General features: G+C 37.7%; 4 protein-coding genes across 4 annotated transcripts; 2 read left to right on the top strand and 2 right to left on the bottom strand.

The window, feature by feature from the left end:
• Positions 1 to 16,418: 16,418 nt before the first annotated feature.
• On the bottom strand, positions 16,419 to 16,979 carry LOC149821413 (uncharacterized). The gene has a single exon (XM_089981948.1). It carries the CDS (start codon positions 16,977 to 16,979, stop codon positions 16,419 to 16,421), a length of 561 nt encoding a protein of 186 aa, XP_089838074.1.
• Positions 16,980 to 27,836: 10,857 nt separating this feature from the next.
• Positions 27,837 to 31,862, top strand: LOC149821412 (mannose-1-phosphate guanylyltransferase 1). The gene is made up of 5 exons (XM_089982445.1): positions 27,837 to 27,973; positions 30,077 to 30,249; positions 30,363 to 30,425; positions 30,519 to 30,758; positions 30,934 to 31,862. The coding sequence occupies exons 2-5, from the start codon at positions 30,139 to 30,141 to the stop codon at positions 31,603 to 31,605; spliced, it is 1,086 nt and encodes a 361-aa protein (XP_089838571.1). The 5' UTR covers positions 27,837 to 27,973; positions 30,077 to 30,138; the 3' UTR covers positions 31,606 to 31,862.
• A 13,673-nt stretch (positions 31,863 to 45,535) lies between these two features.
• On the bottom strand, positions 45,536 to 51,903 carry LOC149821411 (CASP-like protein 5B2). Its single transcript, XM_089982584.1, has 3 exons — positions 51,514 to 51,903; positions 46,728 to 46,860; positions 45,536 to 45,829 (listed from the first exon to the last, which is right to left on the bottom strand). The coding sequence occupies exons 1-3, from the start codon at positions 51,642 to 51,644 to the stop codon at positions 45,626 to 45,628; spliced, it is 468 nt and encodes a 155-aa protein (XP_089838710.1). The 5' UTR covers positions 51,645 to 51,903; the 3' UTR covers positions 45,536 to 45,625.
• Positions 51,904 to 54,990: 3,087 nt separating this feature from the next.
• On the top strand, positions 54,991 to 61,330 carry LOC149821410 (NADPH-dependent aldo-keto reductase, chloroplastic-like). Its single transcript, XM_089983680.1, has 8 exons — positions 54,991 to 55,034; positions 55,196 to 55,337; positions 57,043 to 57,093; positions 57,910 to 57,986; positions 58,077 to 58,164; positions 59,690 to 59,965; positions 60,074 to 60,322; positions 61,075 to 61,330. The coding sequence occupies exons 2-8, from the start codon at positions 55,206 to 55,208 to the stop codon at positions 61,156 to 61,158; spliced, it is 957 nt and encodes a 318-aa protein (XP_089839806.1). The 5' UTR covers positions 54,991 to 55,034; positions 55,196 to 55,205; the 3' UTR covers positions 61,159 to 61,330.
• The last annotated feature ends 10,759 nt before the right edge of the window (positions 61,331 to 72,089 follow it).

Raw genomic sequence — 72,089 nt, 5'->3', positions numbered from 1 at the left:
AGGTGACGTGCACTGATTGGTCCTACCAGACAAGCAGAGCCCCGTTGGTAATTTAGCTGCCAAATTTGCCAGTGCTGAAACATTTCACTGTTGATTCGTTTTTTAGAGTATATAATTTGCTGTTTTCAGTTTTGTGCTGCAAGGACAGTGATCGTAAGTATGGCAGGCAAAACCAACGCGGCTAGGTCTCTGAACCTGTGGGTTGTTTCTCCGTGTGGACAAAAAAAATCCATGTCCAAATCTAACCATGAATATGAAGTCCAAATAAGAAATATGCTTATAATTTATATCAGATTCAGTATTCCCTAAATCTTAACTGAATCCGACCTGTGTGGTTTGCTATTTTTCCACAATCCTGCTTCCGGGCACTAGAATATAAGAAAGAATCCACATTCAGATCCTGGGGCTTTATAGGCTGTAGATTCTGGACTCAGTTGGAGAAGTTTGGAAGATGAAGTTGAATACAAGGCGGGTGGTGAGAAGTCACAGAGCAGAACCCAAGTACAAAGATGGTATACGAGCTCTCCTGAGCTGAACCGAACACCTTGTGTTCAGGCTCTATGCCTTTAAGCTAAACGAGTTGCTCATGGCTCGGGTTGCCAGCTATACTAACTGATTATGAAGGAGTTTGTGATGAGCTGCTCAGTTCGTTTTCCAGCCCCATTTTTATCCATCCTTTTGTCACACAAGGAAATTTGTGTCATGCTATTTGTTCAGGGATGTAAATTGTTCGGATTCAGATTGGATTCTACTAATCGGAAGTTGGCTATCCAGTATATGATTCGGTTGGTGAAAAGCTTGTACCAGATCTGCTTTTTTACATGTAAACAAGTTCGAATTTTGAATATTTGTCAGATTTGGTAGCAAAAAATCAAAACCATATCTACGTCCTGTTATAATCATTTATGGTTTTGGCTTACCAAATGCACCTAAACATAATCAGATTTAGTAAGATATTGGATAAAATTCTGATTTTTTTTATATAGGCAAGCTGGGGTTAGGTGGACCCCTACCAGAACAACAGTCGCCCATGTGACAAAAGGGATTTGATCCTGGGCCTTCAGCTTGACACAGGACCCTGCTTACCACATGGATACCACCTCTTGGCATCATTATACTTGTCTGCAACTATTGGTACTGTCAAGAGTTTGTTTTTAGATCAGATACCTAGCCAACTCTGAATTCTTTTTATAAATTCAGTTAAGAAACGATTGTCCAATAAGCGGTCGGATTCAGATTCAATTTGTGGTTTTGCGTCCGAGTCCGAACTGAATACAAATCTGTCAGATATCCAAATCTAATGTGTAAATGTTCAGACATACGGGCTGAGAGGTGCCACATTGACTGTGGTCTCCCCCCTACCCTGTGAGGTAGGGATGTAAACGGATTTGGATTGGATGTGGACAATACCATATCCAACTAAACAGACGTTTAAAAGGATTCAGATTTGAAATCAGACTCACGGTGAAAAGCTCATACCAAATCCACTTTATTACTTGTAATCAGATTGGGATATCCATCAGATTCGGTTCCAGAGAACCAAAACGATATCCACATCCAATTATAAACTGATATGGTTTTGGTATGACTAAACAAAATTTGGATTTGGTGAGTTATCAGATAAAATCCAATCCATTGACATCCCTAGTTTCCTGTTGGGTATGACCTTGCAGCAAAGGTCACACATCCTGGGTAGTGAGCTCATGTCATCCTTTAACTCGAATGCCTTAGGCTGACGTTCTTTAACTTGAAACACTTATAGGCTGCCCAATTTAGGATTAGATTATGAATGAACTTAAACACCTTTGTTTTTTAATAATAGGTAGGATGTCAACGGGACAGGTTTACCTTTTTTTTATCAATAATAATTAGGGTGTCAACGGGACAGGTTTGGTTCGATCCTAAGTGTAATCAGACCCAAACCTGATTTGAGATGATGGTATCGGGTCTAAACTCGAATCTAATTGGATCCACTATAAGAGAATCCATACCCGGATCCTATAAGAATTTCATGAACCATACCCGGTAAAATAATATATCTTTGTTTTATCATTTTTACATTGAAAATTTGTGGATCTTAATTGGAATCGGGGAGGGCCTGAGTTTGGTATGAAATTTTACAAACCATACCTGGATCCATATATTAATCGGACCCTTCAGGTCCGACCCAGATTTTAATCGGGCCTTCTTATTTATTGCCAAATCCTGACCCTATAGGGTTTGGTACGGGTCGGGTCTAGGTGAAACCTGACCCACTGACACCCCTAATAATAAGTTAAAATGGGTCCCTCAGGGCCATGGTGTTTTTGCCCATGCCCAGGTTCAAGTCAGTCTTGGACCTGGTCTTGATTGATCCATCCTGATAAATTTATCATAGGGTTGAGTCAGGATCTATCCTATGTCAGTCTTACAAACAACAATATTCATTTGTTTAAAATTGAAGCATGCGTTTGACTTGCTTGTTTATTCTCCTACAAAACAAGAGATGCTAAAACAATGGGCAGAAAATGAAAGTTTGAAACAGATTTATAGCTAATATTTTAGGCTGTGAAACACTTGGAAAGTGCATTGGAGAACCAGAAATTTTCTATGTAGGTCAACTTTTTTTTTTTTGATAGGCAAGCTGGGGGTTAGGTACCCCACCAGTTATACAATGTACCACTGGGTTTTAAACTTGCAACCTCCCAGCACAAGGTGACTTGCACTGACAGCTCCTGCCAAACAAGCCACAGTTGGTAGGTCAACTTCTTTGGCACCATTGACAGATGCGCGTTTGGTACAGTTCCATAAACCTAGATCCATTAGGCTACCACAGTAACCTTTTGGTATGACCTGACCCTTTTCATAGTTTGGCTAAGGGATTACAGAGCTTTCCTTAAGGGGTGTTTGCATGTCACAGAAAGTGGGTTGTTTTCCATAGAGATGCATCGATGGGCATGCATTTTTTGCGGGTCCCACAGTGCCAATACAAACGCTGGACTCATGTGTTTCGACGAAAAACCTCGATGGACGTGCCATATTTTTACATGCTGGAGGTGGGTTTTCTGTGGAAACGGTTCCCATGAGGGGTCCTATTCCATTTCTGCGACAGTGGAATCCGCATAAGGGTGGTGCCGCGGCACCCCATTCCGTGACATGCAAACGCCCCCCTAATGCTCTTTCTGATAAGTTTTTTTGGTTATTGTGTAGGAAAACCACACTTGGGATCAGAGACCTAGCCGTGCTGGTCTTAGCCTGCTCTACCTGTAGTTGCTGTCCTGATGATGTAAAACTGTGTGGGCTCCCCCACTTGGATATAAGTTGTTTATGCTTATAAATTGGAAGGACCCAGTCTGCGACCCAATCCACATCGCGATCGAGGTCCAGGACTGACACAAGGGCCTCAACCAAGGTTCCCCTTTTCTAGATTTGCGTCCAGATGGATGAGAAACCTGACTGATATTGTACCATTCGGAACCAGGCCAGGGTAGGGGTGTCATCCGGTTGGCTTTGGTTCGGACCTTGGTGAAACCAAACCCATATCTGATTTGAGATGATTGTACCAGGTCCGGACTCGGGTCCAACCAGACGCATCATAAGAGAAACCATACACGGATCTTATGAGGATTACATGAACCAGACTCAGGCCCGGGTCTGGTATGAAATTTCACAAACCATACCCGGCTCCATATATTAATCGGACTCTTCGGGTCAGACCCGGATTCCAATCTGACCTTATTTATCACAAAACCCTGACCCTATAGGGTTTGGTACGGGTTAGGTCCGGGTCAAACCCGACTCATTGACACGCCTAGGTCAGGGTTTGAATGAGCTCAGAAGTCAGAATCCTGTATGATCAGACTCTGCAAGCTGGTGGACCCATTTGGATGGCCGTGTTTGGATCAGGTCTCATTGGGTGAATTGACCAACCAACAGTCATTGCGTTGTTCAAGTGCTTGTTCCTTCCTAACAAAGTGATCCTTTATCCAGCCTCTTGTTTTTCACATATTTCTTATTAAAGGAAAAGTCCACTACCAATTGAAAATGTTTGGCAAATTTCCATTTGGTAGGTTGCAAGGAAACAAACACAAATTTGGTAAAGTTTGGTGCATTCTGCATAAAGGAGAATCCCTATCTATTGCCAACTCTGAGAGGGTTGTGTATGTTCGCCCCCGATGATTCACTGAATCCCACGCCTGTGTTCGGGGCTTTGAATGAGCACCACGTATACAAGCACATGGGGCTCATATTCCTGTATATGTTGACATAACTTTGCATCGGACTCTGGTGTTGTTGCAAAGACTTAAGTACCCTTTATTGCTATTCTTCTCATAAAGTGATGGTTTGAGAAAATGACAAAAATGCCCTTCATTCAAAAAAGAAAAAACAAATAGTTCAAAAAAAGAACAAACATGTCCTCCATCCAGAAAGTCGAGGATGATGTTGACTCTTCAAAGTCTTCTTCTTTTTCTGTTCAAAAAAAGGACAAACATGTCTTCTTCTTCTTTCTCCGTAAAACACTGTAAAACCCTTTCTCTCTCTAGAGAAGAAATCAAGGGAAACAAAGAGTTCTTCCTGGAGAAGGCCATGAACATCAACCCTCTCACTCACTCTCCTTTCTCTCTCTACTTCTGTGCACATCCAACAGACGATCCTACATTGCTCCATCGTCATCTTCTTCTTCTTCCTTCTTCGTAAAACACTGTAAAACCCTCTCTCTCTGTAGAGAAGAAATCAAGGGAGGTAAAGGGTTCCTCCTGGAGAAGGCCATGAACATCAACCCTCTCACTCTCTCTCCCTTCTCTCTCTACTTATGTGCCTGATTTAGAGTTTTTGCCCTTATAGGAGGGGGGTCCGGGGGCTCCCCCGGCGCGGAAGACACTACAAATCGCTATAGCGATTTACGGAAGACACTACAAATCACTATAGCGTTTTGCGATTTACGGAAGACACTACAAATCGCTATAGCGATTTGCGGGATCCGCGCCGAGGGGGAGCCCCCGGACCCCCCTCCTGTAAGGGCAAAAACTCTAAATCAGGCACATAAGTAGAGAGAGAAGGGAGAGAGAGTGAGAAGGTTGGTGTTCATGGCCTTCTCCAGGAGGAACCCTTTACCTCCCTTGATTTCTTCTCTACAGAGAGAGAGGATTTTACAGTGTTTTACAAAGAAGGAAGAAGAAGAAGATGACGATGGAGCAATGTAGGATCGTCTGTTGGATGTGCACAGAAGTAGAGAGAGAAAGGAGAGTGAGTGAGAGGGTTGATGTTCATGGCCTTCTCCAGGAAGAACTCTTTGTTTCCCTTGATTTCTTCTCTAGAGAGAGAAAGGGTTTTACAGTGTTTTACGGAGAAAGAAGAAGAAGACATGTTTGTCCTTTTTTTGAACAGAAAAAGAAGAAGACTTTGAAGAGTCAACATCATCCTCGACTTTCTGGATGGAGGACATGTTTGTTCTTTTTTTGAACTATTTGTTTTTTCTTTTTTGAATGAAGGGCATTTTTGTCATTTTCTCAAACCATCACTTTATGAGAAGAATAGCAATAAAGGGTACTTAAGTCTTTGCAACAACACCAGAGTCCGATGCAAAGTTATGTCAACATACACAAGAATACGAGCCCCATGTGCTTGTATACGTGGTGCTCATTCAAAGCCCCGAACACAGGCGTGGGATTCAGTGAATCATCGGGGGGGGGGGGGGGAACATATAACCTGCTTCGGCCAACTCTTGGTGAAGTCAAATCATACTCCATTGACTGAATTCCACTAACGCCTTTGATCTAACGGTGGAGATTTTAGTTTGGCCACAATTCAAGCCCCTCTGCACAAGTCAAAGATATGGCAGTTATTAAAAACCCCAAAATCTAGTTTTTCAAAAACTAGCGAGAATTTGAATTTTTTTATAAATCTTTCATTTTTCGACAACAAAAAATGAATTTTAAAATATAAAATTTATTTTTATAACAAAATATCAATAAAAATTATTTAGAAATAAAAATACATGGGTTTTTTTCATGATAAATAGTAGTTTAAAACATAAATATCACGTTTAAATCATGATGTTTATTTTTTTCATAAATCTTGCGATATTTTGAAAATCTCCTGAGAAATTGCCGTTTTAAACTTTCAGGCAATTTCTCATGATATTATCGCAAGATTTTCATAAATCTCGCAATAATTGTCACTATGGTTAAAGGTGTTGGATCGTGACCTTTAGACCTGGTCCATTTACCAGCCTGACCAGGTTGACCAGCACTCACAAGGGCAGCTCATCTCGGGTTGAGAATCGAACAATGTGCCAGGAACCAAACCGAAGTCCACCCCTAGTTACAGGTAGGGGTATCAATGGGTGGGGTTTGACCCCAAACAAACCGTACCTAGGGTTTGGTGATAAAAAAGGGGGTCCGATTAGAAACTGAGAAGTATCCAAAGGGTCCGATTAGTATATGGAGCTAGGTATTGTTTGTGAAATTTTATACCAGACCCGGGTCTGGCCAGAGTTCCGATTAAGACCTGTGATTTTTTGGGATGCAAACGTTTCGGATCGGATCTAGAACAGCTAAAATTTGCAAAAGCCCCATCCTGAATTTGAATAGTTTGCAACCAAACTGATTTTTCATTATAAAAAAGATAAAAAAAATATTATTTTACGGGGTATGGACCAGGTCTGGTTGGTGTAATCCTTATAAGATCAGGATATGTATTTTCTTATAATGGACCCGATCAAACTCGGGTCTGGACCTGATACGTGCACCTTAAACTCAGATCTGGGTTTAGATTAACCTTGGTCTGAACCAGATCCAACCTGATAACACCCCTAGTTACAGGACACCTGATGAACATATGGATCCATGTGTTTGAAAATTTAAGCCTCCTTGCCTATCTTAACTTGTATGCATGGAACTTGAAGGTTGGATGGCAAACATGTGCCTAACTAGTTTGGTGATCCTTTGTTCTCTTCTTTGAAGAACAAGTTGAATTGCTGCTGTGAACTTTTTTAGTTTAACCAAGATCAAGCCACCAGTACCAAGGGGGGTTCCACTTGTTTGAAAGGAGCAGTTAGTGCACGTCACTTTGTGTTGGGACATTGCAAGTTCGAACCCCAAATGGTATGTTTGTATAACTGGTTGGGGTCGGACTTACCCCGGCTTTCTCTGTCGAAAAAAAAAAAAAACAAATCAAAGTCACAAGCCCCATGTGATTTATGTCTTTTGATCTGATTGAGGCTGGAAAGGGTAAACCAATGGCTTCACTTGGAATATAACCAGATTAATAAACATATTATAATCCACCAAATCAAATCCACTTTTTTACACTTAATAATAACAATAATAATGATAATAAAAATAATGTGTACCCCCCTGTGGGCAGAGGGGACCCCAAGGGTTTTATTTACCAAAGGCCAGCCAATGTGCAGTCGGTGATTTGAGCTGTAAGGGAGGGAGAAGGGGTGCATTGTTTCCCTTTAGATGAAGAAACCTGCTATTGCACCGTTTAACTTTTGCTTATTATATATAACCTTGGCTAATACGCCGTTGAAAAAATTTCTCACAGATTTTCATGGGATTGATTGTGCCATGTGATATGAGCGCCCTCATCAAGAAAGACTTTATGAAACCTAGCATTATAAGCATTGGACATAGCACATGCATGCACTTTATGAAGCAATGACTTTGTATCCAAACATTTACATGGAGAAACTGCTCTTAAGATCAGAGACTTAGTCATGCTGGCTCTTCCTTGATGAGTTGTCAAGCTTGATTCAGAGTTAGGAGGGTCTGGGGGCTCCTCCCGGCATGAGTTTCGCTGAAATTTTTGTTCTTGGGCTTATGTTTGAGACACGGTTTCTTATGGATCAGACTCAATTAGTTTAGGTTTAGGGTTGTCCCCCATGCTTTGTATACATTATTTCTCTCTTGTAACAGTGAGCAATAAAGTTTTTTCTGTGTGGGCAGTCATGATTTTTAACTCTCTTTCAACTTTAAGGGGAGGTTTTTCACGTAAATTTGTCGTGTTTTAGTTTGGTCGTTCTTGTTTATTGTTTTCTTCGGTTGTTTCTTGCTCACAGTTTTCCTAACATTCCTATAATACTTAGGATCACTATCCTGACAACATAAAACTATATGGTCTGAAACTTGTTCAACCCATTCCCCACATTTTAATAGATAAATGATGTCTTCGCCTTTTTAATCTTAAAGTTTTCATGTGAATATTTTTTTTACAACGAATGAAAACCCCTATCCAGAACTGGGTCACTTAATGGGTCGGCCTTCGGTTGAGGAGATGATCCACAGTTTTAAGTCATATCTATTGTTAGTGTCGTTTGAAATTCAGTCCTGTTGGCGGCTTTTATCAGCATTACTTGTATCACATACTCTTGGTTTTGATATGTTTTGTGCTTTTTCTTACCCTATTAAAATATTTGTTTGGCGTTGCAAAACCATTGTTTGGCTTTTCCATATTCCATGAAATCCCTCCATTTCCACTGGTTCAACTCTTGTCAAATTAATCTCGATTTTTTGGATTGACCACGGAACTGTATTTGACTTCATCATGAAGCTCTCTCTCTCTCTCTCTCTCTCTCTCTCTCTTATATATATATATATATAGGAAAACCTGTGAGAGTGGACGGCCTTAACGCTGAATGAGCATCCAACGATAATCAGAGACAATTAACGGCGATCACTACGGCTGCTAACTGTTTGGGCGGAAAAACAAAAATTAGCAATGGTTGCGACCACTACTAATTTTTGTTTTCACTTAAAAAAATGTATGATTAGCGGTGAAAGTTTGTCCCATAACAGTAGATGATTTGCTCGTATCGTCCACTGTTACGGGCTTTATATATATATATATATATATATATATATATATATATATATATATATATATATATATATATATATAGAGAGAGAGAGAGAGAGAGAGAGAGAGAGAGAGAGAGAGAGAGAAGCACCTAACTTTTGAAAGCCTAAACTATAACATGGTTAATTAAAAAGGCCAAAGAGTTTACTGCAATCAAGTTTGCTGTTAAATGTAATATAAAATTACCATTTTACCCTCAATATCATATTTTTAAAAAATCCACCTAAAAAAGAGGAAATGGGTCTTTGATGGGTTAACTAATAAATTAACTTTTTTAACTCATTTTTGGACAATCTAACCGAGGTTAATGGATGAAAGTTTATTTTTTATTAACGGTGCAAAAATTTAAGTGCCTTTTAAAAAAAATCAAAACATAGGTGTTTTTTTCTAATGCTCAAACTTTAGGTGAAATTTTGAAAATTTACAGAGAGAAAGTGAAAGGGGAGGGGGGTTGTTTGTGAAAACACTATTCTTTTATTCTTTTTATATTAGACCCTCTAAATGCCACACCCTAATTTTTACCAAGCTTTTTTTTTACTTTGGTAAAATACTTTTTGCTTTATTCAAAAACATAAATGTCATATAAAAAGTTCTTTCTAAACCATTTAAATCAAACCTGGATTAATAATGACAATGAGTTTGAGCACTTAGTAAATGATTATCATATTTCATTCATAAATATATGAGTTTTTACATCACAACCCCAAAATCTCAAAAGATTTTCAAGAAGGAAGTCTCAGAGTTCATCCCTCAAGATCCACGAGACTTCAGTATTCATTGCATTATATTCCGCCTTCATCGTAGTTCTTAAATTTTTTAATGATGGCATTGAAAAACAACTTGTTGTCGCATAGTCCCACGTGATCACCAGTGAGTATGAGCCAAACCAAAAGTTCATTTTTCTCAAATCTTCAGTTTTCAAACAAGAAGATTTGACCCTTAATCCCACGGGTGTCGACTTCAAAGAACTCTCTTGAGAAGAATTCAAAGGAGTCTACTCGCCCCATACCGGGGTTGACTCATAAGCGAAAGAGTGCACACACACATATATAAGAACTCAAGAAGAGTCGACCCTCAGAAATAGGCTTATCATTAATAGACCCAAAAAAGGAGTTGACCTTTCACACACAGGAGTCGACCATTGGAACACAGAACATTAACTACATAAGAGGAGTCGGCCCTCCAAACACAGGAGTCGACTCTTAAAACAGAAAGTCATAAATATATTAAAAGAGAGTTGACTCCCCAAACATAATGGTCGACCCTCAATAAAACCTTAATTCAAAACAAATAAAAGTCAATCCTTCCAATTCATGAGTGGACCCTCAGTGCCCAAGGCACAAACTCACAGACTCATGTCATTCTTACTTTTACGGACATGAATATTTGATTAAATCTTTTATTTAATTTCTTTTGTTTTATATGCGATGCTTAATACACATGCTTTGTTATAATCATGCTTTATATCCAAGGAACACCACTCCCCTAGCCTCTTTAGATATTTTTGACCTATCCAAAGGTATTCATTCAACCATTTATGTATTTTAACCCTTGAAAAATACCAAGACACTTGCACGAGAATTTAAGACTCTTCATCAAGGCATCCCTTTCTTCAGACTCAAAACATGAAAACCTTGTTCATTTTTTGACGACAACGTAGTGTACTACTAGGCATATTGTAGCAACTATATTTCCACCTCAATCACCATAGTGCTCGTCTCTTAATTCTTGTGGCTAGGAATGGTCTATAATTGACCAACTAGCGTTACACACTTTACCACAAGGTTGGTGCTAATGCTTGTTTACATTTGACAAGCTCACTCCAGCGAACTACTTTAGGTAAACAAAAATCAATCATTTAGCATAACTTATTCTTAATTAATTTTTTATGCATAATATCATACCCCCTCAGTACCTCGGGTCAATACACTCAACTGACATCATCCTTATGTCATGCATTCAGTTATGTATGGAACCTTCTTGCAATGCAAAAACTTAAATCATATACTCATATGAGTACTTCAATTTATATTGCAATATTTGTGAATACGAACACAAGCACGTCATGTGTGCACAAACCACATAGTGTCACACTTACACTACCCCCTATATAAAAAAAGTCGACTCCTTAATTCTCAAAATAATTTTTCTTGGTATTTTGAGTTTGGGTTTGGACCATTAAGTTTGGGATTCAAGTGAATTACCTCGAAAATGGACTGGGAGGGTTATGTTTACGATATTTTTTGGGTTTATTGTATGAAATTATATTTGGTGGTTTAATGAAGGATACATTTTGAGTTGAAATGCATGAGTACATAAGCATGTATGCATGATATGATGCATATGATTGTGCATGTTTCCTTTTCAATACTTCTGTTGAAAGGAGAGTTGTTATGTTAGACTATCTTTTTACAGGAGTCGACACTTATAAATTAAGGGTCGACTATTTTTCAGAAAGATTCAACTCTTTGAAAATGAGGGTCGACCCTCGATTGGATTTACAAAATGAACATTGAAGGTGTCGACTCTCTGAACACGAGAGTCGACCATCGGCTAACTTTATACATAGAAATGAAGTAAATATAGTGACTCTCTGAACACGAGAGTAAACTCATGTGCTACAAAACGGCCCAACCGAAGGTAAAAAATAATAGGGGTCGACTCTTGCTTCACAATGCTTGACTCATGTGTTCAGACAGAGTTGAAAATACTTTGAAAACTCCAAAAAAATGATGGTTGAAACATGGGTTCATGCTCAAATTTCATTCTTGAGAATCAAAACTAAACAATGAAAAGCTTTAAAAACACCTGCTTAACATATTTCAAATCATACATTAAACAAAAATATGGAGTTTCTAAAAAATCTATTCTTTTCTAACATGATTCCTCAAAAACACATCAGTATGTTGTATACTTCCTAAAAATCACAGAAGGCATGGTACCTTCTGAAACGTGCAAGAACACATAAAATAGAAATCTAGAACCTATACAAGTTCAGCCCCAATAACAAGAACTCAAGCACTAATGCTCCTCCAAAAGTGAATTTAACATATGTAGCCCTTCCTTCTTGCAATAATCATAAACAAGAAGATAAAGGTGAGTGAGAAAGAAGAGAAGTGGATTTAGTTGCAGTTTGGTAGTGAAGAAGAAGTATGTGGTAGAGAGGAGAGAGAGAGAAGATAAAGTTGAGTGAGAGGGAGTAGGGTTATACGTAAACATAAATGAGTTATTTAAGGTAAACTCACATTTTTATACCCATTTTTAAGATGAGTTAGCGTGACAATTAAAAAAGAGAAGGATAAGGCTACTTGACTTCACTTGTACACCTGTTACCCATAATAAAGACATATTTGCTATTAACCAAAATTTATTCCAATTTTTTCTTTTTTAGCCAGCTTAATTACAAGAATGCTATAACTCTTAAAAACTAATATTTTTTTCAAAAAATTCTTCTTTATCCTTAGAACAATAATACCCTAATCTTTATCAGAAATACCAAGTATGACCCTTGCCTAAAAAGCCCAACACCTTTTCTAAAAATGATGATTATACCCTTAGTTCTAAACAGGCCTGATCAAAACCCAAATTTGATTGGTTTGAGACCCAAAACCCATGAAAACATATATCCATCACATGTATAACGTTCGCAACCCAAAAATGTGAAATGATCTCAAAATATCTTATTTAAATGTCTAAAAAAAGTCAGGATGTTACACTAAATATGATCTACATCCTTGTTGACTAAGAACCAACTCATGGATTATAAGTTTTTAGTATATATACAACAACAACATACAATGTACCAAAATTTACATATTTTTATGCCAATGTTACGAAGAAAAAGAGAACATACAAAGTTTACGTAGTTCGGCTGACATAGCCTACATCCATGATCAGAAAGGAGTCGACCTCCATTGATTTTATTTTCCTTATATCTTCTTCATTCCTCTTGAATAGCATATATAGAGGAAGGGAAAAAGAAGATTACAATAGTACAAACCCAATCTCAACAAGGCAATAATATCCCAATTGTAACAATATGATAAGGATAAGTAAGGAAATAGAAAACCAAAAAAGAAGGGAGACTCCAGATCACAAATCTAACTTAACACTCCCCCTCAAGCTGGGGGGCGATATATATCCAAAGCTCCCAGCTTGTTTAAGATATACTTGAGACGTGATCCAGAGACGACCTTTATAAAAATATCTGCAGCTTGCTCTTCACTTTTAGTATATAATGTTACTATTTCACCACTTTGCACCTTTTCACGAACATAATGACAATCAATTTCGATATGTTTTGTTCGTTCATGAAAAACATAATTAGCTGATATGTGTATTGTAGCCTGATTATCATAATGAAGTTGTATGGGTTGTCTTGGTTCAAATCCCATATCCTTGAGAATAGCTTTAGTTCATATAATCTCAGAGGTAACGGTAGCCATAGCCCGGTACTCGGCTTCTGCACTAGATCGAGATACAACCTTCTGTTTCTTGCTTCGCCAAGAAACCAAGTTACCACCCACACTCACATAGAAACCCGTTGTAGATCTTTGATTTGTACTGTCCCCTGTCCAGTCAGCATCGACAAAAGCTTCAATATCACAGTGATTGTTCCTTCTCATACAAATTTCCTGCCCAAGAGATTACTTTACATATTTAAACATGTGAAATATCGCATTTAGATGTGATAGTCGTGGTGTCTACATATGCTTGCTAACTTCACTAACATCATAGGTAAGATCTGGATGGGTGATTGTTAGATAAATTAACTTTCCAACAAGCCGTTGATATTGCTTAGGGTCTTCTATCAATTCGTTTATAACTTTGTCCAAGTTATGATTTATCTCTATCGGTAAATTGATTGGCTTGGCTCCAAGTTTTCCTTATTCACGAAGTAAGTCAAGAGCATATTTTCTTTGTGAAAGATATATACCTTTTTCTGAGTGCCCAACTTCGATTCCTAAAAAATATCGAAGGATACCCAAATCTTTAATGTCAAACGTTGTTTTAAGATATTTCTTGAGTTCCAATATTTTTTGTGGATCATTACCAGTAACAATAATATCATCTACATAGACCAATATAAGAACAATTTTGTCATCTTCTTTTCACAAGAACAACGAATTATCGGATAGACTTCTACAAAAACCAAAACTTAAAAGAGTTGTACTTAGTTTTTCATACCATGCACGTGGTGACTGCTTCAATCCATAAATCACATTTTTGAGTTTGCATACTAATGTTGAATCTCCTTTATTGTCCAGACCCTGTGGGAGTTGCATATATACTTCTTCTATAAGGTCACACTGCAAAAAAACAATTTTCGCATCTAATTAAAACATGTCCCAATTGAAATTACTAGCTATAGATAAGAGAATTTGTAGAGTATTCATCTTAGCCACAGGAGCAAACGTTTTTGTGTAATCTATCCCTTGAGTTTGAGAGAACCCCCTTGTGACCAATCTAGCTTTATAATGCTCCAGAGATCCATCACTATTATATTTCAACTTATACACCCATTTGTAGCTTACAAATTTTTTTCCTGGTGGCAATGACACTAAGGTCCATGTTTTATTCTTTTCAAGAGATTGAAGTTCTTCTTCCATGGTCTTTCTCCATTCAGTGGAGTCATTTGCTTCTTCAAATGACTATGGTTCTTTACCTTGGGATATACTTGAGAGAAACATCGTGTATTTCAGAGAGAGATGAGTATACGCAATATGAGCCTGAATCAGATATTGAGTTGCCTAGAATAACATATAATCTTGGATCCAATGTGGAAGATGAATTTCACGATTTGATCTTCTCTGACTAACATTTACTTCCTGAGTATTATCTTCTTCCTAAAGTTGAGAATCGGACTCATTATGATGTGAAGCAACACCATTTCTACCATTCTCCCCCTCTGAGATTGATCCTCCTCGATGGGTCCAGAACCTATAGAAGGATAATCAAACCACGCAATAGGTAAAGCATTATTGTTAGTGGTCATAGAGGATGAATGATTATCATGCTTATCAAAGTATGGTTGATCCTCAATAAATTTAACATCCTGAGAGATATACATCCTCCTGTTGATATGATCGTAACACTTATATCCTTTTTGGAAGGGAGAATATCCAAAGAAAACACACTTGATGGCTCGATGGTCAAGTTTGTGATGATTATGAGGATGTTGCCAAACATATGTTATGCTTCCAAAAACTCGCAGATAGTGGAGAGAATGCTTGGTTCCTTTAAGAACTTCTACTGGGGACTTGTAACTTAGAGTGCTAGTAGGGAGCCGATTAATAAGATAGTTGGTCGTACATATAGCCTCACTCCAAAACTCAATTGGAACATGAGTCTGAAATAGAAGAGCACGAGTAATGTCAAGAAGATGACGATTTTAACATTCTGCTACTCCATTTTGTTATAAGGTACTAACACATGTTGTTTCATGCTTAAGCCCATGAGCATCACAAAACACAAAAAATTTATGGTCACATATTCTTTTCCATTATCTGTCCTTAAGATTTTAATACATGTAGCAAATTGAGTTAAAACCATATTGTAGAATTTTTTAAATTGAAAAAATACCTCATCCTTAGACTTAAGAAGATATACCCAAGTAGCCTTAGAATAATCATCAATGAATGTCACAAAATATCCGAATTCGTTATACGAGAGCACATGTGCTGGCCCCCACACATCAGAGTGAACTAAATCAAAGGCATGAAGCGATTGAGTTTCAGAGGATTCAAATGGTAACCTTGCAAACGTAGAAAAATGACATAGTTCACATCAACTATAATCAAAACTTAAATCAGAAAATAATTTTGATAATGTTCGGCTTGATGGGTGTCCTGACCGAGCATGTCATCATTCTCCAGCAGTCGTCGATGATGCTTTAATAGCCATTGAATGTGCATTGATCACATATAACCCATTACGTTCCATTCCTTCACCAATCGTTATCCTGGTTGTTCGATCTTGAAAAATCACCTTAGATGGAGAAAAATAACATCACAGTTGTGAGTTCTAGTGATCTTACTAACTGATAAGATATTAGAAGCAAGTTGAGGCATAAAAAAAGTGTGGCTCTCATTTTCAGAATCAAAGAAAGAAACTAAACCTTCTCCTTCAACATATATTTTTTCACCATTGACAATGGTCACAAATTTATGTGCAGTGGGTTGCATATTGGTGATGCCATTTTTTGAACTAGACATATGATCAGAGGCTCCTGTGTCTACTATCCAACTTGACGGATCGGTAATGGAAAGAAAGGCTAAAGAAGAAGTACCTGAATCATCATCTTTTATAACAGTCACATCAACGATCTTCTTTGAAAAATCACTCAGGATTCGGGATAACTGATTAATTATAAATGTCGACTCACTGCCTCTGACAGCCATGTGAGCACCCTTAGATCTCATATTCTGATACTGATTTTTCTTATTTAACTTCCAGCACTTGTCTTTAGTATGATTCTCCTTTTTACAATAAGTACAGAACAACCGGGTAGCCGAATTGGTATGATTGGTCTTATGTTGATCACGAGAGTTATCAAGATTGGTTTTAACCAATAGAGCTTATTTATTTTTGTCAACTTTAGAGGACGTCTGCATAACCTTTTTACGACATTCTTCACGCATGACAATAGAACATGTGGTATTTAGAGATGATAATTCTGACGTCATCAATATCTGGCTAAGTAATTGCTTATAGTCATTGCCCAAACCAGCAAGCATTTGAAATAGTTTCTCTTGTTCGCGCCACTTATTCATAGTAGCCAGATCTGTCACCGTGGGAGTATAAGAATCTAACTCATCCCACATTGCCCTGAGAGCCCCAATGTATTCACTGAAGGATTGATTTTTCTTTTTATGATCTTTTATTTGCATGACTAAATGATATCGATGAGCAACATTGAACTGCTCACCATACAACTCTCGGGTTGCATCCCAAACAGCCTTTGCTGAGTCTAGGAACAAAAAACCATAAGAAATTTTGGGCTCCATGGAATTCAGGATCCAAGCCATGATCATGTGATCAGCAGAGATCCATTCTTCAAGTTTAGGATCATCATCAGAGGGTTTCAGTGTCTTGCCAGTAATATGACCCAACTTTGATTTACCACTCAAAAATAGCATTGCAGATTTTGACCACAACAGATAATTTAACACTACAAGAAAAATGTGGATTAGCGACAGACACTATCCGTCGCTAATCTGTCTCTAATCCATCGCTAAACAGTTTAGCGATGAATTGACGACGGATTAACGATGAATAGCATCTGTCGCATAATCTTAGTCGCTAATTAGCGATAGAACTTATTTGTCGCTACGTCCATCGCTAATTTGCGACAGATTAGTGACAAACATGATCCATCGCGAGTACGTCATTATTTTAAATTAGTGACGGATAATATTCGTCGCTAATCCATCGCTAAATTTTTAAAAAAAATAAAAAAAATATTGCTCCCTATCGAGCGGTATTCTGGCAACAATAGGTCAGACTTGTATCACACTACACATCATTGCACACGAGCGGCACGGCCTACCACTGTAGGGTCTTTTGCACAGAACCGACATACTCTTTGGCGCGCTCTCTGGCGGAGGCGGCGATCAGTGAGGTGATCGTCTAGACGACGCACAGCTTCAGTCTGCCATTCATGTAAAATGACTCTGGGATGCCTCCTTGGTCCTGAGGGCCGCAATTGGGGTCCCTCTCAGCTTCAATGGCGAGATCGATGGGAAGAACGTAGCCAGCAGCAGGCCACCAGCGGAAGGAGGGGGCGATGAGGATGGCGCAACTCTCGAGTGAGCTCCTGAACTCAGCCTTCCACTTGAGGAGGGTGTCACCATCGATGCCGAGTTTGTCGTCGGGGAGCTCAATGCAGAGTCGGTGGAGCTCCTTGAAGGAGCGAAGGACCTTGTAGGGGGAGTGGTGGGAGACGGTCTAAATTGAAAATTTTCAAACGAGAAGAAAGGGAAAATTTCGCCCCTCAGATGGGACAATTTAAATAAAAAATTAGCGAGGGAATTTTTCTATCGCTAATCCGTCGCTAATTAGCGACAATACAGAAAAATTCTATCACTAATTAGAAACAGATTAGCTACAGAATAATTCTCTTGCTAATTACCATTTTTTCTTATAGTGTTTGGAGATGGAAAAATTCTGTCACTAATTTATCACTCATTAGCGACGGAATTACGAGAAAGATATTTCCATCGCTAATTTTGCAAATATTTTGAATATTAGCGACGAATAGTTTTCTCTTGCTAATTCATCGCACATTTGTGACAAAAAAAATCTCTCGCAAATATCCGTTGTTAATCCATGTTTTTCTTGTAGTGTAATCTGTTCAAAGGAACAATGGTAATCTTCATAGTATGGTTAGACGAGTCGTGAGATTGAGGTATACCTGTAGCCATTGGATTTGAAGAAGTGCCTGCGGTCTGTAAAGCTGCTCCTCGATCATCGGCCATGAGATTGAGGAATAATTCATTAACAAAAAAACTGCTATGATACCATGTTACTAAGAAAAAGAGAACACACGCAGTTTACGTGGTTCGACTGACATAGCCTACATCCATGATCAGAAAGGAGTCGACCTCCATTGATTTTATTTTCCTTATATCCTCTTCATTCCTTTTGAATAGCATATATAGAGAAATGAAAAAAGAAGATTACGATAGTACAGACTCAATCTCAACAAGGCAACAATATCCCAACCGTAATAATATGATAAGGATAAGTAAGGAAACAGAAAACCAAAAAAGAAGGGAGACTCCATATCACAAATCTAACTTAACACAAAAAAAAAAAGAATTAGAGGGTTGATCTCCACTGAATGGATTGCTCTGAGCACATCCATGGTTCAAATTTGGTTTGACCAGCACCTACATGTTTTAAGGGGTTCAAAGCCCACCAGTATAATGCATGCACACGAGCCCCAAAGGGAGTTGGCGTAGGAGGGTGGGGCCTTGGCTTCTAGATGGAAAGTCAAGGTTCGATTCCCATGAGTGTCATCTCTTTGCACAAGCCAATGCATTGCATAGGCCCAGGGGCAGGGGTCCTAGCCTCAGAGTTTTATGCCGCTGACACGGCAACCGTAGACATGGCAGGTTGAGCAAGTGCAACGTGCCTCGTACAGTTTCTTCAGGTTATAAAAAAAAAATTAGTGCATTAACCAGAGCATGTGTGAAAAAGTTATTTTTATTATCATAGAGGTTTTTTTTAATGATGAAGGAACCCTTATTGAGAACCGAATCACTTGATGGATTTGTCGCTCTGTGAGGTAAAACTCCAGGTTGAAGACACGACCATCCATCCTTAAGTGTCCCCACCATGATAAAACAGTGGCAGCCCCTAGTCATGAGCAGGATTCAATTCCAGGCCTTATTAGGGAAAAGAAAAGTGGCATAGATTTAGTTTTTCTTGTGTAAATATATATATACACATGAAAGGGGTATCAGCGGATTTCCATTTTGTCGGTCGAAATCGGATGTGCACGTCCCTTTTTTCACAATTTTTATCTTTAGTGGCGGTCACAACCGCGGCTAATCTCCGTAAAAAAATATTTTCCTCCACTGATCTTCTGCGATCAGGGGCATAAATGCGTCTGACGTATACACCCACCTCTCTCCCTCTCTCTCTCTCTCTCTCTCTCTCTCTCTCTCTATATATATATATATATATATATATATATATATATATATTCACCTTGCATAGCGTTAATAAAAGGTTTTGATGGTCCGAAAGATGGTGTTCCGTGCTGGTCTATATTAAGGAAACAAAAAAGGTTGTAGTCCAATGTGAACGTTTTCGGATCCAGTATAATCCAATTCAGATATTTGCATTATTATAAGGGAAGCTGCACTCAAAACTTTGAGTTGGTTGACCACACTCCTTATGGGGCCCAAATGCGTGTAGATTCGGATATTCTCTTTTTATTTTCCTCAACTTTCCTTACCGTACCCGATTGCCTACCCAGTAGCATATATGGCTAGCGAGCCGAACAAAGTCAAACTAAAAGTCGCTGATATCAGGTTCAATATCGATCCAAACCACACCATTAACACCAATTCTTAGTCAGCCCAGCTCTTGAGTCTTGACCTGAGTGTGACTTAAACTAAGTGTAGCTCAAACTTGCCAATTGGGTCCAATATGTTTCTCGCATCCAACCTAATGAGTGAAGTTGGCCTAAAAACCCAAATCAGGCTATACCAATTTTGGATCTTTCATACCTGGATCCAATACCAACTAACTCCGATTCATTTTAAAGTCTTATGGGAAAGCCAAAAGCAAAAAGTGGGACCTACTAAGGTCAACAAGCGTGATGGCTCAACTCATCTAGTAGGGGCGACTTATGAACATCACCAAGCTAAAGAGAAGTCACGAGTTCAAAACTCACGGGTGTTAGACCATTCTTGCGAGACAAAAGCTAGGTGTAGCCCCTGTTTGACAAAAGGGGGGACTTGGTTTTTACACAAACAAACTCGTGAATAGGGGTGGGCATCAAGTCAGCCCAGCCCATTCAGAGCTCCGCCCATTGGGTTTTAAGTACGGCTTGGCCAAGAAATGACCTATCCCGGTTATTAACGAACTCGAGTTTAAAGAACAGCCCATGACCCAGCCCAATGAGCTAATGTGCAACAGGTCAGTTCAGTTTGGTTCAAACCCATTTGTAGGTTATTTTCAAATTAAATTCATAATTTAATTCTTATAATACCAAAAACAATGAATTAAATGAAGTATTAATGCGCTCATCTAATTATCTTTTTATTTTTTATATAATCAATGCAACTAATCAAGTAAATAGTAAAGTTACAATGCAACTAGCTACCAAAAAATTAATTGTAGTCAGGCTCATCAGCCCAGTAGCCTGTAAGTCGACCCGGGCCTGGCTCATGTGTATAACAGGTCTGGTTTTGGCCCGATAGCTAATGGATCAGAACCTTGTGAATACCCCAAATTTTTCAAAATGTTGTAAATATTTCTTTTTTGCCCCTGATCCCATTTTCTGAGTAATTGAGTCAGTTTTAAATCTAAATTCCAGTTTATTTCTCAGATTTTACTGAAATTGAATTCATTTTATATATCTGACTCGATTTCGGATCCGGGTCCAATATCAGAATCCAAATCTGAGCTTCGTTATCCAATTTTTAAACCAAATTCTCAAAATTACCAAAATAACTTTTTGAAAGGCTCAGACAGTTCGTCTGATATCCGTTTGTATCCACTGCTCTGTATTTCTCGATTCGAGGTTTAAAACTCGAATATTCCCTCAAAACCTGGATAAAACCCATTTTCTAAAGAAATTTTCAAAGATCAAACCCGATCTCTTAGAAAACCCATCTTTTGTAAATATTTTTAAATTTTTGCAAAAATAGTTTAAAATCCTTCATTTTCTTATAGTTTTGAAGTTTTTATTTCAAAAAACACAAGAAAAATGTAGAAAATGCCAAGAAAAGAGCAAAAAAAATAGAAAAATATGGCTTGAAACCCCTTTTTCGCAAAATTAGAAAAATCCTTTTCTGAAAAACTTTGTTAAAAAACCCTCTCTTTATAAAATCTCAAAAAAAAGGGGGACCAAATTCAAAGAAGGCCTAACGGCCTTCTGTTATAAAACAGAAGCCACAGACCTCCTCTTTCTCATCCAGTTTTCCCATTGCTTCTCAATCCACTTATTAAGCACATTATCCATTTTAACCTCCTCCTTCTCGAGCCTTCCCCAACTGCTTCTCCCTCTTGGTTCTTCCTCTCTCTCTATATATAAACAAAACAACAGAGAAGAGGAGAGAGGGGATCCAGAAGAAGCATCGATTATTAGCACAACCATCCATCCGCATCTGCAATCGAGGATCTCCATAGCAGAACGAAGAGGCGACCCTCTCGATCCTTCAGGATCTCCGCAAGAACTAGGTGAGAACCTCCCCACTTCACTTTCTCTGTTTTTGCTTTTGATTTTCTAGTTTTTGCCCCATTAACGCATTTGTTGCAGTGTTGGTCTGCCTATGGCATCACCAGCCTGCACATTGCAATACCAATGGAGTTTTTACTCTGACATATCTTTTCTCTTTGCTTTATTCAATTTTCTTTGATTTATTTATGCTCTTTCTTTTCTTTCATCCTTGATCTCGTGTTTATAATTTCCTCTGATTTCGTTTTCCCATTTTTCATTATCTTTCTTTTTCTTATTTTATTTTGGTTTTCTGTTTATATTTCTGATTCCCTATTTTCATTCCCTCGTTTCACTTTACAGTCGATCCCCTGTTTTGTTTAATTACCTTTGATTTCTCTTTTATTATTTCCGGTTTCGCATCGTCCTCAACATTTTTCATCCATACTCCCCTTTACGCATCTTCTCCTTGTTTTCCTCCTGTAATAGTTTCTTTTGAACCCCTGGCTTTCAAAGTAAACATCTGATCTGATCTAGTATCAGACCGGGTTTTACTCTGCCATGATCATCGATTAATTTTACATTTTACCTATTATTTTTCACTTCGTTAGCTATTTTTTTTGCGATTTGAATTTCCCTGATGCAATACATTCTGTATTTTGCTCATCATTTTATCATCCTGACATGAGCATCTATACCTATTGAAGCCATGTCTCGGCTGTTTGTGTGAAAAATGATTAGGACATATTCACTAGATTAATGTTTGCTCTCATTTGAGACTGGCGATGGGATTTGAAAGTATCTATCTATGTCGTTTTGATTCCACTCTGGTTGGTAAGCAATTAGATTGTAAATTGGAGTCCGATCACTATGTGGATAACAAGGGTCATTTGCTATGTCGATCACCATCTTATGACATGTAAGCGTTGTTGTTAGTGTCTAATGATGCTATCCAACATGGTGGAATCAAGATCGGGTTTCCTTGTCTTGGACTCTCTATTCAAATTATCCTGGTTAACGACTGTGTTGAACTTACCCCTCAGTTGTTAGTTGAATCTCTCCCGGCAAAGGATCTGAAATCAGATCCAGACTTACTACAAAGGCCCCCATTTGAATTGACGCGAACGCCTCTCTCGATCATTAGAAATCCTGGATGGATTGCCAGAAAGTCTTTGATTGGCATACTAACATCTAATCTTGCCGTGAAGGGTCAGAAAAGCTCACTTTATTGTTGAAAAGTTTCAACAATTCCTCAATCAGAAACTCTATTGGAATGAGGGAAGGTATATCTTCTCTTCTGCACGATCTCCCATGTATCACAGGGTAGGTGTATCTTGAGAAGCACACATTCTAGGTGATACTGTCATCAGTGATACTCAGGAACCAGAGGTTTTGTAGCTCCAGCTCCTACGGTAAGAGGATGATTGGATTCTCTAACTGATAGCATTGGAACGCCATGCATTGTTATTTGATCAAAGGGAAGAACGATCGGCATGGACATTTGTACTGGACAAGGTGAGCATCATTCGAGGGCATTTCGTTTTTCCTAATGACGCTGGTCGTTGTGTGGCCTAAAAGTTAGTAGCACCATGATTGAGGGTTATGCCCTGTAAGGTGTCTTTGTTTCATGTTTCTTTATTAATATATTTCTTGTGCCAGTTTAATCTGTTCAGCATCAACGTCTGATCAGCAGTAGGCTAAAGTTTGAAGCCTGAATTACCATGTTCATTAGTGTTTGTCCCAACAATTGCAGGGGTTGACATCTTGTCATCTTTGGTCCCAATACCTTGCCAAACATCCCATTTCATTGATATTGTAACCTAATATATTTCGTATGCTTTAATTTGAACTCCTGCATTTGTCTCATACTTCTTTAAATGTTTGTATGCAAGCATTACATGACATTATTACCAGGGGATTCATTTTCGACGCATTTGTAAATATCCCCCAGCATCATACAACATTAATTCTCATGCTTTGTATCTCACTGAAATTTTCCTGTAACTATTTTGGTTACTCGTTTCTTCAGTTTATATGCCTTCTACATCTTCATTTCTGTATGATTTTTTTTATATACTTCTGCCTATTGCCTCAATGTCATGTCATTGTTTGCCATTGCTGATTATACCAATCGGCTTCAGTATAACCTGATATACATCAATTTGATGCCCCTTTGACTAGCATCTCTGATTTTAGCATGGCATTTATTGTTCAGAGTTCATTATATAATATCCTGCTTCCATCTTACCTTAATGTCTAAGTTTCAAATTCATCTTGTACATTGCTTTTTATATGTTTAATCCATGTTGATGCTTCCTATCACTGCACATGAACCTTAGTCCACTCACATCACCCATCATTCCTTTCATACCTGCATTTTTTTTTTGCTCCCTTCACCTGTCAATCGATTTACCCTATGCCCACAGTTCATTCATCCATGTATTTTAACACCCTCTATCCACTTACCATTTTCACTACATTGTGTATCCCACGCAACTTCACTGTCCACTTCCTGCAACACTCACATTTCTCTTAACATTCCACCCTTTCACCTGTAGCATCATATCTCCACTCAGGCACTTATTTCCTGCAAAAGCCATTGTTCACCTTGCCACATCTTCATTGTACCCATTCGAACACGTTGATGGTTATATCTATACAAGCATCTCGCGCAGTTACCCGTCCCCTATCTCCCGTGCACCTGCTAGTGCTTCTTCATCAAACAAGATCTCATTGCATGGTATTTGTTTCAACATCCACATAGTTCATACTCCTATATGTTCAGGGCTATATATTGTTGTATTTTCCATGACTATATATATATATATATATATATATATATATATATATATATATATATCAATTGTCATCCCATTGCCTATCATTTGTCGTCATTACTACAGTCTGCCCCTATGTCACTACTATTTGTAGTCTTCATTAACACCCGGTGTACAGTAACTATACTCTCATTCCAACATGTGTAGTTACATTTGACACATAGGCATTTCATTAGCATTAGATATAACACCTTAGGCCAAGGTATATACATTTGCATTTTGCGTAAGGTATTATATCTATCTTTCTCATGTAAATACCCATGGATTCACATTCCTATTAGTTTAGGGCATTACATGTATATCTTGATATTTTCCTTCCTCACTCGTTTGATATATCACTCCAAGGTCTATTTCAAATAATGCATCAATGTAAAGAAGCATTTCATCATGTTCTAGATTCAATACAATGCTTTGTAAACTTCTTTCTATATCTATCTTTTGGTGCTAACTTGATTTATTTTGCAGGAATACATGGAAATCTAGATCCCCTTTCTTAGATTAATGACTTCTGATATTTTCAATTCAATTCAAATGTAATAGTTACACATTAATGAGAACTTTGCATTTTCTATATTAGATTAGAATGTATGAGCATGCATATTCTCTAGAATTACGTGTTTTTATATCATTTTCTCTCTTTTTTTTCAAAAATTCACGAATGGGAACACGAATGGCGCGTGCACCATTTTATAAAAGGTGATTAAATTCTAAGTTGATGATTTGCATCAATGGCCATAGTCAGGATGCAAATAAAACTTAGGATTTTCATCTTTTATGGAATAACATTGGATCCACAGTGGATCCTTTTCCAAAAATCATCATATTTTCAAATATTTTCTTTCTTTATTAAAGTTTAATTTAAAATTAACTCAAAATATATATCAAATAGCCATAGTCAGGATATATTGAGAGTTAATTTCATTTTAAAGTCTATAAAGGCACCTAAATGTATTTTTATTCTTCATTTGAATTTAGATATGATTATTATATAATACATTCAATAACCATAGTCAGGGATGTATCATATCTTCAATCTTATTTCAATTCATTTAAAGAATGAAATATGCTTCTCAAAACCAATTTTAAGTTCTTTAAATTCATTCATCATTTAGGATAGAATTGCATCATATTTTCAAAATTCTTTTTCAAAATCCAAGTGATCGTGAATATCTTTCTTCAAATTCTATTTCAATTCATCAATTCTATCTTATTTCAAGATTCAAAATTCAATTTTGAAGTCCAGTTTGACTTTGAAATTTCAAATCCATTTTTATATTCAAAAATTCCATTTCAAATTCAAATCAAATTTCAAAGTTCAATTCAACTTTAGAATTCTAAATTTATTTTTCAGGATTCAATTTCGAATTCAAATTAACACCTCAGATCAAATTTCAAAGCTCAATCTAGACTTTAAAATTTCTTATTCATCTTCTTATTCCAAATTCAAAGTCCAATTTGACTTTGAAATTCATTTGTATATTCAAAATTCAATTTCTAATTCTAATCAAATTTCAAAGTTCAAATCAACTTTAAAGTTCCAAATTCATTTTTCAGGATTCAATTTCAAAAATTTTAAATCAAACATCTCGAAGTTCAATTTCAAAGCTCTATTTAAACTTTGAAATTTCTGATTCATCTTCTGATTTAAAAAAAACTCAAGCTTTAAATCAAGTTCATCCTTTGAGCCTTGACTCTCAAAAATTTAAAATCAAAGTTTTGAGATTGATTCTGAATCTCAAAATTCGATGTTTCCTAAGTTTTAAATTCAATCTGGGTTTTCAAAACCCAGATCCATCTTCGAAAGTCCCATTTTGGATCTACAAAAGATCCAAATTTCACCTTGGGTTCTAAATTTAGAACTCAATTCCATATTGGATTCAGATCTTCAAAAAGCCAATCTCATTCTTCGGATCCAATTCCATTTAGGATTCCAGATTTCAGATCCAACTCCATTTTTTTGGATCCCAGACTTCGGATCCAATCCCATTTAGGATCCTAGATTTTGAATTCAACTTTATTTTTTTCTAGACTTCGGATCTAATTCCATGTAGGATTCAGACTTCAAATTCAAATTTCATCTGGAATTCCGGATTTCAAATCCAATTCTATTCCCAATTTTAGATTTAAAAACCAAAATTCCATTTTCAGATCACATCTGGACTTCTTAAAGTCCAATTCTATTTTTCAAATTCCATTTGGATCTCTCAAATCCGAATTCCATCCTGATTTCAAACTTTAAAATCTGGAATTCAGTTTCATTTCAAATTTCATCTCTACTTCGAAATCCAGATTCAAAATTCAAATTCAAAGTCCATTTTGACTTTGAAACTTCATTTTTCCATCTCAGCTTCAAAAATTCCCCTTTCTGTTCATTCTTTTCAAATCAAGATTTATTTTCCCAACTTTGATTATTTCAAAACTTAGAATTTCAAATATCTTTTCAGATCTATCTCAGGTTCTAAGTTAGATTCAACTTTCAAAAATCATTTCTTCACTCCATTATCATATTTATTTCAGAATCACCTGAAAAATCTCAGATTTCCAAAAGTGTTTTCTCAAAAGCATACATTTCTGCATTTACATTGCACAAGCACGATTCTCTGTATATTTTTTTACTTAAAATAAATTCTTAGATAATATTTAGGCAAAATAAAGGCATAAATTCGATCATTAGTTCTATTACCCCTGGTAAAGGCGCCAAGAATGGTCGAACCTCATACCGACGAGCGAATCTCGTCTCTTCATTTTTCCGCAAATATTTCAAAACGAAGACGAGTAATTTTTTTAAATATTTTCAAAATTAAGGTCAAGTGAGACCTTGCAAAAGAGTTCTTCTCTCTCTTCTTTTCTTTTTTCTTTTTTCTTTTTTTCTGTCTTTTATTTTCTCCTTCAAAAAGAAAAAATAGAGGTTAGAAAGAAAGAGAGAGAAACACAAGAGAGAAAATTTTTTGCGATGATCACAGAACCTAAAAAACCTTGACCCAAAGTCTGCCCATTGCCCACACCTACTCGTGAATGATTGTGTTGTTCTTTCTTAATTAACCATAAAAAGGGAAAAGGTTAACCAGTTAGGATCCGGATATAAATTTGGATCTGGATCTAAAATAAAGGTCCAGAAAGGTTAGGCAAGGGGTTTGACCCTGCTGGTGCGCCGGAAAAGCCTTGCCGTAAGCGGACTCGATTCGATTGCTTAAACGGTGGAAACGCAAGCGGTTTGAGATCCGCCCGACGTGTTTAAATAGTGGTCGCGGACGTCGTTCCTTGTAGGAATTCTCATCCCCGTCTAGATCGACGCTTCCCGTGGGAGGAAGCGAGAAGCGAGGGAAGAGCTCTCCGCCCGACTATTCCCGCCCGAGATCACAGCAGAAATATCGGTTTCCTTCTTGGATCTCTTGTCTTCTAGGTGAGAATCCGGAGAACGTTCCTTTAGCACCCAAACTTCGGTCGTTTTTTTTCCTGGAGTTTCTGGCCCTTATTCTTAAAATTCCGGCGGATCCGTCTTTTAGCCGTCCTGATTTTTGTTTTTCTGAAATCCGACGCCTGATTTCTAAAAATCCGTTGCAATGTAGTTTTGGACCAAAAATTCTAGCTTTGCTTTGTTTTGTGTGTCGAATTCATGTGATTGCTTGTTATCTTCGTTGAGCTTGCGGGAAATTCGGTTCGTTACTCCTTGAGTACTTCAAAAAGCTCTTTTTTGTTGCACGCTTTGTCTCATCTCGGTGAATCTTTTAGTTGAGTGTATTTACTGCAAACTTCGTATTTTTTTGGCATATTTTGGTCCGGCTTTAGGGTGTTTTTCTTGCCGTTCTGCTTTTTTTTTGTCAAGTTTTAGGGCGTAGGCCGCTCATTTGGAACGGAATGGTCCTAACTGAATGGATAGAGAGGATGGATATCTTGCTTTGTTCATTTTTTCGGATAAATTTTCTTTCTCGACTTTTTTGTTGTTCTAGTGTGTTCGTTTCTTCTTATGCTACATTGATTTCACATTCTTGTGGTGGGTTTTCAAGCTTCTGTTGGCTCTAGGAAGTTTATCCTAATCTCCTTTACGTCCTTGAATTTCAGATCTGGTATTGATTTGGTTTCTTTACTTAGAATTTTCTGGTAGTTCATAGAGTTCAAGGTGAAATTCGAAAACACATTCCAGTTTCTGCTTTTCTAATACTTTCTCCTATGAAACGTATGCTAGGCAGCTAAGGTTCTTAATTACTCAATTTAGTCACTAGAAATTTATCTTTTATTTTCTTTGCTTATTCGGACATGTTTCCATTTCTGAATATTTGTTTACTTTGGGAGTAATTATATCCATGAAAGTAATCTAGATTTTCAATTAGTTTCCAATTTGTGTATCTTGTGCTTTCTTAGCATAGGGACCTTGTTTCTAATGTGTTTTCTCGTTGAGTGAATTAAGTTTGCAGCTCCATTTTATACCTGTCATAATCTTTTGAACGTTGATTTCTGTAGTTAAAATACTTTTGGCCTTTTTTTTACCATATGCTCAGATCCAGGCGATTTATCATTTCTTTAAAGGAAGTTGTTTACTCTCTCTCTCTCTCTCTCTCTCTCTCTCTCTCTCTCTCTCTCTCTCTCTCTCTCTCTCTCTCTCTCTCTCTCTCTCTCTCTCTCTCTGCATTATATCCTCTGTGGATTATGGTTCACATATCCTCTCACTACGCCACGCTTTTTGGTTTCTGGCTAGGAGCAATTAATCGGTCAATTTGGTCATCTTATATACCGTCTTTCATTTCCTTTTTTTTTCTTTTCTTTTCCAATTCTGATGTTTTTGGTTCTTAGCTGAGAATGGCTTATGTTTCCTTTGTGAGCGTTTTCCTCTGCCTTTGGACTTTTCTACTAGTTTCTCAGCTTCTTCCCTTCTAACAGCTGTTAACTTTGGTGTGTTCCTTTATTTCAATAGGATCCAAAACTTAATTCTGAAGCCTCATAATTTTTCAAAATTAAATTGTTATTTCGTTTGAACTTTTTGTATATTGCTCCATGGCCTTTTACTTTTAATATGCAGTGTGTGTCTTTTTGGTGCTTGCCATTCTGTATCGCATTTACTTTGTTGAAGATGTGCTGTTTCTTTCAGTTACCCTTTTTTCAGCTTCCCTCAACACCTGGCTTTATTCATTCAAGCTCTTCTCTAACACTTGGCTATGAATCCCGTCCTTCATGCTCAAGTTTTGTCTCTTTCTTCCTTTGGTTGCTTGTATCACTGGTATTTCCGCTCAGTTCCGTCCTATCTTTGAAACTTTAACTTATGCATTAACGAGCAGCTATTAACTTTAACGAGCAGCTATTAACTTTGACAGCTTTCATTTATCCAGTGAACATGATCTTTTGGTCACAATTTAAGCATCTATTTCTTCAGGTTTTCTAAGGCATGAATTCTGTTTCTTATTACTGAAATTTTCATTGAGTCTATTTTGAAGGAGCTTCAGATTGTTTATTTGTGATCATTGAATAATACTGGTTTTCTGACTTCCGGCCAACTATTTCCTTTCCATAGGTCTTCAAATTCTGAGCTTCTTGGAGTAAATTCCATTCGGTCTTGCCACTCAGAACATCACCATGAAGGCTCTCATTCTTGTGGGTGGTTTTGGGACTCGTCTGCGCCCACTTACTCTAAGTTTCCCAAAACCTCTTGTGGACTTTGCCAATAAGCCAATGATTCTCCATCAGGTATATTGGAATTTGTAGATATTTTTGTCTTTTTTATTGCATTTTTCATTTTCATTAATTTCCTCTTGAAGATCTCTGAAATCTGAGATTGATTTTGGCGAATATGCTCATAGATTGAGGCTCTAAAAGCTATTGGAGTGACTGAAGTTGTGTTAGCCATCAATTACCAACCAGAGGTAAAACGAGCGCATGAAATTTCTTTTTCTCTGTGATTCTAGGAGCTATATAATTGTTTAGCTGGTATACTGAAGACTGAAAACTCTGTTCAGGTGATGCTGAGCTTCTTGAAAGATTTTGAGTCGAAGCTTGACATCAAGATCGCCTGTTCACAGGAGACTGAGCCACTAGGGACTGCTGGCCCGTTGGCTCTAGCAAGGGATAAGCTGATTGATGGGTCCGGAGAACCCTTTTTTGTCCTCAACAGTGACGTTATTAGTGAGTACCCACTGAAAGAAATGATTGAATTTCACAAATCTCATGGTGGAGAGGCATCTATTATGGTCACCAAGGTATCCATATATAGATTTTTCTTTTTTCTTTTTACTTTTTCAATTGCTACTTGCATCATCTCTGCACATACTCCATCCAGATTTTCTCACAATTATTGAGATATTATGAAAGAAATACTAATTGCATCCAATTTGAATTTTCTCATGTTTCTTCTGCTGAATATCTCTTGATCAGGTTGATGAGCCATCCAAATATGGGGTTGTAGTTCTTGATGAACAAACTGGAGAAGTCGAGAAATTTGTGGAGAAACCAAAACGTTTCGTGGGAAACAAGATCAACGCCGGGATCTACCTGCTCAATCCCTCGGTTTTGGATCGGATTCAGTTAAGGCCCACCTCAATCGAGAAAGAAGTCTTCCCCAAGATTGCAGCGGACAAGAAGCTGTATGCTATGGTACTACCAGGCTTCTGGATGGATATTGGGCAGCCAAAGGATTACATCTTAGGCGTGAGACTCTATCTGGACTCTCTTAGGAAGAAATCGTCCACTAAGCTGGCCTCGGGCTCTCATATAGTGGGAAACGTTTTACTTGATGAGACTGCACAGATTGGTGAAGGCTGTCTGATTGGCCCGGATGTGGCCATTGGACCCGGCTGCATCGTCGAGTCGGGTGTCAGGCTCTCGCGCTGCACTGTGATGCGAGGAGCGCGCATCAAGCAGCACGCCTGCATTTCCAGCAGCATAGTTGGGTGGCACTCAACTGTTGGCCAATGGGCACGTATCGATAACATGACTATACTCGGGGAGGATGTCCATGTCTCGGACGAGATCTACAGCAATGGAGGTATTGTTCTCCCGCACAAGGAGATCAAATCAAATATCATGAAGCCTGAAATTGTGATGTAGCTCGATGGATCAAATGCAATGGATGACCATTTGGGAGAGAGATCACAAGGGGTGCATAGCTCACTCAATTGGAGTTCATCATCATCTCTGTTTGGTCTGGTTTACTTCCTCAATTGTAAAGTAGTATTTATGAGAGAGAGTTTGGTGTTTGATGGATGTAAAGGAAGATAGTGGTTTTCCTGTTGAATAGTTATTTTGTTTGTTTCATGGTGTGTGTGTGTGTTTCTTTCAGATAATTTGCACTTGAGGCCATTTCATAGAGGAAACCACGTTTAATGTTTGAGTGTGGGTACGCATTTTTTTTTTTTGCAATAATAGGTTATTATTTTATAGATTAAAGAATTGTTTTGATATTTTGATAAATATATTTAAACCTGCTTACTTTCTTGGTTGGCCCCATGCCTGGGGAAAAGGTGCTGACCCGACCCCTTCGTCTCAAGTTTGACTCTTACCGGGTGTGTGTGGGATCTTTTAACTATTGGGGCTTGGTAAAGGCTTGGGTATCGATTACCCTATCCATTAGGGGGGCATTTGAATGGGCTGAACACTCAGTCTGCGGGACGCCCACTGCGTGGGTCCACGTGGGTGGGCACACGCAGGGCAGCATGGACACTGCTGGTGGGTGTCCCGCGATGCTCTGCCCCTTCCCATGGAACATCGAGGGCTGCCCCTAGCTTTAACTCGAGAAAAAAAAGAGAGACAACTCTCTTCTCCTCTCATCCCCCATTTCCTCTCGCTGCCTCCGGCAAGACTATCTCCTTCCGGCGCCTCTGGCTACAGTATCTGGTACTCTCTCACCTACAGTCAACCCCCCTCCCCTCCCCTCTCAGTCATGGACAGCAAAACCTAATTCGATTTTAAGGTTAGGGTTTGTGAAATTCATTTTTTTTCAGGTATGTTTTGGATTTTAGGAAATTTGTTTTTTAATCTTTATTTTTGCAATTTATTGAGTGAATGATGTTAAATTTAATTTTTTTGGATATGCTTTAGATTTTAGGAATTTTATATTTTAATACCTATTTTTGCAATTTATTGAGTTAATGGTGTTAAATCTAATTTTTTATGCTTTAGATTTTAAGAATTTTGTATTTTAATCTTTATTATTGCTATTTATTGAGGAAATAATGCTAAATCTCATTTTTTTTATATACTTTCGATTTTAAGGGTTTTTGTATTTTATCCCTGTTTTTGCAATTTATTGAGCAAAAGATGTTAAATCTGATTTTTTTTAGGTATGCTTTAGATTTTTAAGGATTTTGTATTTAATCATCAATTTTCAATTTATTGAGTGTATTTTAACCCTATTTTTCCAATTTATTGAGTGAATACTTGTTAAATCAAATTTTCTTTTTTTGTGCTTCAAATATGATTTTTTTTATCAAAATATTAAAATTTTAAACATGTGTCCAAGTTGTCTGCAAAGATGAATCAAACGCTAGACCCAAGGATAATAGTGTTCTAACATGGTTGATGTAAATGCTGGTAATGTCCACGACCAGGTCACAACAGAACTGAATATTATGGAGTGTTCTTGTCCATGAGTGTTCGTGATTCAAACGCCCCCTGAGTTCTAGGCAAGGGTTCCTCGTCGTCAAAAAAGATATTTTGATTTTATATTTACTATTCAAAATATTGTTAAATTTATTAAAATAATAAAATATTCTCCACACGTGTTAGGTGTGGTTTCATGTCCCTAAACATAAAGGGAATCCCTATGAGAATCATAGTTGTACATTTCTAACTTCCATACAATGGGTTTAAAGTTAGATAAACTCGTGTTTAAAATAGCTATTTATGTTAGATAGAAATGATTGGAGGAGAAGGATTCATGTGGAAGACCCATAATGATTTTCTTTTTTGGTTCATATCACCGACCCCAATTGTTTTGGGATGAAGGCGTAGTTGTTGTTGTTTGTTGTATGTTAGATAAATATGACTTATTTAACAAATTCCTAAAAAAAGTTTCCATTAACAATGTTTGATTTGTACTCTTTAACCTAAATGTCTCAAAAGCAAAGGTGTAATGTGAATTGTTAGAATCACTCACTAGATATATGCTGATTGGTAAAAGCCACCACCATATGGCCTTGATATTAATGCACTAAATTTGAATCATTATGTTCCAAATCCAGCTATCAAATATAAGGGTATATTCGGAAGCTAGAAAATGGTAGGAAAAATGCAAGTAAAAAAAAACTTTTCCAATTGTTCCAAACAAGAGAACATTTTTTTTAAATAGTAGTTTTTTTAAAAAAGTTTTATTTTTGATAGAAAAAATTCTTTTAGCTTGGGAGGTAGCAGAATTTTTCCTATCTTTTTTTTTTTACATTAGGGCAACCGTTCACCCAGAGAGAGTGCTGCGTGTGCACCCCCGAAACATGCATTGTAGCTACAGTGCATGTTCCTGGGTCCCCACTGAGCGTCGCGTGGTGCTCAACGGGGTGTATGGGGAGCCATATACTGTCAGGCTGATGTAAGCTGGTGTACAGCTCCCCCGTACACCCCACTGAGTGCCACACGACTCTCAGTGGAGACCCAAGAACATGCATTGTAGCTACAATGCATGTTCCTGGGGGAACATATAACCTGCCCTTGTTCACCCACAACACACCTCATTTCATGGGGTTGCCACAATAAGAGTTTCTTTTGTCTTCATCTTCCTGCTCACCACCATTTTTAGATCCCTCTCTCTCTCACTCTTTCGTCAAACCACTTTTCTCTAAGAACCATCCACTACCATTTTCAGATCTCTCTCTATTGGGTATGGTAGGTAACCCCTCTCTCTCTATCTGGTTGAACCACCTTTCTCTAAGAGCTGCCCGCTACTATTTTCAGATCTCTCTTTTGGGCATGGTGGACCATCGCTCTCTATATATCTGATCAAACACCTTTCTTTAAGAGGGGTGATTGGCCATCTCTCTCACACACATTTTTCATGTTTTCTCACTCTGCTTTTCTCATGCTAAATAAACAAGCAAAAAAATTCATTTAGAAAAGTTTCATATGAAAACTTTTCATAATTTTTTTTTCTTGTGAGAGTTTTTTTTTGCTTCAAAATGTGTCCTAAATAGAGAGAAAAACTCTCATAGGAAAAGAAAGTTTTGCCTAAGAGAGTTTTTGATAGGAGAAGTTTTTCAAAAAAAAAAGATCGCTTGTTTGTTTAGCATGAGAAAAACAAAGTGGGAAAATGTGAAAAAATTAGAGAGAGGAGGAGGGTGGTGGTGATGGTGAGATGGGTGATGGCGGTGAGATGGGTGGCAGGGAGTGTAAAAATAGATTTTATTTTGGTAGGAAACATTTCTCTACCTTTCATGGAAGCATGTTTTTTATCAAAAAGTGTATTATTTAGAAAAACTCTCTCCACTAAAAAGTCACCATTTTTTTCATATTAAATTAAATTATTAAATTAAGGGTAATCAATAGTTGAATAATTTAATATCATCTCCACTCCAGTCTTGCCAGATCTATCTAGTCACTAGGATTTTTCCTTTTCCACATTATTAATGTGTCATTAAAATAAGCAGGGGACCCTACCTGCTTTCCTGTCATGAAAATATTTGGTGTTGTACTCTCTCTCTCTCTCTCTCTCTCTCTCTCTCTCTCTCTCTCTATATATATATATATATATATATATATATATATATATATATATATATATATATATATATATATATATATATATATATATATAGCCGGGCCTGCCATATAACTTGAAAATATAAGTCATAGGCTGGCAATGGCCTTTTCATTTTCATCAGGGCAGACAAAAGGGTGGTACCAAGCATAGAAAATCTTGAGAGGGTGTTGCGTGTGCACCCCCGGAACACTCACTGCTACAGTGCATGTTCCGGGGTCCCCACTGAGCGCCGTGTGATGCTCAGTGGGGTATACCTGCAGGATGTACGGTGGTGTGCGGCTCCCCCGTACACCCCATTGAGCCCCATGCGACCCTCAATGAGGGCTGAGAAACACCCACTGTTGGGGGGGGGGACATATAACCTGCCCGCAAAAATCTTTGCTTCAATAGGAGTTGACATTGTCCTTATACCAGCTTGTGTATCTTTTACCTGCCTTGGGTGTCAATGTGTCCAGTTTAACCCAGGGTTAGGGTTTGGTAATAAATGAAAAGGTCCGATTAGAATCTGGGTCAAACTCGAAGGATCTGATTAATATATGGAGCCAGGTATGGTTTATGAAATTTCATACCAGACCAAGCCCTGACCCGACTTTCGACCAAGATCTGCAATTTTTAAATGTAAAAAATATTATTTTACTGGGTGTGGTTCGGGTCTGGTTCATGTAATCCTTATAGGATCCATGTATGGTTTCTTATATGTGAGTCCAATTAGATCCAAGTCCAGACCCGGTACCATAATATCAGATCAGGCCTGAGTCTGCACCAAACCGGACCCATTGACACCCCTGTTCTTAAAAGATTTCTCTTCTTTTCCAACTTGGTAAGTGGTTGATAAGCTCACGATTGAAGATTCACCCATAGGGGCCAAAATATAACTCTCATTCAGGAGTTCCTTTCCAAGAGAGAATTGATCGTCAGCACATCTCCAACATCCACTTGCATAGGGGTGGATATGGGTCTGGCTGGTCACACCCGCCCCGTTACAGACCAACAGGCCTGACTCGGACCCAGGCCCACCAATAGCCCAACTCGACTCTTGTTTGATTTGGGGCAGACCCTGGTCATATCAGTCAGAGTCTCATGGGTTAGGTTGAGCTCACAGGCTCCATCGAGAGTATGATTTTGGTCCTACCAAGATCCAGTCCATTTACTAGTCTGGCTGGGTCAGGATTGACAGTTATTGTGCATTGGACCTCAATACGCGGCAAGGCCCATCTCGGGTTGGTTAGCCGACTACCCATTGGATATCTGACCCGTTGTTCACCCTTACACTTGGAAAGCAAGTTTTCATGATTGGGCTGGCTGTCCCTTCAACTCATCTACGTGTCAATAGGGATGTCAATGAATCGGATTTTATCCGATATCTGACTTCGTTCAGCTGCATTTAGTAAGCCAAAACCGTATCCGATTACATTCGGGATGCTGATATGGGTTTGATTTTTGCTACTGAATTCCACAAATATCTGAATTTGATGGATATCCGAATCTGTTTGCATGTAAAAAAGAGAATATTTTATGAGCTTTTTTTCTTCATCCAAATCCTAATCTGAATTCAGATCTGTACAGCCAACATCCAATTAGTCAAATATGGTATTGACTGCATCCGATCTGAATCCAAACCATTTGCATACCTCAAGCTGCACTCAAACTGGTTGGACCCAAGTCAGACTAAGGTGGGCTTGGGTCCATTTCTAGACCTGATCTGGCAATTCCCAACCGGATCTAGGTCTACATATAAATGGACCCTCTTTGATTCTCTAAGGAAAGCATCAGATAACCACCTGGTCCAGCCTGGGGTGGGCTGATTTCGAGCTGCATTTGATTACACCCTGGCATGGCCCACCCCGAACAGGGGTTTCCGGGTTCAGTTCATTGATTAGTAAACCTCCAGTGCTGTAAGGTCGGTGAAATAGGAACATGCCTGGTTTGATCTTCATGCTTACACCTGGATCAAGATTCTGATTGGATCCTCTGATTAGGGGTGTCAATGGGTTGGGTTTGACCTGGATCCGACCTGTACCAAACACCATAGGGTTAGCGCTTGGTGATAAATAAGAAGGTCTGATCAGAATCCAGGTCGGACCCAAAGGGTCTAATTAATATATGGAGTCAGGTATGGTTTGTAAAATTTCATGCTAGACCCGGGCCGACCTGAGTTACGATTAAGATCCACATTTTTTTCAATGTAAAAATAATAAAAAATATTATTTTACTGGGTCTGGTTCATGTAATCCTTATAAGATCCAGGTATGGTTTCTCTCTTATGGTGAGTCCGATTAGACCCAGGTCGAGACCTGCTACCATCATCTCAAATCAGGTTTGGGTCTAGTTTCACCTGGGTTTAAACCAAACCTGATCCATTGACACCCCTACCTCGCATGCCTAACTCGAGCCACAATTGTGCTTAACATTGTTTTTTTAATGATAAGGAACCCTAGCCGAGAACCCATTAACAGAATAGGCCTGCCCCTTATGAGGTAAACCTTGGGTGGGGTCACAGACACATAGAGCTAGGAAACATGCCGAGTCACTCGTGGCTTGACTCATGTTTGACTCATAAAAAGGTCGTTCAAACCTGTAAAATAGGCTCAGCAAGCTGAATACGAACAATAGTTACTCGGCTCGGCTCCGCTCCTGGGCTCTTATAAGTCTGTTGGGTAGTAAGAAATATATTTTACATGTATTTTATGTAATCCTATTTCTTCCAGCTAGGAAATAGTGTATTTCTTCTATAAGCAAGCATTCTCAAACTCAGCTCATTTAACTCAGGCTGATTATGAGCTCGAACTCGGCTTGGCTCACTACAAGAATGAGCCAAGCTTGAACACTTCAACCTCGTCTTGTAAAGTTCGTTTACCAGCCCTACTGACACCCAAGTCCTTATAGCGCCCACCAGTTAGAGGCACCCGCACAACCGGTGGAAGTCAAACCTGGGACGAAGGGAGTCAGCACCTTCTCCCCAGGTCCGCCCATTAGGCCTGTCGACCAAAACAGGCCAAGCTGAATATATATATATATATATATATTCTCACTTCAAGTCAGAGGTGGGCTCATGGCGGGCTGGGTCGGGCCGGCCCATAAGCTGCCCTGGCGCCGAGGGACCACCTAATCTCATTTGTATAGAGACCATTAAAGGGGTATCCACACCCTAGGGCTAGATATGGACATGCCTAATTAATCATGAGTAGGTGAGAATCACTATAAATTGGTAGTTGCAACTTGTTTGTGGCACTTACTTTTTTTTTTTTATCATCCACCATATGGGCAGAAAATGACGTATACTTACCATATACTTGCACGCTAAGACAAGTGATCCATATCACGTCTTTAATGAAGAATCTTGTTTTACAAGAAAGAAGGTTTGCCACAAGGTGGGTAGTGGGGTGGGGGGCTTGGCTACTAGCCGGGCAGTCAAGGTTCGATTCTCATGGGGTTGCCCCAGAGCCGTACCTGTGTTTTATAGGGCCTGAAGCGGAAGGAAAAAATGGGCCCCTTATTAATAGTAGGAGTTCGGGGGCAGCGCCTCCGAATTTTTTTTAAAGAATCAAAATAACAATAAAATTTGTATTCACATTAAACAAATATAATATTTCAAATATTTATATTGTATTAAATAAAAATTGAAGAAGGAGAGGGGGCGCATGGGTTTTTAATGTTTAATCGGATCTGAGTCGAATAAAAGATCCGGGTCTGATCCTTTACCCGAACCTTTTCTAAACAAATGGGGAGCTCGGGCCTTAAAAATGGGCCCCTAAATTTTTTTTTGGGCCCAGGGGCCCTGAGGCCCAAGCCTCATTGGCCTCTTTAGCGAACGCGTAGCATAAGTCTCGAGAGCGGGGGTCCTAGCCTCTAGGTTTTATGCTGCCGGCACAATGACCTGAGCCCATGCGACCATGTTTTCATGCCGGTGCGGTTTCTTCGGGTTATAAATAAATAAAAAAAGGTTTGGTTGAATGATCCTATTTAATTACAATTTATAGATTCTGCGCACCACTATTTTCATTGGGAAATTAAATAAAATAGGTTGATTTTTCAAAAGCCCACCAAAAGTTTGGTCCTAATTAATACATCATGCAAGGTTTTTCCATTTTTCAATAATCCTGCCTCCATTTCTCTAACACCATTGGTTTATTCCAGTCACAAATCTCCTTATCAGGATTTTCTCAGAAAAGGAAAAAATATTGTGATCAATCTTAAAAAATATCGGTGTGTTTAAATCTTAGAAATATATGAAAATATAAAAAACACAAGCAATATAAAATTTATGTAAAAAATATAAATATTACATTAATTATGTGACAATACTGTGATAAAGATATGATATTTTCAAAATAGTTGATATTTTGTAAAGATCATAATTTTTTTGGGATTCACTAGGTTTTTGAAAATCTGACAATAAAATGGCAACTATGGTTTGTTTAATCTTGAGCTAATGTTGATTATGAAGTCAAAATTATTATGCTACCCATATAGAAATATCTCTAGCTCTCATAATCTTTTTTACCTTTAAAACATACCATATATTCATTATTCTTGAGGTCCTCAGCTTTGACCTTGCGGCAAGGGACACCACCCACGGGTTTCGAACTTGTGACATCCCATCAACTTGGTGACATACACGTCACCCCTACCAAATGAGCGGACCCCTCCTGGACCAGACATTGGAGATTACTAAATGGAAAACACTTTTATTTCTTGATCAGTGTTGTTGATTAAAGAAATTCATTAACAAGGATGTGAGTTGAAGGCTAACTTATAGGATTATTTTCTTAAGATAAAAATTAAAAAAAATTGGGGATATTAGAAAAATAAGAAAACTATTGTGGATATATAATTACAACCAAAAGCTTCATGGTCATTGAAAATTAGCCATTAAAATGTGGATGCATCAATGTTGTCAGGATCGGTATCGACCCTGTATCATTTGGCCAATGATTCAGGTGAATCGGGCCAATACCGATACTCAAGTGAATCGTTCTAAAATCGATCAGAAAATAATTAAAAAAATATTATGTGTCAATCAGAATGTGTGAAAAGTGTTAAAGCTATTAAAATAATATTAAAAAAAATTAAGTATTTTTTACTTATATTAAAAAAATAGCAAATTCAGGGGTGAAGCCTATCGCATTGGGATGCATATGAAGACAGATGATGGAATACCAATTTCCTTCTTGAGGATAGATTCCATGATTTGATATTTGCATTCTACAATGATTTAAGCTAAGTTGAAGAATTATTTTTTAAATTTTTTTTTTTTGAAAAGCAAATTCAATGCTATTTTCGAATTGGTGTCAGCCAAAAACACCGAGTTCACAAATTTTTTTTTCACAATTCTAAACAATGATGAACACAATAATCTCTCTAACCCCAACCTTTGGAAAAAAAGGATTCAAATAATCAATAACCCAGAGGGATTCATCCTACAAAAGTTAAAAACAGCAGCCAAAATCTCGTGAGAACTTGATTTTTTTTTTAATATTGGCAAAAAGAGTAAAAATAATTTTTAAATAAAAAAATATTAAAAAAATAAAAAACCACAAATTTTTCATGATAGATTGCAAACAAAACATAAATATCGTGTTTAAAACATGATATTTATGTTTTTGACTAAAAGCTCTCGAGAAATTGAAAATATCGTGATAACTTATTGTTTTTAACTTTTGGCACTATGCTTGAGGCTAAGCAAAAACAATGAAGACAATTATGTTAAATCAGGTACTGTCTCCTATATATGTCAATGGGTCGGGTTTGACCCGTTCTATACCCTATTGGGACAGGGTTTGGTGAAAAACAAGAAGGTTAGATTAGAATCTGGGTTGGACTCAAAGGGTCTGATTAATATATTGAGATATGCAATTTTTCAATATAAAAAGGGTAGATATTATTTTAGCGGAGTATGATCCGGGTCTGGTTCTTGTAAACCTTAAAGAATCTGGGTATGGTTTCTCTTATGTTGAGTTTGATTAGTCCCATGTCTGAACCGTGTTCCATCATCTTAAATCAAACCTGGGTTTGGTTTCAACTGGGTCAAACCAAACCCCAACCGTTGACACACCTACCCTTTAAGTGCAAATGGGACAATGTATATATGTCCTGGGGATGATTTAATACAAGTAAGCAAATCAAAAGCTTAGGTTTATTTGATAGGGGCATACATTATGTTTAGTGCATTCAAATTAGGCTTAGCAAAAAACAATGAAGATAAAATTATTTAGCTAAAAATGACAGTATTATATAACAAAAATGACATGTTTTTTGAAATGCCCTACAAATTTAGAAATTTACCATATGTCCAAATTTGTAAATGTCTAATTTATTTAGGACATTTTTACTTTTTGCATGAGTAGTCCTCCTGAGGTCCATGCAATACATCGATACGCTCTCCTAGCATTGCAAACTCTCACTAAAATGTAGATTCATATGATTTTTTTTGTGAATATCATGAAGATCCCATAACCAGATTTGTGAACCTTATGTAACTAAAACAAGCGTAATTTCATAAATATCATACTAAATTCTCATATATAGTACAGTATTCGCGAGATACCGTATGAACCTCCTTTCAATAATTGATTCTCAAGGAGATCTATCAATATGTGGTGATCTACGCATATAATATGTTGCGAATTTTTGTGAAGTTCACACTCTGAATGCCCATCACAGATATGGTATCATCACTGATATCATTCGATTTTTCATTGTCTGTGTCACTACTGTTACTACTAATTGATTGTTATATTGTACAAACTAAAACAAAATTTATCGTATCTATTGTTTCATTTGCTTTCATGTATATAATATTCCTGTATTTTCAACTTTCAAGATTAATCGTAAAAATATAACATCCATCATCACACCTACATCTCAAACATAGATTATAAAGTCCCACAACTTGTACCAAACTTTGTCATCAGTCCTGGAAGGCTTGATGTCATCCACATTATCATTGATATTGGTTTTCTCATGTGGTTTCACATACTCTGCATTGATTATCTGATCATTTACAACATCAATTGTTCACAAAGTTCTTCATTTCTTGCACGTCGAACATTTATATCCCTAATCAATTTAGACAACTGCATGACCTCTTCATGCTTGAGCTCAATGTTTAGGACAATTGGATGTTCGTCAAAGGACTGAACTCGACAGATGGTGCTTAAGATAGATGTGAATTCTCCACGAGATTCTAATTATTTCATTCATCAATTATTTTTTATATATCACTTCCAATTGCTTCTGACTCTGAAAGCAACAAATTATTCTTTAACTTTGTGACTATATCATCATCCTTCAAGACATCTATCCATATATGATGGCCATCTAATTTTAGAAGACAATTATATCGGATGATCATTGACATTTTTACATATCTGGTTTTACGCGATATCAAATTTATAAATTCTTTATATTATTATAGATCTCCAATTATAGATCTCCAATTAGGATGATCACTGCTATTATAGTATATTTTAACCCTTTCAAAGGTCATCATTAAATGCCTACACCAATTGCACAACATATCATTTATCTAATGAAAATAGCATATGAGAAAAAAATCATCTATATACACTTTATACGTTCAATTAATATAACTACCTACACAAAAATTTACATGTTATATACGCACATATTTGTGAATCTCCTTAAAGATCAGTTACAGAAGGGAGGTTCGCATGGTATTTCGTGAATGTCGTACTATATATACGAATTTAGTCAGTATTTGTAAAGTTACGCATGTTTCAGTTACATGAGATTCACAAATTTGGTTATGCGAACTTGATGAGGTTTACAAAAAAAAATCATGTGAATCTATATTTTAATGGGAGTTTGCGATACTAGGAGAGTATACCGATATATTGTGCGAACCTCAAGAGATTCACTCATGCTAAGGATAAAAATATCCTAAAAAAGTCAAGCATTTGTGAATTTGGACATACGATGGATTGCAAAAATTGTGAGGCATTTTTAAAAATGTGATTTTTGTTGTACAGTAGGATCATTTTCTTATTATTTAAACCAAGTAGTGTTTCTCCTAATCTTAGGTGCAAAATCAAATCAAAAGCTTAGGTTTATTTGATAGGGACATGAGTTATGTACTAACTACTTCAAAAAGAGGAGATGAAATTTTGCCTACACATTCTTCGTAACTAAAAACTAAATAATTATTCATGGTGGATAATGAGATTTCGCATGTCGCAATCTCACTTTATTTGTAGCTAGTTGGCATATCATGAGCTTGAAGAATCTTTGTTTGCTTTTTTTTTATCATCCGTACATTTTATATGAACAATGCTCCTACCACCTATGCATTTCTTAAGAATCATATTTTCAAAACCCATCACTCACCTAAGTCGATACCTTTGAAGGGTATGTTTCAATTTGAACCTTTGTCAAAGTCTAGCAACATCCAATTGCTAGTTAAGATGATCATCAACTTCAAGGGTCGCTAAGCAGGCGATCTAGGCTTAAATTTCATGGACGTCATCCCTTGCACCCCTTGCCACAAGAAGAAGTGTGGCAACTCCCAGAAGGCTAAGGGTAAGCCCATAGAGTTTTATGCTGTCAAGATCAAGGTTGTTAAATGCGATGAGGCGAAGCGAGGCGTTGAGCCTGCGCTTCGCCTTTGAGGCGTACGCCTCAGGTACTGAGGCGTAGGCGTACGCCTCTCACAACATAAGTCTCAATAAAACCGAGTTTGAACCTGCAGAACGCCTCGCTTCGCCTCAGTACCTTCAGTGTGTGCCTCGCCTCTGAGGCGTACGCCTCTCACAACACTGGACAGAGCCAGTGCGGCTAAGTCCCTGATCCTGGGGGCAATTTCTCCGTGTAAATAACAAAAAAAAAAACCTACACATCCCAAATGCTCTTTCATCCACCTGGTTGTAAGATTTTAACAATACTATGAGTTGATGCTTGGGGCCTTTCGGATCCTTATTTGGGTAACACGACCCCCATTTCATTAATTTAAACCACCTCATACAAATCAACCATTTACAAGGGGAAAGGGAAGCAGGAAACAGAGGCTGCCCATGGGTCACATAAAAACCCTAACCCGACCCAACGAGACCTGCCCACACCTACTTAATGGGCCCAGTAGTTAGTGCTTTGTTATGGTCCTTTCCTAGTAGAAAGAGATGCAACAATCAAATGCACGGCCATCACCAACAACAAGAGGACAACCCCAACCAATTGCTGTGCATGTAGACAGGTGATAAATATGGTGATGCGATGCGCCAACAAACTGCATTATTTATCACCCTTCATGATTGATCCATGAGAAATCCAACCATTCTCAAAGCACACACGCGAATGCACATGCACACATACACACAAGGGTTGTCAATGGGTCGGGTTTGACCTGGACCTGACCCATATCAAACCCTATAGGGTCAGGGTTTGGTGATAAATAAGAAGGTCCGATTACAATCTGGGTCGGACCCAAAGGGCCTGATTAATGTATGGAGCCAGGTATGGTTTGTGAAATTTCATGCCAGACCCGGGCCTGTCCCGAGTTCCGACTAAGATCCCCAAATTTTCAATGTAAAAAGGATACAAAAATATTATTTTACCGGGTATGATCCGATTCTGATTCATGTAATCCTTATAGCATTCGGCTATGGCTTCTCTTATGGTGGGCCCGATTGGAGTCGGCATCAGTATCTCAAATAGGTCTGGGTCAGGTTCTACCTGCGTCAAAACCAAACCCCACCAGTTGACGCCCCTCCGGCGTAGCACCTGTAAGATGTGGGTAGGGTACCCACTGATCGATATCCATTTTCAAGGATAAGGATTCTTGTACTAATCATCTTTGAGTGGACTTATTGATTTTCCTAATCTTCAGAATCCCTTTAGATGAATTTGGATTTCCAATCTAGAATTGCATCGAGTCGCCTAAATTTGATGGCATCAAGTCGCTGAATGATTAGGCAACATAATGTTTACTGGGTAACATCTGTCAAGGCCTTTCTTCCATGATGACAAATTTTGGCAGGTTTATTATTTACATGCCATGGCTGTGGATTCTGTGGAACATACCTATGATCAATACTGGCCTATCAGACTCGGTGATAAGAAATTTTCTTTTTGATATTTAATACAGGGAAACCTCATTTCTCGTGGTGGGGTTTAAGAGAGATTGACGTCCTACCTCTAGGGCTGTCAACGGGTTGGGTCAGACCCCGACCCACCCATATAACTAATAACCGGGTTTGGGTTTTGTCGAGTCACGAAAATAGAATCCCGAACCCAGACCTGCATAATCTTAGAAATTTATCTGCCCAATGAGAGAGAGAGAGACCATGAACGTCCTTTGCAGATATGAAAAATAAGAAGCATTTTACATACAAACATCAGTACAAGGTCAGAAGAGGGGCAATTTCCTTCTCAAACAGAAGCCAAAAGCCAAAACATGATGAGTGAGGAAACTGCAATCAGGAACCAGGTACCAAACGCCAGTGCAACTGAAAGCTGAAACTTATGGCATGGCATGGGTACAGCCTTGTTGTTGCAATAATTCACATCACTCGCGTACAATACCGTCACTCCAGCTGATGAGCATGCTGCTGCAAGAGAGAGTGTTGCTGTCACCTGCCAGAGATCATTGACACACACGATTCAGTTCAGAGCAGCCATTTTTCGACTTAATCAACAAGGATAGATATAAAACAAGACTACGACAACGAATAGGAAGAGTTGTTGAAACAACTCAAAAACATGAAGCACCCCAATATTCTTGAGTGCCTTAAGTTCAGGCTCAGGCTCGGGCTCGGGCTCAAGCTGAACAATGCTTGCTGCCCAAACCTCAGTTGAGTATTCTTCGTCCACAGGTATCTGAGTAGCTTATAGGAATTATTCAAAACTGAGAAGTCGGTCATGGATCCTGATCTGTTTGTGTAGGATACTGTCTGTATCAGCAACATTCCAACCACATTTTAGCATCCATTCACCACATAAGTGCAAACACCTTCCACACTTCAGTGTAAAATGCTAGACACTTATGCCAATATATCCGTCAGCTAGGATTCCGTGGGACCTGAGATGGTCGCAGGTGAATCTGAAGCCAGAGCCAGCAACAATGGTTAAACCAGACTCATATTCCAACCTGCATCTGGACCCAGTGAACAGAATGGACTAGAAAAATTTAAATCGGGATGCACATGCTTAATCCAGATCCAACATGATTTTGGTTCATTTATTCATTTGCAAGATCTAGAAGCAACTGCTTTCGCTGAGCCAGCCCAAAAAGCTCAAAGTGAAAAATAAAGTCACAGGCTGCATCCAGCCAATTGCAGTTTATTGAAAGCATACCACCAATTCGGGAAGTTTCACTTATTTGTTCAAGTATATACATTTACTTTTTTTGTTTTAAGCATAAGATACTACAGCTCTCTCTAGATAAAGGAAAACGGGAAAACAGGAGATTAACAAACAAGGAATTAAATTTTCAAATTCAAACTGGTGCTTCACTGGAAGGGGGCCTACTCACCCAGTCACCAACAACAAACAGGCTCACTAGGACTGGATTCTGCAAGTCTCTCTTGATCCTCAAAGCATAGGCGTCCAGACATGCAAGACCCAGGCTCCACAATACTTGCAAGCCCATTGAAGCAATCAAATAGCTAAAAGCAAAGAACAACTTTAGGAAAGGAGTAATCTACTTTTCACCGAGTGCAAAACATAGCTTGAAAAGCATAAAAGAGAGCGAAAGAACACAACGATGGGAAAATTGGCATAATCCGCAAGAGAAGACTTCCCCTGGTAGAGGAGCAACATAGGTTTACTACCAAACAAGAGCTTAGATTTCAAACACCTTCAAAAAGAATAAATCAAACAATGAAATAGATAAAAATCACATTCTGTAACAGATTCTGGTAACAAATGATGTATGCAATTTTGTTTGTTTGTTTATGTGGAATATTATGTTAGCCCTTGAAACGGAAACAAGATTTTGAAGTCTGTTGATATCAGAATAATAACCATGAGTTTACGGTGTCCTGTCACCAGAACGATGATGGGAAAATTCAAAGTATGGTAATCATGCAACCCTAAATACTCAAGTATATAGGATCTCCAATCCTCCATCCCCAACCTATAAACCAGATCCCTTACAAGTCCAGGTCAGTGTTCCTAACACAGACTCAGGGCTATCCATTGGTAGATTGCTTACTTAAGGCTGTGTTGACAGAGATTTCTGTTTCCTTGACGAGTAGGATTTGTTTCAAATTTCGTGATTGCACAGAGACAAAATTGCAAAAATTACCCTGACAAACAATTTGTAATGCCCAGTAGGAGCCTTTGACTAATTGACTCCCATTTTGTTTTGACACTTTCCATCAATATCGCATGGAGTTTGGTGTTACACGCATAAGACTCCAAGATCACATGTCTTCTCAAGAGCAGCAAGCTCTATCCTGGCATTTTTAAGAAATAGCAACCATCACATGCGTCTATCTCAGAGAAGAAAATGAAGAAAAACATGTAATGGGCGAACAGTCATGCATAGTGACCCCAAACATCAAGTCAAGATTGCAACAAATTGAAATTGTTAACAAACAAAATGACTTAGTTGCTACAGATATCTGATCAAGACTCAGTGAGCACAGTATAACTCATTGTTGCAAATAACTCCCACATTTTAACATTGTTGCCATATTGTGATGATAAATCACAAGATTATACTGATTCCTAGACTTTCCAAAAATGTACACCCATTATTTATTTACTTCAGACGAGAATTTTCTGAAAATTTTCAATGAAAACATATTCTATCATTCTATGAGGCGCTAAAAAATTGCATTGCTTATAAATTCCAAATGACCAAATTACTTTGACAGTGTTACATGGAAAGACATAAACTCAAAGAAATATGATACAACTCGATCAAAGGCAAATATAAGTCAAAGAAAGTTTTGAAAGGGAGAAAAAGAACAAGAAAAGGCCAAAAAGCAATATCAGCTAGGATGTGTTACAAGGAATAAGCAAATGACAATGCATAAGATACTACATCTATAACTCCAGGTACTTTCTGGGTATTAACATGACAGAAAGATATAGTGAACAGGCATGACGAAAATATAACTCAGGTTTTTGGGAATATAATCCTAGAACGATAGTCAAACGTGACAAATAGTGACACTCTACAAGGATAAACATCAACATCAGCAAATAATATTCTTGTTTACTAAGCTAAACAAATGGCAGAGTGCTTGCTAATAGAACTACTGATAAACATAAGCAACAGAAAAGCATAAGTCTTCAGGAAAAGGTAGGTCCTATTTCGCAATGTTGTTCTGTACAAGGACATCATTGGAAACCATAATCCTAGAATGAATAATATCCTGAAAAAAGAAAAGATACATAAAATGTTCGATGGAGTTTTAAGTATATATATATATAGAGAGAGAGAGAGAGTAGGGGGATGGTCGTACCCCTTTTTTTGTTAGGTCTTGTTAGGACCTTCCAAAATTGTACTTTCAGGTATTTTTTGTTCAATTTAGATGTACTTATCATTGTTTACTCAATAGTGAACATGTATTTGATCATGATTTTTTATGCTCAGGATGTGTATTTTAAAGAGGTGAAAATAATCAACAGTTGATATTATACTAAAATTTGATGATAAAAGTATTTACATTTTTACATTAAATCAATTGAAAGAAAGCTTGTTTTTTAGTAAATAAGCAATGATAAACACATGTAATGGTTCAGATCGAGCAAAAAAATATACGACTATTATTGGATCCTAACAGGACCTAACAAAAAGAGGAGTTATATATATATATATAAGAATTCTTGATTAATATGAAGGATGATGCAATAAATTGAACCTACGTTTACTGAAATGATCATAGATATGCAAGAACACTATAGGATATGAATTAGGCAATTGCTGCCAAACACTGTTGGACTTGGCATAATGAACGTCCAGCATCACAGCACTGAGGTTTCGCTCACAGATTTAGTATAGTCAATACTTTTTTTAGAAGAAAAGTAATCTTATTGCAAAAAGAGGAAATGTGTGGCGGGTGATCACACTACAGACAGCTCAAAGAAAGAAAAGCGAAAAACAATAGAAAGGTATTCAAGAAGCCCAAAGCAAACAGAGCTCGATCTCTACACCCAACACCCATGGCCTAACCAAGATAAATAAGATCTAGTCAACACTATTCAATTTGGAGAGATGTTTGGTGAAAGATTACTAACAACCAATGCTTTCTTAAATGAGCTGAACATTACTTTGGAAGAAATTTGAATTTGACATTTTATATGGCATTTCACTCGACTTTAGTGAGACTTAGCAAAAAGCAGACTTTGCCTTGTGGCCTAGCCGATGTTTGAATCTGCAAGGTAATGCAGCATAGCTCTGTTCCGAATCAAAATTCCACTGAATTAAGTGATTGCATCAACAAAATTTGTGCTGGTATCAATAAAGCCATTCTTACAAGTTTTTCTTCATTCTCACATGATGAAATGAGCATTACAAGCTCACAAAGTCAGCATTAAACTCATTCTTAAGGCTTCCAATTACATTTAGTTATGAAGAATTAGTATCCTTCACATTTTAAGAATTTAAACTTCCTTCTTGTGGATTTTAGTTATAAAACTATTTTGATTGCTTTGTGTAGTTTGTAATATGTGCTTTCACATTTTGAGAAATGGTACATTTTCAAATATATAAAAGTCCATAAACACATGTTTACGATAGAATATTTTTGATGATCCATGTTCACCTGACAAGAAATTGGTGTGCATGACAACAAAAGCATCTATCTTCTGATAAGGTTCTATGATCTTATGCAGATACCCTATTGCAATGACATATGAACATAATCTACCCAACATGCCTTAAACAATTGTTCTTGGAGAAGCCTCGATAGGGGAAACTCCAGGATCCAGGGCACCAACCTTGGCAGAATCTAGCCTTATTTACATCTGATCAGAATAGAGCATTTTCTCCCAAATTTTTTTTGCCTTAACCTATTTCTGCTGCCACTCTATCAGATTGATCCAGCCCATGAGAAGCATTGAGACAAGAGATAGCCATTAATAGGAGTATAATCCTCTGATTTAGTCTGACAATCATCTGGATTCGGGCCAGATTTTGTAGAAACCCAAAACATAGACTACTACCACTGAGTGTCATGTGCCTTGACTCTTGTGTAGGATTTTATGTGTATAACTTCCGAGGCATAATGGTGAATATCATATATATTCATTGTATTCCTACACTGCATGAAATTAAAATACATTTGATAGATCTCGTGTCCATTCTGAAAAGAATCCAAATTTTTAATAGACCAAAATACCACAGTAATTTCGAATCTAGACTGGGACGGATAAAAGAACAAACAAGAACAAAAAAATCAAATACTACACATCATCAAATTTTCAAAGAAAACAAAAAAGACCAAGAAAAATGAAATGAAATATTGAAATTGTTCATGAAAAACAACAAAACAGTCAAAGAAAGTACTGAAACTGTTTGTGGAAGATACTTGAAAACAAAATGATGCCAAAACTACTCAGACCATAAATCAGCAAAAAGAGCACTGGTTCCCGTTGTATATTTGGAACTTGTAATTGACTTTCTAGTAGGTTTCTGTGCAGGTTTCTGTGCAGTCTGTAACGACGTTTACATCGCACTTCAAAAGGCGATGGCATCAATGGCCTAGAGTGAGTTGTTTGACAATAATGTGAATCATATTTTCAGCTTAGTTGAAACCTATAGCAATGTCAAAGATCAGTCTCTCATTGATTTCCTCTTAAGAAACATACTTGAGGTGCTTTTTGCCTAAATCTGAAACTGTACTCGTGTCATCATTTTTTATTTACTAAAACACATACTCTAGATCAAATTACAGAAATCTCTCACATTTTATCGTAAAATTCTAGTGCAATATGAGCCACTAATTTTTTAGATCCCGCTAAAAGCGCATCTGAAAATAAAAGAACACCTTGTCTAATACATGGTTTCCACTAAGCAAGCTATAGAAAATACATCTTAAAGTTCAGATTAAGCAAACGCCTGCAACTATGCCGTTTTTGGAGGGAACATATACAATTTGGTGTAATCATTATCGTCACCGTTGACGTCAATACAACTACAAAGGAAGGAAACAGACAAACAAATTTCCCCTGGAATCGATACAAAGCAAAACTCATACAAAAGAAGAATGCTCAAGAAAAGGAAATGCGAGAAAATAGTAGGACACGAGAAAATACCAAATCCGAGGGGGAAAAGAAACACAGAGAGAGAGAGAGTACGGACAAACCAGAAGGCCGTGTAGCTCGAGAAGCCCGCAGCCGTCACCATGGCGGCGATCGAGCCGGCCGCCAGCAGGCACTGGCCGGTCCGGAGGACCAAACCGCTAACGGTACCGGGCGTCCCGGGGAGATCCTTCATCTCGCTCTCTGAGAGGGCCCTTCCTGAAACGGCGGCCCCTCAGACCGCTACGACGCGCCAAAATCTCAGAAACCCTAACCGCTACTGGTCTCCCTCTCGGCGTTCACGCCGACGAGAACAAATCGAAGGGTTGGAATTGCTCCGGAACGGAATCGGAGAGCAAGAAATTCTTCTCAGATTGCGGCGAGCTTGAAGCCCTAGATACGAAGCGTTTGGTTTCGAGGTCAGCGTGGGGGAAATGGAAAAAGGAGGTATTTTTTGCTGTTTTTTTATATAATATATTAATTTTATATTTACGAGTCAGCTTTATTCTTCTTCCTTTTTGCTTTTTTTTTCTTTTTGAGTTCTTGGTGTCGCCGGTAACACAAAGGCCGTCACCGGAATCCGATGCGGCACCATTATTATTATTATTATTATTATTATTATTATTATAAATTTATGGTATATTTGCACTGCACCCATTTAGTTCCGGGTCAGGATCTAAATGTCCATGTTTTAGAGTACCTGATCAGATCCAGCCCGAATATTGTGATGAGTTTTATTGTTTTTTTGTGGAACTGGACCAATTGAATTTCTTGTTGATGAGAAACCTTTACATTATTCTCTCAAAAAAAAAATTTACATTATTCCCAAGTTGATTGCATTAAATCTTGAGGTGTTTGCATCATAATGTTTATTTAATTTGGATAAAAGCATATCGGAAGGTGGAAGCTTCGCAACCAAATTTTGGAAGCTCGAATCTCAATTTCTTTTTTTTTTTTTGTCATAATGTTTATTTAGTTAGATAAGTTGACTAAATATTCTCTCTTAATTCAAGGTCAGTTTCTTGTTCATGAGCTGGGCCCTTACAAAAGCTTGGAGGAACTGTGGGATGGGGGAGATATGAGCTGATTGCCTCCTGCATTGCTGCATCTTTGTGCAAATGTCTGAAGGTTAGTGATGCATGAGTAGAATAGAAGGCCCGGGTCCATAAAGATTCATTTGGATTTATTTTATATTTTAGATTTTAGTTTTTTTTTTTTTGTATTTGGATATTGAATCTATCCAAGATCCGGATTAGAGTTTTATTTTTTTATAAATAATTGTTATGTGGGGGATTAGGGAGATGGATGATTAAAGCTTATTATTTTTCTCTGAATTTTATGCATATATCAGTCTTTTTCTTGTTGCTTTGATTCCTTTACGGAGGATTTGAATAACATAGAGATTTTTTTTGCATCTTCGAGATCAAAGGTGCATCAGTTAGGTTCCGATATATATATATATATATATATATATATATATATATATATATATATAAAGAGAGAGAGAGAGAGAGAGAGAGAGATGTACTTGGACTTGTTTGAATCCGTGTCTGGAGCCAGCTACCAATTTGACAACAAATTTGACCACAAGTGTGGTTCCAACCATGATGGAACATATATCCACCCACCCCCAATTGAGATTTTGCTTTGAAGACGCCTTTATTGCATCTTGGACCTTGTAGATCCAAATATGAAAATGTCTGTTCTGACCCGACAGGTAGCCGGAGTACAAATTTGTTCGTCGACTTGTTTGTTATTGAACGTTTGATTGAATCCAGATTTGGGTCTGGGTGTACGGAAAAGTGGTAACTGCCTAGCCCTGTTTTGGCTAGGCGCAGGTGGACTCGTGCATGCAGTCCATTGGGCACATGATGGATGGTTTAAGCACTTAAAAAACAAAAAAAATACTTTTAGCAGCGCTTTTGAAATGCCGCTAAAGGCATGTTTAACGCTCAGTGCACGTCCACCACTGTCTAGCCGAGTGAGTGGTAGGCAGCTATAAAGTAGGGAAAAGGTTTGCTACCCATGTGGGGGGGTTCCAAATTCATAGTAAAAAACTTTATATTGTTATTCATGCAGCCTCACTACTGCTGACCATTCATCTCAATATTTTTCGATATGGACACCACACCCATATGAAGAAATGTCAAGATGGATGGTTGTCAGGCACCATGCAGCAATGCTATGTACAATGTGTTATTTTTTTTGTACAAGTGACTCTCCATATGCATTTTTTTTTTACTCGGAGAAACCTCCCCAAGCGCAAAGACCTAGCCGTGCTGGCTCAGCTTTCCGTACTTATGGTCAATGTCCATGTCGGCGTAAAACTTCTAGGGCTTACCTCTCGACCTCAAGAAGTCACCAAGCTTCGGCTTACGCAGGGGGTGACCTACATGGGATTTGAACATAGACAGCCAGTCAAACGGTTTAGGCCACATCTCAAGGTTGAAAAATCATCAGTTTAGGATGTACCAAGTTTTCTACCCTCAAAAGATCATTTTATGCCTAATACATACAATTCAAGGATCAAATTCTACTATTTTGACCATGCTTAAGGCAGTGATGTCACTACATATGGCCAAAATGACCTCAACCGCATGCTCCAAACTAGGAGGCTTGGAACTCATGAGGGCATCCACTACTTTCCAATAATTGTCAAAAATGTGGCATACAAAATAGCGACAGATTAAATAATCTCATGTCTGGTAACTTTGAGGAGGCCAATGCAGGCCTCACTTAAAAAAGGAAACAGAAGGTACAATGTGATTGTACACTTTTAGTGTGCTGCTGCACCTGATCACCGTTCGTTATGCGGATAGACCCGATCAAATGTTGCGCTCAAAGAATGATGAAAAGGCGATCAGGTAACTCGCAGCACATTAAAAGTGTGCAATCACATTGCACCTGATCCTTCATTGCTCAAAAGGGTCCATTTGATTTTGGTCCTTGTGACCCAAGCTAGGATTTGGAAGGCAATATACTGATAAGAATGGCCCATAAGATATTTTTTTTATAATTTAGGTCTAAAATAAAAATTCAATAAAAATGCAAGAAACATGAAAATTCAAATGTTCTTATGAGAAATTAACTGCCGTTTTTATTCATTTGTCCTCTTTTATTTGTTCATTACTCGGCCAGAATTAAAGATAGCAATGGGCCAGGGGGAAATGGAGCCCCGCCCCGCCTCACCTCATTTGGACTGGGGATGGCCCGGATGGGGATAGAGGTTAAAATCAAAACCCGTGTGGGGATGGACTTAAGCTTTCACTTGCCCCGCCCCGCCCCGCCCCGATCCTCGCGTTGCCTAGTCTTCAATTTTGAATTTCCCGCGTAAACTCAACCGGCGGCCAATCGAGAAAAAGCAAAATAAAAAAGGGGGAGACTAGAACAATCTAGAATCTTCCTGCAACACCGCAGCAACGGAAAAGGATAGGAGAACGAACCAACGAAGACCAATACTTTTGGATTTCTGACCAACAAGAGAACCCGAAAAGAGCGAACTCCGATTATAAAAAGGGGTGTTTCTCCTCTTCTTCCATCCAATTTTGCGGTTCACTTCAATCCAAAAAACTCTCTTTCTTGCTCGGTATGAACGAAAAATCGTGTTCTTCTTTCGTGTTTTTTCTTTTCTGATGTGTATGCTTTTGTTAGGAAAAGAACGCTCGGGTGCCAGACTATTGTGTAATTCTGGTTTTGTCTTCTTGTTTTTTTGTCTCGGAGAATTGATGAAATTGGTTTGCATTTTAGGGTTTCTCAGATGGCGGAGGGAAGCGCGAAGGGGCCTCTTTTCTTCGAATTGAACACCGGAGCGAGAATTCCGTCGATCGGCCTCGGGACGTGGCAGTCCGAGCCCGGCGCCGTCGCCCACGCTGTGGAAATTGCTGTCAGGGTAATTTTCTTCTTCTTCTATATAATTGGAAATTTCTTTTGATTTTAACTTTTTTTAGCCATGATACAAGGAATTCGAGTCACTAAAATATGAGAACTAATGTGCGAACAGCGATTTTCATTGATTTTTTTGTTCTTTTCTCTTGAATCTAACCTTAAGGATGTGATCTACACGATTGGTTTTATAACTACCCGCTCTTGAATCATCCTACTTTGATGCATAAACTAGATTTTTTTTAAGGCTTTAAAATCAATGGCTCATAACCTTCATAAATATTCAAGCATTCGAAAATAGCATGTTTCATCCGAAATTCAATATCCAATGGTTGATTCCTAGCAAATTCACCATGCCAAGCACATCCACATGGTTGGATTTGCAAAAAAAGTGTTGGAAATGCCCATATTTTTAGTTCTCATATTCTAGTGATTCCAAGGAATTCAAGTATCATTGCTCAATTAATTGGAAAGATGGAGAGAGAATTTCATTTCCGTTGGATGTAAAGAAACAATTGGCTTCTTACTTTGATTGCGGTGTTGGTTCTTTTTGCAGAGATGACGAACTATAATCTTAGTAAAAATACCATAGACGCTGCTTCTAATTGATATTTTGATTTCTGATGCATGGAACGCATATTCAGCCATTGATTTTCTTTTTTTCTTTTTTGTATAGATATCTTAGGTTACTTGAAGAACGGGTATTATGGTTAATTCTTCTAGTAGATGTTCAAAACAATCTTTTATCTATAGTTATATTGGTCAATGAATTTTGTGATGAGATTTTATGAAACTTTGTTTTTGAAATACGTATGACTTCCATACTTGGCTGTCTGACCATACTGTCTTCATCATTGATAAACGGAAATATTGTGACAAAAAAGCTATTTTATTGGCCATGAATTGTTTACCGTGCGTTGATTACCTCGGATCTCGGAGGAGATTCAGACACATGGATCAAGGTGTGAGGCCTACACCTTCATCCAAACTTCATGCAAATGGAGAATCTGAGATCCTCGTTTCCCCCCACCCCAAAATCATTGGATTTTAAGTCCAATGGTACGGGGTCGGAATGAGAACTAATCACAATATAAATAAACAAAATAAAACGTAGTTATTATTTTCTTGAATATTACTGATAAAATCCAATATTTTGCAATCTTCAATCATAGATAATGTGATAAAATAATGATATATTCATTGTTCAAGAAAATTCAACATTACCTATATATCACTATTTTATTATAGTTTGTAGCTTCTGTGACAAGTGTTTTTTGAGATGTTCTGGAACGTATCATGATATTTGCCACTGCAGAAGGAAAGTTGAAATTCCTCTCCAGGCCATGTACTTTTCTAGCTGTTATCTAAGCCTCTTGTAGGTTTCCGCATATCTCCTTTCATGAGATTGTAAAGTAAATAGCCTCAAGAATCTTAAAAAAATGTTTTCTAGTGTATGGTGCGAGGAAAAACTATGAAGGAAAAATGGGTACCCTTCCCGTCTGTGGTGCTTGCTCTGAATATTGGAACCCCTTTCGCTTCTTGAGATCTAATTGTATCGAGCGTTTGTCCAAGTACACCATCAAACTGTCATGGAATCTCTATTTCAATGCTCTATATGTACTTTTTTACCTGCTTGTATCTTCCAGTTTGTTCGAAATTATAAAAGGAGTATTTATACTTTCCCACTAACAATTACTGCTACGTTGTTGCAGGCTGGATATAGGCATATTGATTGTGCTCGACTCTATGAAAACGAGAAAGAGGTACCTGCTGATTGGATAGGCCCAATCTATCGTCTCTCTTCCCAGCTTCCTCCTCCCATCCCCAAAAATTTCTTTCTTGAAAATATAGTGATAATTTATAACTACTTCTCTGACTCTTTGCTTTCGCTAGCAAAATTTATAATGAAGAGTTTTGCATGCATAGTGACTTCATATGGTTCATTTGTATGCCATGTGGCTGACTGATATGTCTTGTTCAAAGATATTGTCATAATATAGTGCACTTTTAGTCAATTAAAGGTATTCTTTTCTGTTTAGAAGTAATGTATTTATAATTAGACAAAGAAGTATGGTTTCAGAAAGCATTCTTTAGTCAAATGGATGCCACAAAAACTTTCTTTGATTGCTTTTAGTTAAATATCATAAAATTAGGAAAGCATGTTATGTGGCATATGTGAAAGTTCAACGTTATTTTTTATTGTTCAATTCCTTTAGAGTGAGGAAAATCATGATTAAATGTGGAAGAAAGTTAAAAAAAAAAACTGAAAATATCACAACAATGTCATGATAATATTGCAATAATATTGTGATAATATTGACATGTTTCCATACTGTTGATATAATGAAATTATCATATTATTATACCTTTTTTGTTATATGCAAAAATATTGCAATATTTTGAAAATATAAGTGAGATCTGTGACAGTGCTTTAAATTAATAAACACTTGTATCATTATTCTTGCTAAAATTGATAAATGATTTCATGGACTCAAAATTTTGGTGAAAGACTTAGTTTTTTGTGCAATTAAAATAGCATTTGAGTTGATTAAGGTCTTTGTGCATGTGAACCGGTGCAGATTGGCATTGCCCTAAATAAGCTGCTTGAGGAAGGTGTAGTAAAGCGTGAAGATCTGTGGATTACCTCCAAACTTTGGTTGGTTATTGTGTTTTTCCATTTAGAATTCTTTCTTTGTCATCTTTTGAAGCATTTATCTTCTCTTGACATAGCAAGATGGCATTACAGGAATACTGATCATGCACCTGAGGATGTACCTGTGGCACTGGATAAAACCTTACAAGACTTGCAGCTGGACTATGTTGACCTTTATCTTGTATGGTTTCTATGCCTTTTATTTCATCTTCGTTCACTTCTCAATGTAGTGTAAATAGTTTACTTTTGGAAGCAATCTGCATTCTAAGGCTATTATTTGATGCAATAGAGAGTTGATTTTATTGACTTAGCAATTGGATGTGGGTTTGTGCTGCACTTTTTGGTTTTTAAACATTTGTTCTTGGATGGAAATTTTGCTTAATTTGGAGGTTTCTTGTTTTCTGTGGAGGACATTTTTCTGTGAAAATTGTTTCAAGTAACCAAAGTACAAAAAATGCTTGGAATCTGATGCTGTACAAAAATTCAAAGCCCATAAAAAGAAGGCAAATGCAAAATTGCATAACCAAATTCAGTCTTGGTTTTTCTTTTTCTTTTTCATAACCAAATTCAGTCTTGGTTTTCCTTCTTTTTGTCATGTCTTTCCACACCTTATTCTTTTAAGTTATTAGCTTAACACAATGTCAGAGCATAGAGCAAGAGAACAAACACATCTACCATCACACTTATTGAACGGATACTATTGGTGCACTGGATTTTATGAAGAAGTGATCTTTGTCAAGTTGAACTTCTGGGTGGTAACTTTTTCTCCCTCGATGGTCTCCCTTTTTCTCGCCACCTCCCTTATTCCTCTTTTCTCATAGAGGATGCTTGGCTGGTTAAGTTCTATGATCTATAACTTCCGATAGCACGATACAGAACCATAAAAACTTCCTGCAAACATTTTAGTTTGATAACAAAAAAGCGGGTACAACTAACTCTCTATACTTGTCACGTGGAAAGAAGAGTAAACTTGTTGGGAATTTGGTACTCCTAGCTCAGATGACCAGTCACTGGGATGTGCTACTATAGAGTGGCAAGACTGCTACAAGGTGCTGCTACTATAGAGTGGCAAGCCTGCTACAAGGTGCTGAAACTGCTAGAACACTATCATGTGATGCATTTCAGAGAGAGAGGACAATCCCCTTTCAGAGTGAAGTGCCTTCTTCTTTATGATAACCCTTTTCCTCTTACGGTGTGCACCACCATGGTGAGTAATTGTCACACGATGTATTTTCTAGATTCTCACCCTTTTTTGGTGGGGAGGAATGTGGTGCTCGGTCAATTGGTGCCTTCAGCTTTCTTGCAGATGATGGACAACACATGGCTGATTTTATTTGTTGGAGCTATTGCAATGCTGTAAAGCTGGCACTGCAATGTCTATAATTAACATTTATTTTTTTTATATGTACATAATTAATGCTGCATACAAATGTTCATTGTCTCATGATATTGGATGTTTCTCTAGTGAATCTCTGTATGACACTAGAACAAGCAAACACTAAAATCTAGACAATCCATTCAATAAGTGTGATGGTATATGTGTTCTCTTGCTCTATGCTTTGTGAACCAATAGTATCCTTTTATATCCTTTCATGTATCATTTTGTAGTCCAGATTGCCACAGTCAGCGCTATGGCATCAAAACTCTTTGATGCAAGTTGTATATTGTCATATCCAGGAACTAAATTGTTCTATTTATCCTGCAAGGTCCATTGGCCACTACGTTTCAAGGATGCTGCTGCTGGTCTCAAGCCTGAAAATTTCTCTGCTTCTGAATTTCCTAGTACATGGAAGGCCATGGAGGGGCTATATGATTCTGGCAAGGCACGTGCGATTGGCGTGGCAAATTTTTCTTCAAAGAAACTTGGTGATTTGCTGGCATATGCAAGGGTCCCCCCCGCTGTTAACCAAGTCGAATGCCATCCTGGCTGGCAACAAGCACATCTTCGAGCATTCTGTCAATCAAAGGGTGTTCACTTATCTGTAAGTTGGGAAATTGTATTTGGTATTTTAGTTCATCAGGTTTGCTTCTTTCTCGTTTTATGTCATAGTACTCGATTTTTAATTAAATATTATAATTTGTTTAAGCAGGCCTATTCTCCATTAGGTTCACCAGGAACAACATGGATGAACAGTGATGTCCTGAAGAACCCAATCCTGAATATGGTTGCAGAGAAACTGGGCAAGTCACCTGGACAAGTGGCCCTGCGGTGGGGACTACAGAATGGGCAAAGTGTGTTGCCTAAAAGCACTAAGGAAGCTAGAATTAAGGAAAATTTGGATGTATTAGATTGGTCTATCCCCGATGACTTGTTTTCCAAATTCTCTGAGATAGAGCAGGTTAGCAATCTTCTCTGATTTCAATCATAGTGATTAATAGCATGCTGAATTTACTGTCGGAGTTGTAAAAAAGGCTTTCTGTAGAATTAGCCTTTTAAATGATGACACATTTTCCTCTTTTCTATGGTACTCTATGGTGGTTTTAGAGGCTAACATGCAATCTTAGTAGCTTTACTTCTTTCAGTATTAGGTAGACACTGTCAATCTCATTCTTATGGGTTTGGTATCATTTACATTGCTGGTATTTGACATGGCATAAGTGTTCATGTGTACTGTTAGTGCACAAACATATTTTCTTGCATCTTATAGTCTTGTAGATTGGACTGTATATATGGTGAAATATCTGTTCTTCAGTGCGTGGACCTGTTAACATGCATCAGAGTCTGCCATAATGTGCACCTGTTATTGGTCTGGATCAGCAATGCATATGGTTTTACCTTAGTGCATCCATTGTTCTTACCCATATCATTCATTGTATAACAAAGTGTTCTCTCATCTTCTTGAGGCAGATATTATCAATTTCTTAATTTGAAATGCATCATGATCAACAACCCAAATTCTTGTTGATGACTAACTTTAATACTATTCCCAACTCAATTACATTAAAGCTTGAGGTAGCTGTTTGAATTTTTTGGTTCTGCGCGGAAGCCTCGGTTGGTGCCAGCTTTTGGTGCTTCAAGTACTGTTTTTTGTAAAAAAAGTTTATTTCCATTGGATGCATCTACTTACTATTCTCTTTTGATTATACACAGAGGCGGCTGCTTCGAGCTGAATTTCTTGTTCATGAGCTGGGCCCTTACAAAAGCGTGGAGGAACTGTGGGATGGGGAGATATGAGCTGATTGTACCCAGCATTGCTGTATCTTTTACTGAGCTTGTCATCTACTTTACATGATGTATCACCTGTTGGTAAACCGTCTTTCTTATGAGTTGGATAGTTTAAATAGTTTTCTGAATGTTGTACTTTATGCTCTTGAAAATAAAGAGGGGATCTGTCTTGCTCTAAAAATCTTTGGGTTTTTTATAAGATGTGTTGCTCAATAAACATTTTTTCCAAAATCAAACAGGAGAACACAGATTTATTTAATTTTAATCAATAACAAATATTTTTTATTTTAATATTTAAAAATGTATTTTTGATGAAATGTTACTAAAAAAGACAAAAAATTATTAAAATATGAAATTAATCGCCATATGTGCTGTGCTGAATCAGCCTGTGTGCATCGGACACGTGGCCAAAATGGCATGTCTCTGTGACACAGGGCTTAAGTCATCTCTGGTTAGTGTACATCAAATTCCAGAGTGTGGTCTGTGTAGTTGGATCCAGTTCAAAATTGAATAAAAAATTATGACCAGATCCAGTACCTTTTTTCACTTGAAAAATGAATAGATTGTGTACCCACTTGCAGAAGTACAACAGGACCTCAAATTAAACTTGATTCGGGATTTTACTGCGATTAAAGTTAAATTAGGAACCATAATTGGACATACTCTTCAAACCTTGGATATATTGTTGGTAAGGTGAGCGATGACCCGTATTTGACATGTTTGCATCCTCGGTTCGTATCGGTGTCAGCTTAACACAGGAGGATTTGGATCAAAATCAGATCCAGACCAGCCAAAAATTGCAAAATATCCATCCTAAATCCGACCCATTTGCATCCCTAAATAGGCAAGCTGGACATGGCCTCTACAGCATCGGTATCCGCCCGTATCATTTGGCCAACGATTCAGGTGAATGCGTCCAATACCGATACTCAAGTGAATCGTCCTGAATCAGCCAAAAAATAATTAAAAAATATTATGTGTCAATCAGAACGTGACGCATGTTAATGCCATTAAATAATATTAAAAATAATTTTAAGTATCTTTTTATATTTATTAAAAATTAACCGATTCAGGGGTGAAGCTTAAACTGGCTACCTGAAAGCAGACTAGGGTTTGGAAGTTTGAGCTATAGTGGGTTTGGGTCTAGGGATGCAAATGGGTCAGGTCCAGGATGAAACTTTTGCAATTTTTTGGCTGTTACAGATCTAATTCTGATCCAAATATTCATGTATTTATCTGTTTCAGATCCAAACCGTTTGAATCCCTATTTGGGTCAGGCTGGTCGACTCCGTTAGCCTAGAGGCACATCCTCAAATGCTGACCATCCAGTGGATCAATATGAGCAATGAGGCACGGGTCTGGTCGACTGGGGTTCAGGCATAATGGAATATTTACGTTTAGCTATTCAGGTCAGACTAGGGCTGGTAAACGAACTGAGCAGCTCGGTACATGCTTGGTTCGGTTAGCCATGAACTCGTTCGTAATCGGTTTGTATATAGGCGAGTTGAGCCACAAGCAGCTAATTCAGCTTAAACTAGTCGAGTTTGAACATAGGTTGTTCATATCTGCTCAGCTCGGGTGAGCTCGTATAGATAAAATATGTATATATATTTTATGTGTAATATATATTTTTAGTGTAATATTTAACGAGAAGAATGCATAGGATATAAATATAAAAAGAAAGATGCATATATATATATATAATATGAATTATTATTTGTAATATATCAAATACATATAATTTTAAGTGTAATATATAAACAATATATATATATTCTATGTAATAATTAATATGGATTATTTTGCACTAGCAAGCTCGTGTTTGGCTTGTCTCGTTCTTTCACAAGCTGAGTCACTAGCTCGGTCAATTGGTAAACGACTCAAGCCCGAACATGCTCTGTTGGGTTCGTTTGGCTTGTTTCACAGCCTTAGGTCATACCCATAGAGTTCAAGTAGTATATAGAATAGGGTATGGTTTCATTTGAGCCCTGGGTCCGACTCGAGTCTTGGTTAAGAACCACTATTTTTTCAATATTAAAAACTAGAAAAGATTAAAATATCATTGCGCCTGTCTTATGCTATCTACATCCAGACTCAGGTCTGAATCTTGCTAGGCTAGTTGGCCTCTGCACCTGGCATCAGAGCCTCAAACTCAGGCTCAGTCCTGACCCACACAGGTCTGGTTCAGGTCCGACCTGTTGATGGCCTTAAGTTACTTGAATTCGTTTCTTTTTCAACAAGGCACATGTAAAAAGATTGAAACAATGATGGATCTGGATCTGCACCTGAAAGGTCATAGGTGTATTGATGTAGTGGTCAGGAGGATCACTCCTGAACCCTGCAGAAATCAATACCTTGGCACAGCTAAAAACTAGGAAACTAAGAAAAACATAAAATTAACAGAAAATTAAAGAAAAATAACTAAAAATATCTCATAATTCATTCATCTCCCCCTTGTCTGTCTCTCTACAATGAATATATATAGTGAACAATAAAGAAACCCTAATCCTACTATGGATTTGAGATAGGTCTGAAATTCAATTAAGATCCAAAACATAACCCAAAATTTCAATGTTCACTTAAATAATTAAAAAAAGCTCAAATAACCAAAATGGATTCAAATGAAACCTATAAACCCGGTAGTATCGACGCTCCCGCTTCTGCATCATGTATTCAGGTGGGTTTCAGACCATCCCTGGACCCTGGTCCAAATGAACTAGCATTAGGGGATCCATCTTAACAAGTTGGGTGGGTGTGAGTAGGGGTGGCAAAACCTGACACGACCTGCCAACCCGCCTCTTAGGCGGGTTCGGGTATGCCAACCCGGTTGACCCGTTTAATAAACGGGTTAGGCGGGCGGGTCAACCCGACCCGCCAACCCGCCCGCTACCCGCCAACCCGTTTTCCCGACCCAACCCATTTATTAAACGGGTTGGTGGGTCATGTCGGGTTACCTGTTTATTAAATGGGTCGGGTTAGTGTTTGCCACAGCCGACCCGTTTAATAAACGGATCGGGTTCGGGTTGAGGTATGCTGACACGCCAACCCGACCTGATTGCCACCCCTAGGTGTGAGTCAGATTTTAGCCCATTGACAGCTCGTCTTCCTGCCCACCTGCACCCCTAGTACAGCTAGCATGCAGGGATGAAAATGGATAGAATTCTATTGGGTCTTTGATTTGAATCCAATGCGTTTTTCTTGAATATGGATCTTAAATAACATTCAAATTGGATTAAGGCTTATAGCTTCCTTTCATTATTCAGATTCAAATCAGGATCAATATTGGTCCATTTCTGCATCCAGATCTAATCTGATCCATTTGTGTTCTATACATGTAACTCACTTTTTGTCCACCTTTTTTTTCACCAATTCCAGTATTGCTGTGTAAATCTCAGATCTAGATTATGTATCCTGTGAGTAGGGCTGCAAACGGGGGGGGGGGGGGGGGGGGGATTACGATTTTTCTAGGATAAATAGCCGATAAAAACATAAATATCATGTTCACAACCTCTTTCTGACCCTATATCTAGTATGTAACAAATATAGGCGATATTTTGAACATACCCTGATTTTAACACGATATTTCAAAAGCTGCTACATTCTTGGAGAAGTACATTATTTTTTAAATGCCATTTTATTCCAAAAAGTAATTTACAGAAAGCTGGCTAATATGTTAACTATTTAGAAAAAACCACCCAATCTTTAAGGTTATTATATTCAATTTCCTACTTTCTGAGTATTAAAAGGGAAATTCTAGTACCATCTTACTGTTTTTTGTTATACAAATCAATAATGGGGCGGGCTAACATATTGGGGTCCACGTAGTCTAGTAGGGCCTCTTTTTGTTATTTTTTTAAAAATTTAGGTTTATTTGTATTTAGATTTTGAATCATCAGGTTAGATTATAAGATAAGTTTTAGAAGGCTTATTACCATTAAGCAGTGATTATCAAGTTTTTTTGAATTTTAGTTGTAGAAACCGCCCCAGGAGCAGAGACCTAGCCGTGCTGGCTCAGCCTATTGTATCACGGTCTGTGTCCATGTTGGCATAAAACTTCGAGGGATTACCCCTCCACCCTAGGGAGTCGCCAAGCTTTGGCTTACGCAGAGGGTGACGCCCATGGGATTTGAACCTAGACTGCCCATCTAACAGACTAGGCCTCATCCCATTACGCCCAACCCCTTGGATCTATTATTGAGTTAAACTTAATATGTAGTACTTTGTTAGATCAGAAGCTTTCATCTATAAAAGGATGAAAGACCTAAGAGTTTAGGGGAGAATTGAGTTTCATATTAATTGTCTTGTGAGGGTGCTGGACTCGATCAAACCCTATTGGCGTACATGTGTCCATAGCTTTCAAAGTTGTGTCACATAAGGCAGGGTGGTTGTGGGGATCCCACTAAGGGATTTTCAGGCTTTGGTGAGGGTTTCTCGTCATCAGAAAAAATATTGATAAAAACTTTTTAAAATATTTTATAGCTTTTATATTTCCTTTTTCAACTATTTATATTTGCTGATATTTTTCAAAGATTTTCCTGAAAATACAGTTTTTAACTTTATTGCGAGATTTCCCTAGCCAAGAATTTTGTGATAACCAGCAATGATGTCAGTATCGATATTGACGAAAGGTTCAGATGAATTTGGCGATACCTATTCTCAAGTGAATTGTTTTGAATCGACTAAAAAATAATTAAAAATATTTTGTGTCAATCAAAACGTGACTGTAATATCACGTATTTTGGTACATAGTCGTTTTATAATTTTGACAAAAATTTGGCTAAGTTTGGAAGGAAAATCATCTGAGGCTTGATTTTTAGACTGAAGTCTTTGAGTCTGGGTTTGACCTAGGTCTCATCGACAAGGTCGAGGCGAGCCTAACAAAGCATGAGAAAGAGTTTTATTTTTGACTTTTAAATTCAAGCAAAATTTAGATTATTTTTTGGCAAAATTCAGAATTTGATACTCGTGTTATATGTCGTTGGATGCGTCTCAGAATTTTGAGCTCAACGGTGTCTTACTTCCCTCAATTCGGGTTTCGGTTGACCCCAAAATTGCATTTTTTTAAAAATTCAATAATTTGTCAAAATGAATCCCGAGTTAGATCGGATTAGATCCAATGCATAAGATCCAAATTATTATAGATTTGGATCTTATGTAAGGCCCACTTTAATCTAAATTTAATCCAAATCTTTATCCATTTTCGTTTTGGGCATGAGTTTGGATTTTTGAATTCAGATTCAGATCCAAATCCAAGCCCCATGATTTTTCCCGCTTTAAATTGAATATAAAGCTTTAATTTGGGGTCTAATTGGGTTAGGGAGCCTTCTGGGGTAATTTAGATATTTTTGGAAGTTTTTACATACTTTTTATTAATAAATATTTAATTAAATAATATTAATTCTGATTTTTTTTTTTGGGGGGGGTGGGGGCTGAGTAGGACTTCTTAAAAGAGTCCTTATTGTTGCTTAAGAGAGTTTAAGAAAGAGTTTTAAAAAGGAAAAATTTACCAAATGTGAAAAAGTCAACTATTTGAAGAGTTTCAAAAAAAATTGAAAACTAAAGGGAGTGAGAGAGTTCTATCTTTTGGAAATTCCCTTAGAGAAGGCTGGAGAAAAGGAAGGCGGGGGGGGGGGGGGGCGCACCCCCTCTCCCACTCATTATTAAAAAAAAAAAGAGGGAGAGACGAAAAAAGAGAAAGAAAGAGGGAAATAAGAGAGAGAAAGGAAAGAAGAGGAAAGAGAGGAAGAAGGAGGAAGAAGAAGAAGGGTCTTCTTCTCCAGCCATCCAACCCTTGATCTACCATTATTTTTCTTGTTTCTTTCGATACACGCAAAGGTATGGGTTTCCTCTTTTGAATATAGGTGAGAAATTGAATACCAGTTCAATTTCATGTAATATCTTAGATGGAGAATCCATGGTTTAGATTTATGTATTTTCATCTATTTCAAAATGTAAACTAAAAATACATACATATATATATATATATATATATATATATATATATATATATATATATATATTGCTACATGTACATATGATATATGTATATATTCTATATATATAATGAACCACCGATCTGGTGTGTTAGTACGATAAACTGGGTTATGATCAAGCTTAACCCCACAATTTAATTAGAAATCGTGTTTTTAGACTCACAAGAATATTGTAATACGATACAAGTTTAGGTTACTTCTTGAAAGGCGAAATGAAAAATCTAAGTAATTAGGTTTTTTATGATGGATCGACTGATACTAATTTGGGGCTTTGACGTTTCTGATGCATTATTGAGCATAAAGCTACTGTGTATGCATATTTAAGTTTGTTTCCACCGTACACAATTTTTCATTCATGTCCATGTTTTGGTATTATGTTGATGCACTCCAAAAAAAATAGTATATATTTTTACGTTAAGCAGGGACCTGCAAGGCCTGGCCAAGCTGGTCAGACCTCCCCCAGCGTGACTCAGTCTCGCCAGGCCTGGTCTGCCAAGCCTGGTTGAAGCGTTGAGCTCAACCGAGTGGTGCTTGGCTGAGCAGAAGTGTGAAACAACCCCCCCCAACCAACTGACAATTGGCTGGGTGTAGGCTGAGTTATAAACCCAGCCGATTGTCAGTCGACTGGGCATGAACCCGAGGAAGAGTACAAAAAAAGAAGTGTCATATATATATATATATATATATATATATATATATATATATATACAACATCAACAACTACGCCTTCATCCTAAAACAATTCGGGTCAGTGATACGAACCAAAAAAGAAATTCATTTTGGGTCTTCCACATGAATCCTTTTCCTCCAATCATTTCTATCCAATGCCATGTCCTCGATGAGGTTCAAAGCATTCATATCCTTTCCTATCATCTCCATCCAAGTCTTCCTAGGCCTACCCCGACCTCTTTTAACTAATATATTTTCCCATTTCTCCAACCTTCTAACTGGAGCATCATTAGGCCTTCGCCGAATATGTCCAAACCACCGTAAACGATTCTCTCGCATCTTATTTTCAATGGGTGCAACACCTACCTTCTTACATATCTCCTCGTTCTGAATCTTGTCTTTTATTGTATTTCCACACATCCATCTAAGCATCTGCATCTCAGCTACACTCATTTTTTGAATATGATGTCTCTTGGCAGCCCAACATTCCGTACCATATAGTAAAGCGGGTCTAATAGTCGTCTTATAAAACTTTCCCTTCAACCGCAATGGCATTCTACGATCGCACAGCACTCCAGTTGCACTTTTCCATTTCACCCACCCAACCTTTATCCTATGATTTACATCTCCATCAATTTCTCCATACTTTTGAATGATGGATCCCAAATATTTGAAATAATCATTCACCGGTATTTCTTGCTCACCAAGCTTCACTACACTCCCATCACTACTTCGTTGCTTACTAAACCAACATTCCATATATTCAGTCTTACTCTTACTCAACTTAAAACCTCTAGCTTTCAATGTCTGTCTCCATAATTCTAACTTAGCATTAACCCCAACTCTAGACTCATCAATAAAAACAATATCATCAGCAAACAACATACACCACATACATTTTCTTGAATTGATCTCGTAAGCTCATCCATCACTATCGCAAATAGGAAAGGGCTTAAAGCAGATCCTTGATGTAACCCAACCGTTATCGGAAAATTGGTTGTCACCCCTCCACAAGTGCGAACATTGGTTACTACTCCTTCATACATATCTTTAATTATACTAATGTACTTGAGAGAAACATTTTTCTTCATCATTGTCCACCAGAGAACGTCCCTAAGTACTCTATCGTATGCCTTCTCTAAATCAATAAAAACCATATGCAAATCTTTGTTCCTCTCTCTATATCTTTCCATAAGTTGTCTAAGAAGATGTATAGCTTCCATAGTTGATCTTTCAGGCATAAAACCAAATTGATTCTCCAATATCATGACAACCTTCCTCAACCTAGACTCAATCACCCTCTCCTAAAGTTTCATAGTATGACCCATAAGTTTTATACCACGATTGTTTGTGCAATCTTGTATATCACCCTTATTCTTATATAAAGGCACCAAAGTACTCTTCCTCCACTCATTAGGCATCTTATTTGTTCGCCAAATCATGTTAAAAAGATTTGTCAACCATTCTAAACCTTTCTCTCCCAAGCATTTCCAACCCTCGATAGGTATACCATCTGGGCCAACTGCCCTTCTTGATTTCATTTTCTTCAAAGCCTCTGCAATTTCTTTCTTTTGAATCTTGCGCATGAAGTCACGATTTATCTCATGAAAAGGAATGGAGAAGTCTCCAAGATCTTGAGCATGACTATCATTAAATAGCTTATCAAAATAATCTTTCCATCTCTCCTTAATCTCCTCATCTTTGACTAAAACCCTTTGCGTTTCATCTTTGATACATCTAACCATACCCAAATCCCTCGATTTCCTATCTATCATCTTTGCAAGCCTATAAATATCCTTCTCGCCTTCTTTGGTATCCAACTTATCATAAACCTCTTTATATACCTTATCCCTCGCGTTTCGAACTACTTTCTTAGATTCCTTCTTTGTTATCATGTACTTTTCCAAATTCTCATTATCATGCCTTTTACTTAGATTTCTATAACACTCTCTTTTAACCTTAATAGTTAATTTTACATCCTCGTTCCACCATGATGTATCCTTACCTAGCGGTGCACCGCCTTTAGACTCACCGAATACCTCCTTAGCCACTTTTCTCATGCAACCCGCTATCTTATTCCACATTGATTCTGAATCCTCCTCGAGACACCAATCAGCTTCCTTAACTACCTGCTCTACAAACATTCCGTGTTTAGCTCCTTTCAGTGCCCACCACTTAATTCTAGGATCTATCCTATGTCTATCCCTTTTGCGGCATTGTCTAATTCTAAGATCTAAAATTAAGACTCTATGTTGTGTAGCTACACTTTCTCCCGGTATAACCTTACAATCGATGCAACAACCCCTATCTCTCTTTCTAAGTAGGAAAAAATCTATCTGACTCGTATCAACCCCACTTTTAAATGTTACTAGGTGAGACTCCCTCTTCCTAAACTAAGTGTTTGCTAAGATCATATCATAGGACAAACAAAAATCTAAAATCCTTTCTCCACTTTCATTTCTTTCTCCTATACCATAGCCTCCATGAATACTCTCAAATCCATCCCTACTAATGCCTACATGTCCATTAAGGTCACCGTCGATGAAAAGCTTTTCTCCATAAGATATCCCTTGTACTATTCCATCTAAATCTTCTCAAAATTGATGCTTAATGAAATCATCTAAACCTACTTGAGGTGCATAAACACTAATAATATTAATAATATCCGTACCTAATACTAATTTAATAAGTAAAATTCTATCACCCTTCCTACGGACCTCAACTACATTATCTATAAACTGACGACTCATAACAATCCCTACTCCATTCCTATTCCTATTTATTCCTGTATACCAAATCTTATATCCCCAAGGTTCTATCACTTTTGCTTTCTCACCTACCCATTTGGTCTCTTGTAGACATAAAATATCAATATTTCTCCTACACATAACATCTACTAACTCTACCAACTTACCAGTTAAAGACCCTATGTTCCAAGTGGCTAACCTAATTTTATGGTCTTGGACTAACTTGTTTACCCCTACCCGTCCAACAAAGTGAGGGAACCCTTGCCTATTTGACACCAAACCCGGGCGCCGGTGTGACGCGTCGCTTCTGGGTGACGACCTAGCAACCCTTGCCCATTTATCACTGCTGTCGGGCCTAGATAGTACAGCGTGTCGCTCAGTAGGGAACGCCCCAACGAAATTCTCATATTGGTTCATTTTCATAGGGTATGACTAAGTTTTTATGTTGGCTGTCACAGGCCTACCGCAACCCTCCTCCTTTATTCGGGCTTGGGACCGACAATGTATAGCTAAACAGTTATACACAGGCGAAGTTAAGTATATCTCTGTTATAAGGCCTTAGCCGACCCAGTTAGTTGGGCTGCATGTTTGACCTAGTCGACCCACGGATGGGTGGTTTGGCTGCATGTTAGACTCAGCTGACTAGGTCGGCTGAGTCACGTTCTATAAAAAAAATGGGGAGTATAGGTGCTCAGGTGTTGGGTTCTTGTCCTAAAAAAATTGTTTATATTGACACCTTGTGTTGATGAATGTGAAAGTAGATGGTATTAAGCATGATGAATTCCAAACTTACTATATGAATGTATTTTGATTTTTATTCATGCTATAAGGAGAAGTTTTCGTATGCTTGAGCTTATGTGATGTGCTTAAACTATATATCATTGTGCAAGTTATGTCAGTGTATGTGCTTAGATGAAGTCAATGCGTATTTGGCAAGAACAATCATGCGTATATGTTTACACTTATGAATCACGTAGGAATGCATGTATGATAAGTGAGTTCATGAAAGCACTAGCACAAGGATTATGAATGCACGCACACGACTATGGTAGTTTATGAATATTGTTAAATTGGTATGAATGAGTGTGCATTTGGAAACGTATTGGTATCCTTGCATATATTGCGTATGGTTATGGTTTTTTGCTTATGGTGCATCGACGATCCAAGTGAATCATCGCAGGCCTGAAGAGCCTTGAGCACTAGATGTTTCTTTATTATTTACTTTTAAATGCATCATAAAAATCATATTTATTTTTATTACATTGTATTACACTTTCTATGTGTCCATGGGCGGGAGTCCTGTGATGGCTCTCGCAGGGATTGATGCAAACTTTTAGTCTTTGTTTTAGCATACTGGATTGTAAAATTTAATAATTGGCTTTTAATAATAAGATAATGAATAAGAACAATATAATATACGTTCTGAGATCTCTCATCAAAAAAATAGGCATTTTAAAGATTCAATTTTGGAGACCACGAAGATAAAAAAAAAACTCTGTGTGCTTTATTTATTACTCTTGAACCTGATATT

This window comes from Nuphar pumila, chromosome 12, assembly GCF_984573655.1.
Source record: "Nuphar pumila chromosome 12, dmNupPumi1.hap1.1, whole genome shotgun sequence".
Classification (NCBI taxonomy): domain Eukaryota; kingdom Viridiplantae; phylum Streptophyta; class Magnoliopsida; order Nymphaeales; family Nymphaeaceae; genus Nuphar; species Nuphar pumila.
This window is presented reverse-complemented; position numbering and strand designations above follow the sequence as displayed.

Bases quoted from the DNA above. Each gene is read 5' to 3' on its own strand.
- LOC149821413 (XM_089981948.1), bottom strand. From the start codon at position 16,979: ATGCTATTTTTGAGTGGTAAATCAAAGTTGGGTCATATTACTGGCAAG.
- LOC149821412 (XM_089982445.1), top strand. From the start codon at position 30,139: ATGAAGGCTCTCATTCTTGTGGGTGGTTTTGGGACTCGTCTGCGCCCA. The intron at 30,250-30,362 runs GTATATTGGAAT...ATATGCTCATAG, and splicing joins AGCCAATGATTCTCCATCAG to ATTGAGGCTCTAAAAGCTAT. The intron at 30,426-30,518 runs GTAAAACGAGCG...AACTCTGTTCAG, and splicing joins CCATCAATTACCAACCAGAG to GTGATGCTGAGCTTCTTGAA.
- LOC149821411 (XM_089982584.1), bottom strand. From the start codon at position 51,644: ATGAAGGATCTCCCCGGGACGCCCGGTACCGTTAGCGGTTTGGTCCTC. The intron at 46,861-51,513 runs GTTTGTCCGTAC...CTTTGCTTTTAG, and splicing joins TCGAGCTACACGGCCTTCTG to CTATTTGATTGCTTCAATGG. The intron at 45,830-46,727 runs GTGAGTAGGCCC...GATCTCTGGCAG, and splicing joins TGTTTGTTGTTGGTGACTGG to GTGACAGCAACACTCTCTCT.
- LOC149821410 (XM_089983680.1), top strand. From the start codon at position 55,206: ATGGCGGAGGGAAGCGCGAAGGGGCCTCTTTTCTTCGAATTGAACACC. The intron at 55,338-57,042 runs GTAATTTTCTTC...ACGTTGTTGCAG, and splicing joins CTGTGGAAATTGCTGTCAGG to GCTGGATATAGGCATATTGA. The intron at 59,966-60,073 runs GTAAGTTGGGAA...TTGTTTAAGCAG, and splicing joins CAAAGGGTGTTCACTTATCT to GCCTATTCTCCATTAGGTTC.